Source organism: Phacochoerus africanus, chromosome 16 (genome assembly GCF_016906955.1).
Source record: "Phacochoerus africanus isolate WHEZ1 chromosome 16, ROS_Pafr_v1, whole genome shotgun sequence".
Taxonomy (NCBI): domain Eukaryota; kingdom Metazoa; phylum Chordata; class Mammalia; order Artiodactyla; family Suidae; genus Phacochoerus; species Phacochoerus africanus.
In genome coordinates, this window is record NC_062559.1 from 48,243,462 (window position 1) to 48,315,550 (window position 72,089).

The window sequence follows — 72,089 nt, forward strand, 5'->3', positions numbered from 1 at the left end:
AATCATATATAGAATTGCAGGAGATGATGCAAACCATGACTCAGGCAAGTACAACAATCATGACCAAAATTATGCTTGCATTTTTCATATAGTTTGTTGTAGCAAGCATAATTTGCAGTTGCCAGTTGGTTTGCATAAATGGAGCTGACATCAGATAAAAATAAATCATAACATTCAAGGAAAAGCAAATAAATGTTAAAATATTAATCTGCATAATATTTCGGGGCAATTACAAAAACATGATGGTAATAACAAGTCTACATTGGTAGAAGTTGTTCAAGAAACATTTTATGTTTCCAATTTCATTCTTTCAGTAGCAATTAATCTTTCTCTAAAGGGGGGTGCAGGGAGAAGACAAGAAGGGAAAGAGGACAAAGGACAGACAGGAAGAAGGAGAGGGTGTTAAGAAAGGTGGGTATTACAGATATTACTTACCACTTAAGGAAAGAAGGACAGGAAAGACCTTCAAAGTCCAAGCCCTTCAGGCTACATATAATATATATAACGGCTTATCCAGTAGAGGTGAACGCATACAGGTAAAAGCAGTATACAGTAATTAAAAAGTGTGTCAATAATTTATTCTTGAACCAAGTAATTCTGTGGTCTTGTTTCTACTCTAGTATTTTCCCTCTTTTTGTAAAGTAAGAGTCTGTCTAAAAACAGCAACTCTAATGCTTGTTCTTATCATCTCCCTTAATGAATTTTTTTACCATGCTACCTGAAATTCAAAAGGATGATACTAAATTCTTTGAGCAGGACATCTTTCTTTTTAAATGTATGCAATGTTTATTTGTTTTGTTTTGTTTTTTCCCACTGTACAGCAAGGGGATCAAGTTATCCTTACATGTATACATTACAATTACATTTTTCCCCCCACCCTTTATTCTGTTGCAACATGAGTATCTAGACAAAGTTCTCAATGCTACTCAGCAGGATCTCCTTGTAAGGACATCTTACTTACACTAAAATTCTCCAACTTTTTACTCTGAATAGTTTTGTTTTATGAAAAAAACTACTGTTTCATAAACCACTTGTCAAATAGCCTATGCTTTAAAAAAAAAAAAAAAAAGACTTTAAATTGAAGAAACCTTCCTCTGGTTATTCTAGCAGACAGTTTAATTTACTTGACCATGCAATTGGATTCTTGCCTTCATAACTTTTTTCCTCTGGTATGAAGAAACAAATTGATAGTTGATAAATCTAATGTAGAGAGAAACTGAGGATTCCTTGAAGGGGGAGAAGAAGAGAAAGTATTTTTGGTTAAAATGGATTTCAACAAATTAGGCCCTACCTTCCTTTAAAAATTACTAAATTCCTTTTAGCAACTAAGAGTAGAAAAATATTTTAATTTTAGGAGCTACTTTTAAACTGTGAAGTATTTTTAAAGTTGACCCTCTTATTATTAAAAGAAAATTAAAAATGGAATAAGCACACTTCTTAAAGAGTAGACTTTCCAGTTACTACAAATAACATTCAATAAAAGTTTCAAATCATTCTTTACATTTATCTTTCAACTAATATTTATTGAATGTCTGTCACTGTGCTAGGTATAGTCCCAAAACTTACAGTTTATTTTTAAAGAAATACAGATATTAATGAAATAATCACACTAAAGAAAAATTATAGTTGTGATGAGTTCTGCTTGTACAAAAAAAAGTCTGTAAATTTCCACTTCCATGACTAATTTAAACCTTCTTAAAATTATAATTTCAAACAGCTGATAAGAAACATACTTTTTTGCAAGACCCAAATCAGGAGGCTATGGAGTAAGAAAGTCAAAATCTAGGTTAAGAGAAATTATGGTAAAGACATTTTGAACAATAAAATAAATATGTAACCTAATCTTTATGGAGAAGAAATTTACTATACCCTCTTCCAAAAAACTGAAATAAGTCTGACTGCATTTAGAAGTTAGCTTTACTAAAATTTTTCTTGCAGATGTTTATCCCAGGATGTGATAGGTCCAGAGCTACACCTTGTGGCCATACACAAACTTACAAGAAACTGTTCTAAACCTTCCAAAGGAATTTGTTATTCCTCTGTTAATGAAAAATAAACATCTCTCAAAAAATAGCATATTATTACTAAACAGCTGGGGGAAATTTTAAGTTCAATAAAAAACATATATAAAAAGATTAGGGTAAGTAATTATATGGTAAAGTATAACAATATGTTAATTGTAGAATTTATATACAATGATATATTCACTGTAAAATTCTTTAAATTTTTCAATATATTGGGAAATGTCATAATAAAATGAGAAAATTAATTTAAAAACATGATTCATCACCCATATTTTTATCATAAGTGTTTATTGGTATTATTTTCCTTATGTATGAGCATGATGCGTCCTCATAACTTATGCTTATGTAGCAGTCTATTATGTTGGTGTTTATCCAATCATAGATGGATATTTGGGTTGTTTCCACTTTTTGGCTATTATGAATATGCTTCAATAACTGCTCGTGAACAAGGTTTTGGTGTAGACATGATTTCTTGACTAACAAGTAATTTGGCCAGGAGTTAAATTCCCAGTTTATACGGCAACTCTATGATTAACATTTTGAGGAACTGCCAGTTTTCCAAAGCAGCTGCATCTCTATACATTCCCACCAGCAGCTCTAATCTCTCATCTTTCTCAACATTTGTCATTATCTAACTTTTTAATTCTAGTCATCTTAGTGGATGTGAAGTGGTATTTTGTAGTTTTACATCTCCTTAATGACTGATGATATTGAACATTTTCTCATATATTAGCCATTTGTATAGCTTCTTTGAAGAAATGTCTATTCAAAAGCTTTGCCTACTTTTAAATTGTTTTGTCTTTTTATTACTTGAGTTGTAAGAGTTCTTTACACTAGCTATAAGTTCTTTAGCATTATTTGATTTGAAAATATTTTATATTGTAGGTTGTCTTTTTACTTTCTTGATAGTGTCCTTTGAAACACAACATTTTGTAACTTAATAAAGTCCAGTATATCTAATTTTTCTTCTTTCTTGTGCTTTTGGCATCATGCTAAGAAAACTTGGACTAACCCAAGATCACAGAGATTTATGTTTTTCCCTTCTAAGAGTTCTACAGTATGAGCTTTAAATTTATGTTCATGAACTATTTGGAGTTAATTTTTGCATATGGTGTGATATGGGGATACAACTTCATTCTTCTACATGTGACTATCCAATTGCTCCAGCATCATTTGTTGAAAAGACTTCTTTCCTTATCAAATTGTCCTGGCACCTTTGCCAAAAATCAACTGACAATATATGTAAATGTTTATTTACATACATGTAAACTAGTATAAAAGTAAACTAGAAACTCAATCTTATTCCATGTATTAATATGTCTATCCTTAGGCCAGTACCCATGGTCTTGATTATAGTAAGTCTTGAAATTAGGAGTGTAAGTCCTATTCTCATTTCACAATATTGTTTTGATTATTCTGGGTACAATCCATTTGCACATGAATTTTAGGATCAGCTTGTTAATTTCTGGAAAAACAGAAGCAGATATTTTGATAGAGTATGTTGAATTTCTGGATGATTAGGGAGTATTCCCCTCTTAACAATATTAGGTCTTTCAATTCACTAATATTTCTTTGAATTTCATTTTCCTTACTTTCTTTCACCAATGTTTTGCAGTTTTACTGTACTATTCTTACACTTCTTTTGTTAAATTTATTCTTATTTTATTCTTTTTTGATGCTACTGACAATGAAATTGTCATAAAAATTTATAGGCTATAGAAATGCAATTTATTTTTATGTAATGACCTGTACCTGAAACCTGATAAAGGATGAACTTACTACTTCTAAAAGTTTTAAAATGGATTTCTTTAGATTTTCTGTGAACAAGATAAAGTCATCTGAAAACAGAAAAAGTATTACACCTTCCTTTCCAGTCTAGACACCTTTTATTTCTTTTTCTTGTCTAACCACTCTGGTTAAAACCAATAGTACAATGTTAAAGAGAAGTGGCAAGAGTGGAATCTTTGACTTGCTCCTTATCTTAGGAGAAACAATTCAGTCTTTTACCTTAAGTATGATGTTAGCTTTGAGTTATTTGTAAATACTATTTATCAGGTTGAGGAAGTGGCCTTAGCTTAAGTGTTTTTTATCATAAAAGGATATTGGATGTTAAATGCTTTTTTTTTCATCTATTAAGAAAATCATGGAATTTTGCCTTCAATTAATATACTACATTGATTGATTTTCAAAATACTAAACTAGCCTTGCCTTCTTGAGATAAATCCCTGTGGTTCATAGTGTATAATCTATCTTTTAAATATTAGACTGGGTTTCCTAGTATTATGTTGAGGAATTTGGTGCCTATATTCATAAGAGATATTTACCTATAGTTTCTTATGTATGTGATGTCTCCGTCTGGTAGAATTCACCATGAAGTCATTTAGCTTGGGCTTTTCTTATTCTCTTTCTCCATGTTATAGGTCTATTCAGACTTTTTTTTTTTTTGTCTTTGTCTTTTCTAGAGCCACACCTGCAGCATATGGAGGTTCCCAGGCTAGGGGTCGAATTGGAGCTACAGCCACCGGCCTATGCCAGAGTCACAACAACGCGGCATCCGAGCCACATCTGCGATGTACACCACAGCCCATGGCCACACCAGATCCTTAACCCACTGAGCGAGGCCAGGGATCGAACCCGCCACCTCATGGTTCCAAGTTGGATTCCTAAACCACTGAGCCATGACAGGAACTCTCAGACTTTCCACTTCTTGTGTGAGTTTCAAGGGTTTGTGTCTTTCTAGTTTGTTTGTATACAGTTGTTCATAGTATTCTCTTATGATCTCTTTTAATTTTGTAAGGTCTATAGTGAAGTCCTTTCTTTCATTACTGATTTTAATAACTGGAGTCTTTTTTGTCTGTCTAGCTGAAGTTTTTCTCAATTTTACTGATATTTTCAAATAACTGACTTTTGGTCTCACTGATCTTCTCTGTTGTTTTTCTATTCCTTATTTCATTTATTTATGTTTTCATCTTCATATTTCCTTTGGTCTGCTTGTTTTGGGCTTAACTGGCTCATCTTTTTAGTTGCCCAACTAGATAAAAATTAAGGTTGGGTTATGTTAGCTTAATAATTGATATATTACTCCCTTTTCAATATAAGCATTTACAATTATAAATTTCCCTCTAAGCACTGCTTTAGCTGCATCCTGTAAGTTTTGGTATGCTGCATTTCCATTTTCGGTCACCTCAAAGTATTTTCTAATTTACACTCTTTTATTGGTGTATCAGCTATTTAGGAGTGTGTTTTTTAATTTTCATATATTTGTGAATTTTCTAAATTCTCCTGTTACTGATTTCTAATTTCATTCCACTGTGTTAGAAAACATACGACTTAAATATTTTAACATTTTCAGGTTTGTTCTATCACTTCACTTATGTGTATTCTGATCTTTTGGGGTACAGTGTCCCACAGATGGCCTAAATTTATAGCATTGTTCATGTCTTTGATTTGCTTATCTTCTGCCTAGTTGTTCTACACATTATTATACCTGAGGTAATAAAATCTCCAATTGCTATTAAATGTTTTGTCCTTGAATTCTATCAGGTTTTGCTCTACGTACTTGGGACTCTGTTGTTAGATGCATATATACATATATTTTCCTGATGGATTTACTTTTTTATTATAAAGATTATCTTCAGTGATAATTTTTGTCAAAGCCTATTCTGCCTAATATTAGCGTAGGCACCACAGTTCTTTTGAATACTACTTGCATGGATTTTCTTTTCCATCTCTCTCAAACTATTTGTACCTCTAAAACTAAATTGTCTTTTTAAAAAATTCTAATTATTTAATCAATGTACAAAAAATATAAGGGAAAAATGACATTAAGAATGCATATGTAAAGTTCTCATGTATAGGAAAAGGAAAACTGTAAAGTTTTTACAGGATTTCACCATCTCTTGGTTTAAAAAGTAAAGAATAAAGCCAGGTTTATTTCTCTCTTCCTCCTCTCTCTCTCTCTCTCTCTCTCTCTCTCTTTCTCTCTCTCTCTCTCTCTCTCACACACACACACACACACACACACACAATCCATGGTCTAGAATTTCAAAGGACTGCAAACCTGAGAAGGTTCACAGATAGTAGTGCTAAATTTCACTAACAGACAAGGAAATACATGCTCATTGTTAATACTGGGCTATCTGATATAGAGTGGAACTGAAGAGTCTTGCCTGATTTATTTTCTCTTCTAACCAAGAAAACTGCACCTCCTAAGTGCATAATGTCTTAAAAAGAAAGCATGACACTTTAATTTTCCTTTTTTTTTTCTAACCAATCATATTTTCATCAGGAACTCTGTACCACTTAATTGTAGTCCTTTCTAAGGCTGCCAAACCCTCCCTGGCCTCTGAGAACTCCCACGTCTCCTCTGACATACCAATATAGAGATGCCCTTTGGGTACACATGAGGTCTAACCTGTGGCTCAGGAGGGTTAAGACCTCCACAATTGCTGTGCTGTTGCTCAGTATGCAGATAACCTTCTGTACTTTTGTCCAAGTCCCCTCCTGGCATCACCAAGGGTGGCTGATTGTTGATGTCCACCTTGAAACCACTTGGAAACCAATCTAAAAACTGAACAGAAGGAGTTCCCATTGTGGCACAGCAGAAATGAATCCAACTGGTATCCATGAGGATGCAGGTTTGATCCCTGGCCTCCCTCAGTGGGTCGGGGATCTGCACTGCTGTGAGCTGTAGCGTAGGTTGCAGACTTGGCTCAGCTCCTGCGTTGCTCTGGCTGTGGTGTAGGCCAGCAGCTGCAGCTCCAAGTCGACCCAGAGCCTAGGAACTTCCATATGCCATGGGTGCGGCCCTAAAAAGCAAAAAATAAAAAACATAAATTAATTTTAAAAATAAACACTGAACAGAGAGTGCCATTTATACATTCACATCCTTGGGGACACTATCTCCTCTGCATAGCAGGTAGCAGACTATGTACTTCCCAAGTCAAGGATCACACTCAAAGCATGCGGTAGTGATGCCTAATAGAGAGAGCTGCTCGCGGTAGGTTTTGTCAGCAGAAACAACGAGGACAACAATTGTCATGGGCAAATATATTCTAAAATACAAAGTTGTTGTGGGATTCAATTATGTCCCCACTCAAGGCCCATTCAAACCAGAAGAAAGCAGTAATGGACGCACTGACAGGCAGCATAAGAAGGGCATCTACACCAAGCATATGATACTGCATGTCACAGGTTCACTGTTGGCAGGGCACCATGAGTGCTCTATGAAATGAATGGTAAAAACAGAGTTGTAAGGCTATGCTACAGTGGTGGAGATCCTAAGGGCTGAATATACAGAGAACTCTAATTTCGTCTTCCTGTCATATTCTATCAAGTGCCACTCCATTAAGAGAGATGCTTCCTCCAAAGCTTCAGAAAGCCAAAATCTGTTCTGCCAGCTTTGGATGCGCTCTGATCCAAGGTAATCTCTGACCCCACAGAGTAGTAACCTCAGACATAGTTCTCTGCAGTGTCCTCCTTTCAGATCCTAAGCACCTCCGGGTAAAAGAGTGACTGATACTTCCCTATATGAACCCATCTATCACAGTTGGTTCGAGGTTGGGTAGAGTGCTTCAAGCGTATGATTCCCAGCTCTTATGTAACAAAAGAAGGTATCAAGATGGATTCATATGCTCCATTTTAGCATTTTCCAACTGATCCCTTTTACTGCTAAGAAAATTCCATATTCCAGGTAACAGAATTCCCAGCAACTGTCCCCAATCTGGATGTCAGTTTGGTCAGTGTGAATGGAAAGGCGCTAACTACTTCATGCTGACCTGAAGTTGTCAACACTATTCTGTGATAATGACAGTAAATGACATCTCTTATAATCAGTATATAATTGATATTTTTAATGTATTTTTCCAGGAGTTCCCATTGTGGCTCAGCAGTAACGAACCCAACTAGCATTCATGAGGATGCAGGTTCAATACCTGGCCTCGCTCAAGGGTTAAGGATCCAACGTTACCATGAGCTGTGGTGTAGGCTGAAAATGCAGCTTGGATTCTGCATTGCTGTGGCTGTGGCAGAGGCCAGCCACTGCAGCTGCAATTCGACCCACAGCCTGGGAATTTCTGTATGTCACAGGTGCAGCCCTAAAAAAGGAAAATAAATAAATAAACGTATTTTTCCAATTTATATTTTTTGGCCAGAAAGTTAAAACATTTATATTTAATCTAACTACTACAGTATGATTTTCATCATGAATTTTGCTGTTTTTCTGTATGTCTTACATCTTCTTTCTGCATATCTCCATTACTGCCTTCTTTAGTGTTAGACTTTTCTAGTGTTGTCCCATCTAAGTATTTCTAATTTTTTAATGGTTGGGCTGGTATTTACAATTTTAAAATCTTAACTTAAAATAATCTAATTTGGCTTAACACAATTTCAATAACAAACAAAAATTTTGCCCCAATATGCCTCCATTTGCTCCCCTCTCCTTTGGCCTGTTGTCAGAAAAATGACATCTTTCCACATTATAAGCCCATTAATATAGTTTCGTAATTAGTGCTTTGTGTAGTTTTCTTTTAAATCAGAAGAGTTACACACAAAAACACATTGATACTTTTATATTTACCAATGTAGTTTTCTTTACCAGTACTCTCTATTTTTTGTGAGGATTGAAGTTACTGTCTAGTGTAATTTCATTTCAGTCTGAAAGGCCCCTTTTTTTTTTTTGTAGGGCAGATGTTCTAGTAACAAATTCTCTGTCTCTGTTTATCTACTAATGGCTTAACATCATAAGTCAAAGTCTTAATATCTCCTTCATTCTTGCTAGGTATACAATTCTTAGCTGACAAGGCTTTTTTTTTTTTTTCCATTCATTACTTTAAATGTGTCATCCAGCTGAATTCTAGCCCCCATTATTTCTGATAAAAATCAGATGTTGCTTTTACTGACGATGCCTTGTAATCAGTTAAGTCATTTCTCTCTTGCTATTTTCAAGATTCCGTCCTTGGCTTTAGCTTTCAATAGTTGGATTATGATGTGTCTAGTTGTGGGTCTCTTTGAGTTTATCCTACTTGGAATATGCTGAGCTTCTTGATTATGCAGATTCATGTTTCATCAACTTTGGAAAAATTTCAGCCATTACTTATACAATATTCTTACTGCCCATTTTTCTCCTCTCCTTCTACAATTCTCATTGTGCTGTTCATACATTTGAAGATGTCCCACAAGCTTCTTAGTCTCTTCAGTTTTCTTCATTCTTTCTTTCTGTTCCTCAGTCTGGATGACCTAAATTGACCTACCTTTAGGTTCACTGAGCTTTTCTTTTTCCAATCCACATATGCTGTTGAGTCCCTCTCATGAATTTTTTATTCCAGTTATTGTACTTTTCAGCTACTTAATTTTTATTTGCTTCTTTCTTATAATTTCTAAAAAAAAAAAATGTTCCCATCTGGCTCAGTGGTAATGAACCTGGCTAGTATCCATGAGGATGCACGTTTGATCCCTGGCCTCACTCAGTGGGTTAAGGATCTGGCATTGCCATGAGCTGTGGTGTAGGTCACAGATGCATCTGCATCCAGATGCATCTGTGGCGTAGGCCTGCAGCTGCAGTTCTGATTCAGCCCCTGAATAGAGCCTGGAAAACTCTATATGTCATGGGAGTGGCCCTAAAAAAGAAAAAATAATAATTTCTACATATTTATTGGCATTCTCTATTTGCTGAAACATTATTCTCATATTGTTCTATAATTCTTCATAAATGGTGTCCTTTAGTTCTTTGAACATTTTAATAGATGACAAAGTCTTTGCATACTAAAGCCCAACATCTAGGCTTCCCCTGGGGCAGTTTTTATTGACTGTTTTGGTTTTTTTTTTTTAGCAAATAAACCACACTTGTTAAGTGTCTCACTTTTTTGTTGTGGTTCAAAGCTGGACATTTTTAAACATCACAATTTTCAACTCTGAAAACCAGATTTCCCTCCCTCAACCCAGAATTTTGTTCCTGTAGTTGTTATTGATGGACTTTCCTGTTCCAATTCTGTGACGTTTATATTCTTTTCATGTGCAGCTTAGTTTAATGGTCAGCTAATAATTGGACAAATGTTTCCTTAAATGCCTGGAACCAACAAGTCTCCCAACCTCTGCTGCAAGGCTGCCACAACATTGGCAGTTTACAACCCTGCCTTACCCTTCACAAGGCAGAACCTGTTTCCAGAACCTCAAGATCAGCCAAAGATGAAAGATTAAGGCCTTGCATGTCTTTCCTGGGCATACCCACAGCCCTGAGTATGTGCATGACCTTACAGAAATTTGTTTGAGTTTACCAATGCACCCTATGAACAACACTCCCAGATTTTCCTATTAAACTGTATTCTCCAACAGGTATTGCCACCTCAGGCAGGTGTGTTGTTAAACAACTATCATGACTTTTTTCAACAAGTGCCCCACGGGGACAAAAAGCTTCCACTGAGCAAGCTCCGAGTTAGATTACTTAAAGACAATTCCAACGAGGCTTTTCCAGGGAGCTTCCAGACAGGCCAAATAGTGACAATTCTCTGGCAATAGGGCTTTCTGAGGTGCTTGAAACATTTTGCAAATTCCACTGGCTGTTAGACCACTGTTTTTCAAAATAATTGCGAGGGTGTTGGTTTGCAGAGCTTATAACAGGAAAGGACAATAGGCAAGGTAAAATACTACAAAGCTTACAATTCTTACCAGGATTCAGTTGTTTTTCTTGAACAATTGCTCTTCAAATTGTTGCAGGCCCTTGGTTAATGACCAGAGTTCTGAAAAAGCTGATTTTGAAAATTTATTGCTTTTTTCCTGTTGCTTTTATGGAGGCGATTTTCAGAGGTCCTTATGACTCCACTATTCCAGTACTGCTTCCACATGTAGTTTTAATGGCAGAAAATATGGTTATACTAACAACTAAAAAATGATTGATGAAGCATGTCATTTGCTAAGTTAAAATAGAAATGCTAAAAATGAATTTAACAAATATTGACATTTAAACATACACTGAAATGACTTTATCACTGATACTATAAAATGAACCAAAGGCTCCCCATAAATTTCTTTTGAGAAAGTTTATACCTTTAACTTTCTTCTCTTCAACATTTTGATCTAAAACACAATGTTTCCTTTGCATCCATTACTTTAGTAGAAATAAGCCATCCTTGACTTTTTCCTTACTTCCATTATTTCCCAAATCACCCTCTAAGGTTAGCGATTTTTATTCTTTTTTTGGGGGGGGGGGGGGCCTTTTTGCTATTTCTTGGGCCGCTCCCGCGGCATATGGAGGTTCCCAGGCTAGGGGTCGAATCGGAGCTGTAGCTGCCGGCCTACGCCAGAGCCACAGCAACGCAGGATCCGAGCCGCGTCTGCAACCTACACCACAGCTCACGGCAATGCCGGATCGTTAACCCACTGAGCAAGGGCAGGGATCGAACCCACAACCTCATGGTTCCTAGTCGGATTCGTTAACCGCTGCGCCACAACGGGAACTCCCGATTTTTATTCTAAAATGAACATGACTATGTGATTCAGCTGCTCATAAATTTATAATAGAGACCCATTTCTTTTAGAGCAATTCATGACCCTCTATGATCTGTCCCCAAAATACTTTGCTAAAGTTTTTCTCAGCTATGCCATGAATTGCCTATGCCCCAGCCAAATTTTTGCCCTTTGAGCTTTCTTAAATTTCCTTTGTTTGGAATACCTTTTTCCACTTCCAAATTAGCAGAATCCTACTGCACCTCCAAAATGAGTCAAACAACTATTCATCAATCTTATTATTGACCTTTTCCCTTCCTCTCCTTTGTCATGACACACATTTTGTTTCTGTACCAAGTGTAACAACTTAAAGTGTTTGCTAAAACACAGATTGCCAGGTTCCACCCCCCGAGATTCTCATGTAGTAAGTCTGGAGTGGAAGTAAGAATCTGCATTTCTAATAAACCTCTAGGTGGTGCTGAGCCTGCTTATATAGGGACTACATTTTGATGTAAGGGTTTATTCTCTCAAATAATTTGGTATCTTGAGACTAGGAAAAAGGCTCTGGAATTGTTAGGGTCAGCTTCTTCTAACTCACTGCTCCATTATCCTAGTTCATGAGTTTCAGCATCAAAGTCACCTCATGATCCAAGGAGACTGCTGAAATTCTAACCACTACGTTAGCTTCTAGGCAATAGGGAAGGAGTTAAGGGTGAAAAGCCATGTCTCCAAGCCAAATCAGCTCCTTTTAAAGAGCCTTATTCACAAAAATTCAGTCAAAAGGCTTCAACTAATAGAGAAAATAGTAAGTGTAGTCTTTTAGCCAAGTGTACTGCCACCTTAAATATAACGGTTATCTACTACTAAGGAAAACTAAAAAATTTTTTTTCTCTTTCGGGCTGCAGGTGCAGCATATGGAAGTTTCCAGGCTGGGCTCAAATCAGAGCTGCAGCCAACAGCCTATACCACAGCCGCAGCAAAGCTAGACCCAAGCCATGTGTGCAACCTACATCACGGCTCACAGCAACACCAGATCCTTAACCGACTGAGCAAGGCCAGGGATCAAACCCAAGTCCTCATGGATACTAGTCGGGTTCGTTACCGCTAAGCCATAATGGGAACTCCAGAGGACTAAATTTTGAATAGGCATCTGGAGATTCTAACATACCATTTTAGTCTACATATGCTTCAATCACCAGATCTAACACGTCTGCCTATTTCATTAATTCGACCCATATCTTTATCACTATTTCTCCTTCCCTAGCCCTTATTTTCATCATTGCTTACCTAATTTATTACAATATTCTTCTGACCAGTCTCCCTACCACTTATCCTGGTAATAGGTATAAGATGGATTTTGAGAGATCTAAAGCTGTTCAAAATACTTCAATGACTCCAGATCTCCTATAAAATTATAAGGTATGGGCACTTTATTACTTCATATAAAGCCCTCTTCTACCTATATGACTATTCCCTGCCTCGTATTTATACTATCAAACACAAGCAAATGCTTCTCCCTTTGGTGCTCTCGTCATGCTTTTTCGGCCAATTAAGAGAACTTGACCCTCCTTCGTCTGTACTATCTCACTCTTTAAGAGTTAACTAGGGTATTCACCTCCTCCAGAAAGCTCTTCCCGACACCCCCTTCATACGATGAGTACTCCTCCTGTGTCATCACATAAAAGCTCTGTCCAGAGCTATCATTATGTATTTAATATTATGAAGATCTGGTTAGATTTCCAACTTTCTCAACAGATTTATATGCTTTGTAAGAACCATGCTTAATTTATCTTTATAGTCCCAGAACTGGGTACAAAGCAGATGCCAACTATCACCTGTTAAACAAAGGTGTCACCCTTCATCATGAGCTGGCCTACACACTGCAAATCTGTATAGGATTTTTTTCAATCTAAGAATCTTTTCTCTTACAAGTATCATTATGCAATTTCAAGAAGTAACTATAGACAGAAAATCCTTCCTTAACAACTACAGTTAAATGAAATTTCAATGTATACAATTTTTTGCATAGCCAAATATCTTTTATTTTTCACAACTGGAATACCAAAGACATAACCCAACTAGCTCCAGAACACTTCCAGACTCTTTTCTGTTTATTTAACCAAACTAAACAAGTTTTTAAAAGGAATATCTGCAACAACAAAAGAATACTAATCTATCAATCAAGGTTGGTTTCACCATTTCTCATCTTTTACTTATTTTTATCCAAGTTCTCCACCTTTAATTCTTCCTCTTTCTTTTGGGTGTATTCAGTATCTTTTTCTGTGTTCAGAGCTGATTTCCCCTTTGGTAGCAAGAAACATTCAGCATTCAAAACCTGCTCAGCAGTAACTGAACTTCTACAATATATCAAGCTACAAAGGAGGGATTTGACATTATCATCCTGCAAGAAAAAAAAAGATTATGTTAAAAACAAAAATAAAATCAAAAGAAATAAATTACAATTGTAATAAGGAGTATCACGGTCAAAAACACATTTAATGACACAGAGCTAAAATCAATTTTTTCCTACTGGAGTTTAGAAATTTTCACCAAATTCAACTAGTTTTTATTGGAAATGGATTAACCTAGTATTAAAACTATGGAATCAAATTATAGTAAAAAAAAAAAAAAAAAAAAGGAGAGGAGTTCCCGCCATGGCTCAGTGGTTAACGAATCCAACTAGGAACCATGAGGTTTCGGGTTCAATCCCTGGCCTTGCTCAGTGGGTTAAGGATCTGGCGTTGCTGTGAGCTGTGGTGTAGGTCGCAGACATGGCTTGGATCCCGCATTGCTGTGGCTCTGGCCTAGGCTGGTGGCTACAGCTCCAATTAGACCCCTAACCTGGGAACCTCCATAGGCTGCAGGAGTGGCCCAAGAAAATGGCAAAAAGACAAAAAAAAAAGTAGAAGAAAAAAGGTATCGCAACTGAAATATACCACAAAACAAGTAAAATTTTTTAAAAAATTACTTTTTTAAAACTTCTTTTCATTCTTTTTTAGGGCACTAGTCAAAATTTGAGACTATGAAAATTTTACACTGAAGCTGCTCTGTCTGGAAGGGTAGCCTCCTTTATTTGGTCAACTGCTTGTGGTTTCACTTACGAAATGATCTCCTTTTGAAACACTTCTACCAACACTACCACTACCATTCATCATCATCACCTTTATGGGGGCCAGAACCTATTACGTACCACAATTTCAAAGAACGTTGTTTGTATTATCACGTGTCAGTAACACTGTACTGCTGCTTTTCCACAAGCTCACCTCCCTAAGTCCCTGGGTGTGTGCCTTCCACGAGCTCACCTTCCTAAGTCCCTGGGTGTGTGCCTTTTTTTGCTCCCTGTGATGACTCCAATCAGAGCACATTTCACAATGACTAAAAACCACCTATTCATTGCTAGTGATCTTACCAGATTCTGAGATGCGTAAGATCAGAAATCATAAATTTCTCACTTCATCTCAACAATGAGCACATTGTCAGGGATAAAAGAGACATTCAGTAAACATCTGCTAACTGAACGAATGCCAGTACCCATGCTGCACTCTACGGAATATGTTTTTAAACACATTTAAAGATAGTACCTTTAGTAAGTATAAACTTTACTAAAAATTAAAAAATCTAAATGCGAAAAAACTACCACATGATCTTGAAAGCTACAAAAAAGAGATTTAGGACAAGTAAAAAATCACATCATGTTCTTTGACAGAAAGAATCTCATCACCATTTTTACGTGTGTCAGCATTTAAGTTAATTTATAAACTTTCCATGACTCCAATAACATAAAATCAGCTTCCCCCCCACCTTGGAGCTAGATAAATTAACTGTAAAGATTTCTTATGAGAATAATAAGTGGTGGTGTTCCCATTGCAGCTCAGCAATAACAAACTCAAATAGTATTCATGAGGATTCAGGTTTGACCCCGGGTACCGCTCAGTGGGTTAAGGATCCAGCATTGCTGCGAGCTGTGGTATAGGTGGTAGAAAGCAGCTGGGATCCTAAGTTGCTGTGGCTATGGTGCAGGCCAGCAGCAACAGCTCAATTCGACCCCTAGCCTGGGAACCTCCATATGATGCACCTATAGCCCTAAAAGAAGGGGAAAAAAATCCCAGCAAGTTATTTTGTGGATATCAACAAACTGATACAAAAGTTTACATTGAGAGGCAAAAGATCTAAAACAGCCAATACAGTATTAAAGGAAAAGAACAAAGTTAAAGGACTGATACTATCCAACGTCAAAATTCACTATAAAGCTACAGCAATCAAGACTACGTGGTATTAGGAAAAGAGTAAACGAACAGATCAATGGAACAAAACAGACCCACATAAAAATAGACAACTAGTCATTGACAAAGGGTAATGAGCAATGCAATGGAGAAGACAGTCTTTTCAACAAATGGTGCTGGAACAAGTGGACATGAACATGCAAAAAAAAAAAAATGTGCATCTAGGCACAGATCTTATATCCGTCACAAAAATTAACTCAAAACATATCACAGACCTAAATATCAAATGTAAAACTGTAAGGCTAGAAAATCTAAGAGAAAATATAGATGAACCTGGGTTTGGCAATGACTTTCCAGATAAAACACCAAAAGCACAATCTATGAAAAGAAAGAACAAGCCAGACTTCATTAAAATTAAAATTTTCTGTTCTGCAAAAGACAAATTCAAGAAAATAAGACAAGCAAAGATTGTGAGAAATTATCTGCAAGACATATTGATAAAAGGCTGCTAAGCAAAGTATACAAAGAACTCTTGAAATTCAACAACAAGAAAACAACATGATTAAAAACTGGGCCAAAGACCCTCTTGCCAAATATTTCACCAAAGAGCATATAGAGATGGCAAATAAGCATATGAAAAGATCCTCCACATCCCCTGTCACCAGGGAAAAGTATATTCAAACAAGATACTACCACACATCTGTAAGAATGGCCAAAGCCAGGAGCTCCTGCTCTGGAGCAACGGGATCTGTGGCATCTTAGGAGCACTGGGACAAAGGTTCCATCCCCAGCCCAGCACGATGGGTTAGGGATCCAGCATTGCTACAGTTTCAGCTTAGGTTACGACTGTAGCTCGGATCTGATCCCTAGTCCAGGAGCTCCATACGGCTGCTAAACGGCAGCCAAAAATGAAAGGAAAAAAAAAAAAAAAAAAGAATGGCCAAAACCAAAATACTGACCAAATGCTAGTAAGGCTGTAGAGCAACGGGCACTCTCATTCACTGCTAGTGGCAATCAAAAATGGGAAGGCTACTTTAGAAGACAGTTTGGCAGTTTCTTAAAAAACTAAATATACTACCACCATACAATACAGCAACTGCACTCCTTGGTACTGACCCAAGGAAATAAAAATGTACGTCCATGTAAAAACCCGCACATGGATGTTTACTGAAGCTTTACTCATGACTGCCAAAACCTGGAAACAACCAAGCTGTCCTTCAGTAAGTGAAAGGATAAACTGTGGTACATCCAGACACTGGATTCAAGGGTTTAAAAAAAAAAAAAAAAAAAAGAGCTATTGGGAGTTCCCTGGTGGTCTAGTGCTTAGGATTTGGTGCTTTCACTGCTGCACCCTGCTTCAGTCCCTGGTCTGGGAACTGAGATCCCACATCAAGCCACTGCATGCCACAGCCAAAGAAAAGAAAAGAGAAGGGAGCAGAAAGGGAAGGGGAATGGGAAAAAAGAAAAGGAGCTATCATGTCATTAAAAGACATGGAGGAATCTTATGTGCATATTAAATAAAAAAAAGCCAATACGAAATGTTAAATACTGTGCGATTCCAACTGTGTGGCACTGCCAAAACTGTGGAGACAAGAAAAAGACTAGTCTCCAGTGGTTTGGAGAAAGTAGAGATGAATAGGTAGGGCATGGAGGGTTTTGGGACCATGAAAATACTCTGTATGATATCATAATAGTAGGTACATGTGTCCAAACCCCTAAGAATGTACAAGACCAAGAGTGAACCCTAACATAAACTATGGGCTTTAGGTAATTCTGATATTCACTCCAGGTTCATCAACTGCAACAAATATACCACTCTGACGGGGGTTGTGGATAATGAGTAAACAGCATATGTGGGGGAAGAAGGTACATGGAAACCTCTACCATCTTCTCAATTTTGCTGTGAGCCTAAAACTGCTCTTAAAAAAATAAAGCCAGAGTTCCCGTTGTGGCGCAGTGGTTAACGAGTCCGACTAGGAACCATGAGGTTGCAGGTTCCGTCCTTGCCCTTGCTCAGTGGGTTAACGATCCAGCGTTGCCATGAGCTGTGGTGTAGGTTGCAGATGAGGCTCGGATCCCGCGTTGCTGTGGCTCTGGCGTAGGCCGGTGGCTCCAGCTCCGATTCAACCCGTAGCCTGGGAACCTCCATATGCTGCGGGAGCGGCCCAAGAAATAGCAACAACAACAACAACAACAACAACAACAAGACAAAATACATAAATAAATAAATAAAGCCATAAAAGCAGGTGAAAAACACAAAATAAATATTTTCTTTTAAAAAAATGGCAAGAGAACTTTTAAAGCCTGATCATTATACTTTTATAAACTTGCTTACTGCCATATTTAACCCCTAATATCCAGACACAGTGGGGACTATTCCATTCAAAAGATTTTAATATTGTCATGTCAATTCAGGTCTTTACCTGAAATGCCCATCATCTCATTCTATCTCTAAAAAAATCCCAATTCAATCTTGAAGATTCACCTCAATTAACTACTTGGTGGTATTTTTAAACAACCCCTTCCTTCTCCCTTTTTCTGCCAAAATAAAAATTATTTAGCTCCCAGAGTTCCCGTCGTGGCTCAGCGATTAACGAATCCGACTAGGAACCATAAGGTTTCGGGTTCGATCCCTGGTCTCACTCAGTGGGTTAAGGATCTGGCGTTGCTGTGAGCTGTGGTGTAGGTCAAAGACACAGCTCGGATCCTGCGTTGCTGTGGCTCCGGCGTAGGCTGGCGGCTACAGCTCTGATTAGACCCCTAGCCTGGAAACCTCCATATGCCACAAGTGTGGCCCTAAAAAGACAAAAGACAAAAAAAAAATTATTTAGCTTCCTCCAAATTACTTTTTAATATTCTATATATGGATCTTGATTGCTTACTTGTTCACATTTCTAAATTATTAATTTCTTCAATGCTGCAATCCTAGAAAGCAACACCTAGTTCAATTCCTGATATAGAACAGATACTTAAGATATTGTGGCTATACACACACACATACACACATTAAAGCAATATGAATGGCACAGATGTATGACAAAGAAGATATAGCTAGCTACCTACAAAAAGTGAAACACTCATTTTAATACATGATCTCTGAAGATATAGTAAAGATTTTTCCTTAATAATCACAGAGGTTATATAATTTGGATGACAAAAATACAATTCAGCAGAACTCTCTAGCAGTAACTTTCTGGCAATGGGATAAGCAGGGCATTTAAATTTTTCAATACTTCTTTAGTGTGAATGCCACTTAGTATTTTTACAAAAATTAGAAGACATCTTCAGTCAAGTATTTAAGTTTCTATTACGGCTACACACCTATATCACAGGTTTCTAACCGGTATGACAAAAAGGTCACATACCAAATGAAACTGATCCACTTTTGGGATTCCATCCTCATTTGTCTCAAGTTCCTGATTTTGAACAGAAAGCTGTTAAAGAAAATAAGAATGAATAAATTCTCAAATGTATCAAAATACCAACCCTACAGCAAAGACTAATCTAGAACCCTTCAGGTTTTAGAGAGAAGAAAAGAGCTCAAAGAAAGCATATTAGTTCTTGCAGGATAAAAACACTTTTATAGGGAGTTTCCTGGTGGTCTAGTGGTTAGGATTTGGCACTTTCACAGCTGCAGCTCAGGTTCAAACCCTGGTCTAGGAACTGAGATTCCACATCAAGTCAGTGCATGCTGCAGCCAAAAAAAATAAAACACACTTTCATAATAACTACCAAGCAGTTTCAATATCAATCAGAGTTGATGCACACACTATAAGCACTTCTAATACCCTCTCACTTTACAAACAAATATGTTAAAATGTAATTGCTTATAATGTCCTGGTTTCACCAATAATCATACATTAAACACATAGAAAAAAATTTTTTTTTGTCCTTTTGCCTTTTCTGGAGTCGCTCCTGCGGCATATGGAGGTTCCCAGGCTAAGAGTCTAATCGGAGCTGTTGCTGCCAGCCTATGCCACAGCCACAGCAACGTGGTATCCAAGCCATGTCTGCAACCTACACCACAGCTCACAGCAACGCCGGATCCTTAACCCACTGAGCAAGGCCAGGGATTGAACCCGCAACCCCATGGTTTCTCGTTGGATCTGTTAACCACTGCGCCATGACGGGAACTCCATAAAGAAAATTTATCATACAAGTTTCCTTCCTCCCTAATACCTGTGTTCAAGAAATATTTTTTTGCTTTTTGTCTTTTTTTTTTTTTTTTAGGGCTGCACCTATGGCATCTGGAAGTTCCCAGGCTAGGGTTCAAATGGGAGCTGCAGCTGCCAACCTACACCACAGCCACTGCAATGCAGGATCTGAGCTACATCTGCAACCTATACCACAGCTCACGGCAACGCTGGATCCTTAACCCACTGAGCAAGGCCAGGGATCGAACCCGCATTCTTATGGATACTAGTCGGGTTCATTAATCACTAAGCCATGACGGAAACTCCAAGAAATACTTGTTAAACTTCCATAAACTATTAAATATGCAGGATTTCTTACATAAAAATACTCTGAATCCTACATATTCTCCCACTTCCAACGTATGTGAAAGCTTTAAATTTCTTTATCAAAACCTTTTATAATTGGAATACATAGTGTGGCCTCTGTTTCCTGACTAAACCCTAAGCAAGTCCTCAAAAGTATGTCCTTTACTACAGCAAAGCAAAGAAAATTGGCGATTATAAAATAAGTTAAAAGGTTTATCTTCTAAGAAGCTTTATCTTCTAACACATGGTTATCTTTTAATAAGCCTCTTACTGACAAGCCAGTAGGAGATGAGATACTGAACTAGCACAACATTTTAAGGCCTGTAAGAGAAAACTGAGAACTTCTTAAAACAGTAAAAATGGCAACACTGGTAATTAACTAGAAGGAGAGGATGAGGGAAAAGGAATGGTCGGGAGAAAAAAAAACAAACTACTACGAGGTTGCTGGCTCAGAGGGCTAGAAGAGACTACTGGGGGAAAGACTGGGAGACACAGCACATCGGTAAAGAGTGCACATCCCATAGGCCCACAGGCTGGGTTTGGGCTTCGGCTCCACTTCTCACAAGCCATGGGGATTCAGGACAAATCATCTCATTTCGCTGCACCTTAGGCTCCTCACTTACAAGGCTACTGTAAAAACTAAAGTGGCTAAATACTTGAGAAAAGTAAATGACTCATGCCAAGCATTCCATAAATGTCATCCACTTTTGTTTTTTAAATTTCAGGCAACTTAGGACATACAGTTAGCAATGTAAATGTTTTTATGAAGGTCGCTAGTCTTATTACCAAGAACAGCTATAATCAAATTTTTACAATTGTTGGATCTAGTTGAAGAGTATAAGTGGTTTCATTATTATTCTTTCGCTTTAAATATGTAAAACTTTCCACAACAGTAATAATTAAAGCAATAGCTGTGCTTGTCCTAACTAAGTGACTTGCTTTTACCTTAAGGATTATGAGTGATAAAACAGATTAGTTTTCCTGTCTCATAATGGCTGGAAGAAAGACAAGCACTCTGACAGTGACTCATTCATAGAAAATGTATTCATCAGGGATGGCTTGGGGTTTTTTTGTTTGTTTATTTGTTTTTTGTTTGTTTATAGCTACATCCATGGCATATGGAAGTTGTATATGGCATATGGGGCCAGGGACTGAATCTCCACTGCAGCTATGTTGGTTGGATCCTTTAACACAGGCCAGGCCAGAGACTGAACCCACACCTCTGCAGCAACCTGAGCTGCTGCAGTCAGAATCCTAACCCATTGCACCACAGCAGGAACTCCCAGGGATGACTTATTTTTAAATACCAACAGTGAGGACCCCACAAAATTAAGACCGGTGTGGTGGCAATACTCTGCAGAAGCATTCAGTTCCTAAGGTAAAAAAGCATTCAAAAGGTGCCATTTCACACCAGTTTTCCCACTTAAAATAAAATCTGAGAGATAAATTTCCACTCCAATCAATAGGAACGTGAAGAGGCAAAGCAGTGGAAATCAGCATACCACTTTTGCTGAAGTGGCATCAGGAGAGCTCAGTGGGGAGCTGAAGATCTAATCAAACCCCATCTGTACATTATACTTAAATACAGTAACTGCAAAGAAAAAAAAAAGAAAAAGAAAGAAAGAAATTTCAATATAATACAAAGCCTCAGAATATAATACCCTAAATATTCAGGGGACAATAGAAAATCACATATGAAACTAAGAACCACCGCCTGCAATACCACAGCCTCAGACACTTGGAAGGGGGCTAGGTGCCGAGACTCAGGCTCTGGAGGTCAGTTCTGGGGAGAGGACTAGGGTTGGCTGTGTGGAGACAGCCTGAGGGGCTAGGGAATGGAGCACCAAAGCTGAGGGAACCCAGGAGGAGATCTGGGCCCCCAAGGGAAGCAAGGCACCACCTCCTCTTTGGGGAGGACAAGAGGAGGAGGGGCAGACAGCCATAGGAATATCCTTCTCTGCACACATGCAGATTCTTGGAAGGAGAGGCTATGGGCAGCAAGACACCTCCTGCATGGGCTACAGCCCTGGGCCCCTCTTGTGCAGGCTACAGGTAGCGATGCCTCCTGTGCAAGTAAGTGTGATGGGGCACCTCTTGCATGGTCTACAGGTGGCAGGGGCAAACCACCACAGTCATCTCAGACTCCAGAGGTGGGAGAGGCTCACCACCACTAGGGGTCTTGAACAGGCACCACTTGTGCCCCACTCACCTCAGAGGTCAGCACAGAGGAGGGCACTGCAACTGAGCACCATCTGTTGCTGTTCTCACTCCCCTGGGAATGCACACACCCTACCGCTGCCACTGCCAAATGCTCTGTGTGCTGCCTATAGCTGCCTGAGGGTCACTGCCACTTCCCAAGGCCCTGCAATCAGGAGAAGCCTCCACCACCTTCCTGCACATCCTTGCCACTGTCAAGGGCCCAGCAACCAGGCACTGGCTACTAGCCCTGCCCACTGCCTCCACCTCCCTGGAAACACATGCAGTATCCTTCAAGGGCATAACAGCCTGCACACTGAGGAAAGAAATAGCAAGCATCCAAACCAAAATCAGCCCTCACACCACAAATAAATAGTAAGCCCTCACAAAATACCCAGGGGCACTCTCGCATATATAGCCCTCAAAGACTACAGCACTTGTTTTCTCTAAACTCACAGAATAATATAAGCAAAATGAAGAAACTCAGAAACCATTTCCAGTTAAAAGAACAGGAGAATTCCCCTGAAGGAGCAAACCCTGAAACAGACCTCTGCAGTCTAACAGACACTGAGTTCAAAAAGGAGATAGTCAAGATACCGAAGGAATTAAGAGCGAATATGAAGGAATTAAGGGCGGATATGAACAGTAATGCAGATTACTTTAGAAAGGAGCTAGAAAACATAAGAAGGAGCCAAGAAAAATTAGAAAATTCGTTTGCAGAGATGCAAGCTGAGTTAAAGGCACTGAAGAGCCAAATGGATAATGCAGAGGAACAAATTAATGATGTGGAAGATAGAATAATGGAAATCATCCAGTCAGGATAGCAGACAAAAAACCAAATGAAAAAACATGAAGGCAATAATAGAGATCTATGGGATAATATAAAGCAGGCCAATCTACACATAATAGGCATTTCAGAAGGAGAAGAAAAAGGGGACTGAAAATATATTTGAAGAAACTATGGCTGAAAACCTTCCAAATCTAAAGTAAACAGGTAAAAAGATACGGGAAGCACAGAGGGCCCCAAACAAGTTGAATGCAAACAGACCCAAACCAAGGCATATTACAATAAAAATGGCAAAAGTTAAAGACAGGATTCTAAAGGCAGCAAGAAAAAAACACAGAGTTAATTATAAGGGAACCCCATAAGGCTATCAGCTGATTTCTCTACAGAAACACTACAGGCCAGAAGAGAATGGCAAGATATTCAAAATTCTAAAAGGGAAAAATGTACAGCCTAGAATACTCTACCCAGCAAGAATATCATTTAAAATAGAAGTAGAAATAAATAATTTCTCGGGGAGTTCCCGTCGTGGCGCAGTGGTTAACAAATCCGACTGGGAACCATGAGGTTGCGGGTTCGGTCCCTGCCCTTGCTCAGTGGGTTAACGATCCGGCGTTGCTGTGAGCTGTGGTGTAGGTTGCAGACGCGGCTCGGATCCCGCGTTGCTGTGGCTCTGGCATAGGCCAGAGGCTCCAGCTCCGATTCAACCCCTAGCCTGGGAACCTCCATATGCCGCGGGAGCGGCCCAAGAAAGAAAGAAATAATTTCTCCAACGAACAAAAACCAAAAGAATACTGCAAAACTAAACCCATTCTAAAAGAAATACTGGCGTATACTGGCTCATGGCACAGTGGAAACAAATCCAACTAGGAACCACGAGGATACGGGTTTGATTCCTGGCCTCACTCAGTGGGTTAAGGATCCGGTGTTGCCACGAGCTGTGGTGTAGGTCACAGACATGGCTCAGATCCCACGTAGCTGTGGCTCCGATTGGACCCCTAGCTTGGGAACCTCCATATGCCACAGGTGCAGCCCTAAAAAGACAAAAAGACCAAAAAATAAATAAGTAAATAAATGAAATACTGAAAGGGCTCCTCTAAATAAAACAGAAGAAGAAATAGGATGGAGAAAATCACAAATTGGAAAGTAAAAAAAAAAAAAAAACTATTGTAAAAGCCACAATAAACACAACAATCAGCAAAAGGATAAATGTGAAGATGTTAAAAAAGGACATAAAAATCATAAAATATGGGGAAGGAAAGTAAGAAAATCTAGACTCTTTTTTTCTAGAATGTGTTTGAGCCTATATGACTATCAGGCTAAAACAAGCAGATACAGGAAGGGATTAACATACTTGAAAAGTAGGACAACCACAAATCAAAACCAAACAATACATTCACATAAACTAAAAAGAAGAGGATACACACATAAAATAAAACATCCAACCAAAAAAAGAAAGGAACAAGGAGAAACAGAATCAACTGAAAAACAAGGTTTAAAATGGCAATAAATACATATTTATCAATTACATATTTATCAGTAATTACCTCAAATGTCAATGGACTGAATACTCCAATCAAAAGTCACAGAATGGCAGACTGGATAAAAAACAAGAGCCTACAATATGCTGCCTATAAGAGACTCGCCTTAGGGCAAAAGACACAAACTGCAAGTGAGAGGATGGAAAAAGGTATTTCGTGCAAATGGAAAGACAAGAAAGCAGGAACTGCAATACTCATATCAGACAAAAGAGACTTTAAAATGAAGTCTACGGGAGTTCCCATCATGGTGCGGTGGAAATGAATCTAACTAGGAACGATGAGGTCAAGGGTTCAATCCTTGGCCTCACTCACTGGCTTAAGGGTCTGGCATTGCTGTGAGATGTGGTGTAGGTCGCAGATGTGGCTTGGATCCCGTCTTGCTATGGCTGTGGTGTAGGCTGGAAGCCGCAGCTCCAATTGGACCCCTAGCCTGGGAACCAACATATGCCACGGGTGCGGCACTAAAAAGCAAAATAAATAAAAATAAAATGAAGTCTATAAAGAAAAAGAGAGACACTATTTAATGATAAAAGGATCGATTCAAGAAGAGGACATTACACTCGTCAATATATATGCCCCTAATATAGGAGCACCGAAATACATACAACAAATACTAACAGACTTAAAAGGAGAAATTCATGGGAATACAAAAATAGTAGGAGACTTTAACACCCCACTCACATCAATGGACAGATCCTCTAGAAAGAAAATCAGCAAGGCAACAGAGATCCTAAATGACACAACAGAAAAGTTAGATTTAATTGACATTTTTGAGGACGTTACATTCAAAAAAATCAGGAAGTTCCCTTTGTGGCTCAGCAGTTAACAAACCCAATTAGGATCCATGAGGATGCGTGTTCGATCTGTGGTGTAGGTCGCAGGTGCAGCTTGGATCCTGCTTTGCTGTGGCTCTAGTGTAGGCCGGCAGCTACAGCTCCGATTAGACCCCTAGCCTGGGAACCTCCATATGCCAGGGAGCGGCCCTAGAAAAGACAAAAAGACAAAAAAAAAAAAACACTCAATAGTAAGAAACCCAATTTTTAACATGTGCAAAAGACTTGAACAGACATTTCACCCCAGAGAATATTTGCAAGGCAAATAATGATCAAATAAAAATATGCTGGACATCATCACGAAATTTAAATTAAGCAAAATTTAAATTGACAAGACACTATTACAGACCTAAGAGAATGGCTGAAACAAAAATAATGACAATATAAGGTATTAACAATGATGCAGGAGTTCCTGCCATGGCACAGTGGTTAAAGAATCCGACTGAGAACCATGAGGTTACAGGTTTGATCCCTGGCCTTGCTCAGTAGGTTAAGGATCTGGCACTGCTGTGAGCTGTGGTGTAGGTCACAGACATGGCTTGGATTCCTCATTGCTGTGGCATAGGCCGGCGGCTACAGCTCCGATTAGACCCCTATCCTGGGAACCTCCACATGCCATGAGAGAGGCCCTAGAAAAGGCAAAAAGACAAAAAAAATGATGCAGAGAATCTGAAACTCTCATACATTGCTGGTGAGAATGCAAAATAGTATAATCCCCTGAAAAACTGTTTGGCAGCTCCTTACAAAATTATACAAATAATTATAATCTATTCAACAATGCTCCCTCCTGGGTATTTATTCTAGAGAAGAAAAAACATGTGTTCACACAAAAATCTATACACAAATGTTTATAACAGCTTTATATGTAACAGCCGAAAAGTGGAAACAACCCAAATCTCCTTCAACAGGTGAAGAGATAAACCAAGTTGGTACATCCATATAATGGAGGATTACTTAGCCACAAAAAAAATGGAATGAATTATTAATATACTAAATAACTTAGATGAATCTCCAAGGAATCACGCTGAGTGAAGAAGCTAGTCTCAAAAGGTTACAAACTGTAAGACAACATATAATTATGTGACAATCTTAAAAAGACAAAACTACAGTGATAGAGAAAAAATCAGCGGTTGCCAAGGGTTAAGGGTAAGGGAGAGGGTATGACTACAAAGGGACAGTAGAGAGAATTTTTTTAGAGATACGGAGCTGTTCTGTAACCTAACTGTGGTGATGGCTATACTAACCTGTGCTAAAATTCACAGGACTGAACACCAAAAAACAATCAACCATACTACATGGTAATTTAAAAATCAAATTCCTTAAACCGCTTAATCAATATTAAAGAAGAGCAGGAATTCAGCACAACCATAGTACATTTTCTCACCGAGCTCTTTACTCCCATTTAATGACCAAAGGGAACAGGGAGCACACAGACTGCTAATACCATACTGAGGTGATATTTTATGATGGCTCTCAGGAACACAGAAACTTTTGAGAATTTACTTTCATCCTTCTGATGTAAAGAATAGAGAGATTACTGAAGCAATGACAAAAATGATGCCAGTAAAATAATTTCCACGGCTATAATGGTTTCAAGAAACCAGGCAACTTTAAATACACATGCCAGCATAAGGCCAAAACTTATGAATGCTTAATTGGGGAATGGGATTCCCACTGATACCCACTTGGGGAGGTATATACACTCTATTTACAACAGCTTTACTGAGGTATAATTGAACTGCTTGCATTTAAAGAACATAATCAGTGTTCACATATGTGCAGTCCTGCAGAATCATCACCACAATCAAGCTGGTGAACATGGTGATTATGCCACAACATTTCCTCATCCCCTCCGTGATCTATCTCCCCTTCCTCTCCATCCTCAAACCCTAGAAATGGTCTCCTTTCTATCTCACCTTAGAGAACTCTATACAAATAGAACCATAAAATATGTACTCTTTCTTTCCTTTGGTTTCTTTAGCTTGGCAGAATTATGTTGAGATTCCTCCATATTACTGAGTGTGCAGGCACACCTCAGAGAAATGAGGATTCAGTACCAGACCACTATATTAAAGTGGACATCACAAAAAAGAGAATAACAATTTTTTTTTGGTTTCCCATAACATAGAAGTTATGTTTATATTATACTGTAACTTATTAAGTGTGCAATAGCAGTATGTCTAAAAACAATGTAAACAGCTTAATTTAAAAATAGTTTATTGGAGTTCCCGTCGTGGCGCAGTGGTTAACGAATCAGACTAGGAACCATGAGGTTGTGGGTTCGATCCCTGCCCTTGCTCAGTGGGTTAATGATCCGGCGTTGCTGTGAGCTGTGGTGTAGGTTGCAGACGCGGCTCGGATCCCGCGTTGCGGTGGCTCTGGCATAGGCCGGTGGCTACAGCTCCGACTGGACCCCTAGCCTGGGAACCTCCATATGCCGCGGGAGCGGCCCAAAGAAATAGCAAAAAGACAAAATAAATAAATAAATAAATAAATAAATAAATAAATAAATAAATAAATAAATAAAATAAAAATAAAAATAGTTTATTGCTGGAGTTCCTGTTGTGGCTCAGCAGAAACAAACCCGAGTAGTATCCACGAGGTTGCAGGTTCAAACCCTGGCCTCACTCAGTGGGTTAAGGACCTGGTGTTGCCATGAACTATGGAGGTTGCAGAAGCGGCTTGGATCCCATGTTGCTGTGGCTGTGGCACAGGTCAGCAGCTGCAGGTGCAGTCTGACCCCTAGTCTGGGAACTTCCATATGCTGCAGGTGCATCCATTAAAAAAAAAAAAAAAAACTAACCATCATCTCACAATGCATGGTTACCACAAATGTTCAATATATTAAAAATGCGGTATCTGCAGTTTAATAAAGTGAAGCACAACAAAATAAGGTGTGCCTGTATTAATAGTTCACTCCTTTTATTGCTGAGTAGTATTCCAGTGGGTAGATATACAGTAGACTATTTATCCATTCACCTGTTTATGGACATTTGTGCTGTTCCAGTTTTTGCCTATTACAAATAAAATGTCTTTAAAAAAACAAATAAAATGTCTTTGAATATTTATGTACAAGTCTTTGTATAGACATATGCTTTCATTTCTCTTGGCTAAATACCTAGGAATAAAACGGCTAGGTCAAATGGTAGGTATCTGTTTTAATAACTGCCAAATTATTTTCCAAAGTTGATCCATATACATTCCCTTCAGCAATATATGAGAGTTCTAGTTGCTACACATCCTAGCAGACACTTGGTTTGGTGAGTATTTTTAATCTTAGACTTCACAGTGGGTATGTGGTAGTATCTCACTTTGGTTTTAATTTGCATTTCCCTAATAAGTCATGATGTTAAGAGCATCTTTTTGCATGCTTATTCACCATCTGGACCTTTCATTTGGTAAAATGCCTATTTAAATACTTCGCCCATTTTTAAATTGTCTTCTTATTGAGTTTTAAGAGTTCTCTGTAAGCTGTATACAAGTCTTTTGTCAGATACATGCTTTGCAAACATTTCCTTCAATCTGTGCATGACTTACCTTTCATTTTTATAACAGTGTCTCCTAAAGAGTAAAGTTTTGAATTTTGATGAAATCCGAAATTTTTTTCTTTTATACGTTGTGTCCTACTACAAGAAATCCTTGCCAAACTCAAAGTCAGTAAGATTTTCTCTGTGTTTTATTCCTCAGTCTTAGATACTTGAGTTTTACATGTAGTTCTAATGTACACTGAGAGTTTGTTTTTATACACTGTGCAAGGGATGAGTCAAAGTGTAATTTTTTATGTAGGGATATCCAATTGTTACAGGACCATTTGTTGAAGACTATCTTTTCCCTCATAGGATCGTCTTGGTACCTTTGTCAAAAATCAACTGACCATATGTGAGTGGGTCTATTTCTACCTAATACTGTTCCATCAATCTGTATGTCAGACTTTATGGCAATATCACACATCTTGATTTACTGTAAAATGATTGTCTTAAAATCAGTTAAAGCCCTCTAATTGTATTATTTTTCAAAATTGTTTTAGCTATCTGAGATCCCATATAAACTACAGAATCTGAGTCAATTACTGCCCCCCCCAAAAAAGTAAGCCTAGAAGTTTTGCTGAAATTGTATTGATGTCTTTTTTTTTTTGTCTTTTTGATATTTCTTGGGCCGCTCCCGCGGCATATGGAGGTTCCCAGGCTAGGGGTCCAATCGGAGCTGTAGCCACCGCCTACGCCAGAGCCACAGCAACGCAGGATCCGAGCCGCGTCTGCAACCTACACCACAGCTCACGGCAACGCCGGATCGTTAACCCACTGAGCAAGGGCAGGGACCGAACTCGCAACCTCATGGTTCCTAGTCGGATTCGTTAACCACTGCGCCACGACGGGAACTCCTGAAATTGTATTGAAACTATAGACCAATTTGAGAACTCACAACCACACATCATTAAGAACGTAGTGCATCTCTGCATTTATTTATACCTTCATTAATTTCTTTCAACAATACTTTGCAGTTTTCATTGTACCAATCTTGCACATCTTTTGTCAAATTTATCTCTAAAAATTCCATATTTTTGATACTTGTATAAACTTTTTTTTTTTTAGGGCCCCACCCACGGCATATAGAAGTTCCTATGCTAAGGGTGGAATTGGAGCTGTAGACTGCCAGCTTACACCACAGCCACAGCAACACCAGATCCAAGCCTTGAGTGACCTACACCACTGCTCACGGCAATGCTGGATCCTTAACCCACTGAGAGAGGTCACGGATCGAACCTGCGTCCTCATGGATGCCAGTCAGATTCGTTAACCACTGAGCCACGACGGGAACTCCAATACTTCTATAAACTTTTTTTTTGTCTTTTTTTTGTTGTTGTTTTTTGTTGTTGTTGTTGTTATTGCTGTTGTTGTTGCTATTTCTTGGGCTGCTCCTGCGGCATATGGAGGTTCCCAGGCTAGGGGTTGAATCGGAGCTGTAGCCACCGGCCTACGCCAGAGCCACAGCAACGCGGGATCCGAGCCGCATCTGCGACCTACACCACAGCTCACGGCAACGCCGGATCGTTAACCCACTGAGCAAGGGCAGGGACCGAACCCGCAACCTCATAGTTCCTAGTCGGATTCGTCAACCACTGCGCCACGACGGGAACTCCTATAAACTTTTTAATTTAAATTCCTAGTATACAGAAACAATCATTATACTGACTTTGTATCCTGTAACCCTGCTAAACTTACTTGTTTGTTTGTAGCTCTTATGTGCATAATGTTCCTAAAGATTTTCTACATAATTAATCATGTCATCTGCAAATACAGACACCTTTACTTCTTCATTTTCAAACTGTATGCCTTTTACTTCTTTTTGCTGCCTTACTTGACCGGCTAGAACCAGGATCAGCAAACGACAGCCTGTGTGCTAAAACCATCCCACTGAGTTCATACAGCATGCATGCAAGCCAAGAATGTTTTTCACGTTTTAAATGTTTCAAAGAAAATCAAAGAATGCTACTTCATGACACATGAAAAGTACATGAAATTCAAACCTTAATGTCCATAAATAAAGTTTTATTGGAACAGGGCCACTCATTCATGTCTTTCTATAGCTGCTTTCACACTACAGCAGAAGAACCCATATGTCTCACAAAGCCTAAAATATTTACCATATGGCCTTTTTATACAAAATTGTGCTGACCCACGGGCTAGACCCTCAAATACAATGTTAAGCAGAAGAAGTAAGAATAGACATCCTTTCCTTGTTGATACATAATCCCTCATAAGTCATAGGAAGAATGCATTTAAACCATGAATAAGAATAGCTATTCAGTTTACTGTGAAAGCAGAAACATTTACTCAAGGCTCATTCATTAATATCTATTTTCCATATATGCATGAATTGCTCCAGATTAATACAGGACAAAATCATCTTCACTGCTAATCTTGCCTTGATAAAACCAAGACAACAGCATCACGATACCTAAAATATACATCAAGCCAATCTTTAGAAAGTACACAATAGGTGATAGGAAGTACAGCTGACCCTGGAACCACATGGAGGTTAGGGGTGCTAATGCTTGGCCCAGTCCAAAATCCACATACAATTTACAGGCAGTTCTCTGTATCCACAGTTCCCCTGTGCCTGCATAACCACAGGTGGTATAGTACTATAGCATTCACTACTGAAAAAGAAACCATGTTTAAGTGGTCCTACACAGTTCAAATCCATGCTGTTCCAAGATCGACTGAATAGCAACAGTTTATGATAAACTTTAAAATGGGTGGGAAAGGAATTCCTGTCATGGCTTAGCAGAAAGAACCCGACAAGTATCCATGAGGACACAGATCGGATCCCTGGCCTCGCTCAGTGGGTTAAAGATCCAGCCTCACCGTGAGCTGTGGTGTAGGTCACAGACACAGCTTGGATCTGGCGTTGCTGTGGCTGTGGTGTAAGCCACCCCTAGCCTGGGAACTTCCTATGCTGCAGTTGCGACCCTAAAAATACAAAAAAAAAAAAAAAAGTGGGAAAAAATTTTTTTCTACTAAAAATCTACCACTGCTTTTTATCCAGAGTAATATACTGAAGAAAACCACTACAAATCATCATTTTCTATACCGAAGTATATATAAATAAATAACTGATCTGTTCCAATAAAAAAATAACTTACCCACAGTAAAAGGCAGCCATAAGCATACAAGTCAGAACTTGGAGAAGCAGGCTTTCCCATCTTCAGTTCAGGTGACAGCAAACTCAAATCACCAACCATCATGCTGACTGAGGCTCGCTGATTCTACAAAACAGCAGGTTAAATATTTTAGAGGCAACACAGTTGAGGGCAACTTTCTGTAAAGTAATCTGCATTTAATCAACACCAAAAAAATATTCACTTGAAATATTTTATTCTCTCTTGCTTTCAAATATTTTTACCTAATTTCCAGTATTACAAACTGCTTTTAAAATCAGTCTCATGAAATGAATAGTGAGACTACGGTTACATTTCACATTGTAGACGCCAACAGATTAAAAATTAAGAACCACTGATTACTTAAGAATTTGGTATTTCTTATTTAAGAAATACATTTTCATAAGGGCAAGAGCCAGTGCTGTTTTCTAATTCTGAAAATTCTAAATAACCTTTAAAAACCACAAGTTTACAGAGTACTTTTTCTTTTTTACTGACCCTTTTCAAAGTACACCACTTCCACTCCCTCAAAGGAACATCACTGCAATTCCCCCTCTGCCATTTATTTGCTCTACAACCTTGGGCTTTAATGTCTTTGAGCCGAATCAATTAATTTGTTACTACTTGACAGAGTTATCATAAAGGTAGAGGTAATTAGCACAATACTTAGCTCATATCGCCAAGTGTTAATTATCTTCTCTTCCCATCATTATCCTCGCTTCTCAAAGTGTGGTCCAAAGACCAGCAGCTATAGTATCACTTGGGAGCTTGTTAGAAATACAGTATCTCCAGGCCAGAAATGCTGAGTAACAATCTGCATTTTATGTACACCTGACAGATACAATGTCACATACTAATTTTACCTCAATTTCTAAAAAGTGCGTTTTAACAAGATTCTCAGGAGAGTCACATGCACTGTAAAGTCTGAAAACCAATGCCCTTAATTATACTACTTGCAAATTACTCTTCCTGGTTAATTCTTCAATCTGAGAATATGGTGAGATGCAGAGTGAAAGGCAGTTTAATCAGTAAATAATTTTAAATCAAGATTAAAAATTGGAGTTCCCACTGTGGCATAGTGGGTTAAGAATCCAACTGCAGCAGCAGCTTGGGTTGCTGCAGGTCAGAGCTATGGCTTGAATTCAATCCCTGGCCTGGGAAATTCCATAGCCCCAAAATAATAAATAAATAAATAAATAAAATGTTTAGAGAAAATAGCAACAGCTGAAAATCGAGGAGGAAGAATATCTTGGGGTCGTCATGGTACCCTTAGTTATACAAATGGGATGTTCAACAGGTGAACTAACCAGGATCCCTACCTAAGAATTGAGAATTTTTTAAAACTCACAATTCAGTTACTTTTCTTACGATGTTATCCTAATTTTCAAATAAATTAGCATGAAATACTTTGGCAAATACACTTCGCCTAAGTCCTCTATAATCCAGCATTTCATCAGAGTTTCCCATTTTCGTGTTCCCCTCCTTGTAAGCACCACATGAAAAGCACTGAAACCACGCACAGCCAGGTGGCATGACCAACACAGCCAGAGGGAGCTCCTCAGACATGAACGTACTGGCAGAGAAACCGGAATCCTCAGACTTCGCTGATGAAAATGCAAAGCAGCACAGCCACTCTGGGGATCAGTGCGTTTCCTCGATATGTGAAGCAGAGTTACCATATAACCCAAGTCCACACCCAAGAAATCTGTATCCTGATGTTCATAGCAATGGTATTCATAATAATCAAAAAGTGGACACTCAAATGCCCACAAACTGATGAATGTAAAAACAAAATATGCTATATCCATATACTGAAACATTACCTGGGCATTTTAAAAAAGGAATGAATTTCACACACATGCCACAACATGGATGAACCTCGAAAACACTGTGCAAAATGAAATAAGCCAGTCACAAAAGACGACACACTGTATGATTCCCTTTACAGGAAATGTCCAGAATAGGCAACTCCATAGAGACAGAAAGCAGATTAGTGGTTTCCAAGAGACTAAGCAGAGGAAGATGGGGGCGGGGGTGGGGTGACTGCAAATGAGTATGGGTTTCTTTCTGAGGGTGATAAAAATGTTCTGGAATTAGCAGTGGTTGATGTAGAACTCTTTGACTATGTGAAAAACTAGGCAGTCTCCATCATGGCTCAGTGGTAACGAACCCAACTAGTATACATGAAGACACAGGTTCGATCCTTGGTCTCACTCAGTGAGTTAAGGATCCAGCGTTGCTGTGAGTTGTGGTGTAAGTTGCAGACGAGGCTAGGATCCCTCATTGCCATGACTGTGGTGCAGGCCGGCAGCTGCAGCTTCAATTCAACCTCTAGCCTGGGAACTTCCATATGCCACACCTCCAGCCCTAAAAAGAAAAAAAAAAAATTTTAATTAAAAAATAAAAACTAGGAGTTCCTGTCGTGGCGCAGTGGTTAACGAATCCGACTAGGAACCATGAGGTCAAGGGTTCGATCCCTGCCCTTGCTCAGTGAGTTAATGATCCGGCGTTGCTGTGAGCTGTGGTGTAGGTTGCAGACGCGGCTCGGATCCCGCGTTGCTGTGGCTCTGGCGTAGGCCGGTGGCTACAGCTCCGATTGGACCCCTAGCCTGGAAACCTCCATATGCCGCGGGAGCGGCCCAAGAAATAGCAAAAAAGACAAAATAAATTAAAAAATAATAAAAATAAAAATAAAAACTAGTACTGAATTTTACATATTATGATATGTGAATTACACCTCAATAAAAGTATTCTTTTCTTTTTTGGCCATACCCATAGCATGCAGAAGCTCCTGGGCCAGAGATCAAACCCAAGCTACAGCAGCAACATCAAGTCCTTAACTGCTAGACCACCAAGGAACTCCAACCAAGCTATTATTTCAATAAAGAGAATTGCTCCCTCATGATTGCGCATATTTTGAAAATCCCCATTCTATCAAAAAGGAAAAAAACCACAACATGCTCTTTAACTGTCTGATGACTGTTATCCCTACAAACTGCCTCTTCTGAGATAATGTGGTATCAAATGAACAGCCAGTGATGTTGAACCAGCACTTGAACTAAATGGAAAAATCCAAGGTTCCCTAGTTCCTAAAAATGCCCATTAATCAAAAAAGAATAAAGCATGTATATCTGAATTTACTCTATTGAGGGGGAGGGCACCAACAGACAGGGAGACAGGAGATGGCCACCTAGTTTTCCCTGTGTAGTTCCCAGAAATTAAATGTTTCCTGATGATAAAATAATTAATTAATGCCAAGGTTGTCAATGCCATTGACTATAATTTCAGACTGCTCCTAAAACTTATGGTTGAAAAATATAATACACAATATTAGAAACTCTTGTTCTAGGGGTTCCCGTCGTGGCGCAGTGGTTAACAAATCCGACCAGGAACCATGAGGTTGCGGGTTCGGTCCCTGCCCTTGCTCAGTGGGTTAACGATCCGGCGTTGCCGTGAGCTGTGGTGTGGGTTGCAGACGCGGCTCGGATCCCGCGTTGCTGTGGCTCTGGCGTAGGCCGGTGGCTACAGCTCCGATTCGACCCCTAGCCTGGGAACCTCCATATGCCGCGGGAAAAGCCCAAGAAATGGCAAAAAGACAAAAAAAAAAGAAAGAAAGATATTCTTGTTCTAGTACCTAGCTGATAATACACAACATCTTATACTAAATGACATGCCGTAACTGAAGGCACAGATCTTATAATAAATTACCATATGAAGTAAAAGTGCTGAACTACTGCCTAATAACATTAAATTAAGCCTAGAACTTATTCATAAAACCACTGTATTTTACCACAGATTTGGTGAAGTCAAAATCTCCAACAATTCCTTGCTGACGGTTTAAAGCAAAAACGTTGTTCTGATGAAGTGCTCCGTGAATGATGTCAGCCTTGTGCAAGGTATGCAGACCCTGCGCGACACCTTTCATCACCTTTAAAGCCTCCTACAGACAAGCACACGCAAAAGAAGTCAGCAAGTCGAGATGTGTTATGACGGAAGCTTTTCTGGAATTAAGACTCCTCCAGAAGCGACAAAAGCTTCCTCCAAGTGAGCCTTTTAAGGCCAGAAGCCCTGATTATTTAACTAGTGACATCATACACATATATGAGTTAGCGAATACAGTCTCTAAGAAGACTTGATTACAAGTAATGACCATAACGCATTGAGAAAAGAAGAAGAGACTCAAACAGTGCTACTGGGTAGAAAGAATCAGTGCATCCTTTATTATTACTAATTCATATTTACAATAGAAATTAAAGCCATCACTTAAGTACTTATAATTCTACGTCCTATACTATACAGTTTACATATAGCATGCTTAGTAGTCATAAGCATAGGATTTGGTGCCAAAAGGACCTAATTTCTCCTCTGGAAGAACCCTATGCAAGTCGCTTTAATCTCTATGAGCCTCATTTTTCTAACCTTTATATAAGGGGATAACTCACATCATATCACAGGGCTGATCTGACAATTAACTAGAATAACTTGAATCGAAATTGTTATTTTCTAATTTAATACACCCATGCAAAGTAAGTTTTTTACTTACTTCTGAAGTTAAAGGCATGCTGGATTGAATAGCCCTCAGATTTGCTCTAGGGTAGTATGGGACCATCAGATAAGCCATAGGATCAGACTGAGAAGCGAAACAGAGAATGAGACTCAAGGTGAAAAATTCAATTTATTTTTAGGATACAATGATTGTACAAAATAACATTTCTGGAATGAATTACTTCTCTTCTGTGCAAAAGCTTTTAAATTTAGTTAGGTCCCATTTGTTTATTTTTGCTTTTATTTCTTTTGCCTTGGGAGACTGATACAAGGAAATGTTGCTAAAATTTATGTCAAAGAGTGTTTCATCTATCTTCTCTCCCAGTTTTACGGTTTCATGTTTTACATTTAGATCTTTAAACTCTTTTGCATTTATTTTTGTACGTGGTGTGAGGCAATGTTCTACATGTTGCAGTCCAGCTTTCCCAGCACCACTTATTGAAAAGACTGTCTAATTAAAAGCTTTTGCACAACAAAGGAAACCACCCGCAAAATGAAAATACATCCTACAGAATGGGAGAAGGTATTAGTAAATATTAGTAAATAAAGTGACTAACACGGAGCTGATATCGAAAATATACAAATAGCTCATACAACTCAGTATAAAAAAAAAATCAAAAAATGGGCCAAAGACATGAATAGATGTATTTCTCAAGGAGACAAATAGTCAAAAACACATAGAAAGATGTTCAACATCACTAATTATCATAAAAATGCAAATCAAAACCACAATGAGATATCACCTAACACCTGTTAGAACAGCTATCATCAAGAAATCCACAAATAACAAATTTTGGAGAAGACACAGAGGAAAAGGAACCCCCCTTCAGTGTTGGCAGAAATGTAAATTGGTGCAACCACTATGAAGAATACTTTGGAGGGTCCATAAAAACTAATCATAGAACTACCACATGATCCAGAAATTCCACTCCTGGATATACAACCAGAAAAAACAAAAACAAACAAAAAAAAAAACCTTACTCTAAAAGACATATGCACCCTAATGTTTCTAACAGCACCATTTATAATAGCCAAGACTTGGACGCGACCTATGCCTATCAACAGATGACTAGATAAAGAAAATGTTGGGTGTGGGGGGGTGTGTGTGTGTACACATGTATACATAAACACACAATGGGATAACAGTCATTTAAAAAAAGTGAAATAGGAGTTCCTCTCATGGCTCAGTGGAAACCAATCTAACTAGTATCCATAAAGACGCAGGTACAATCCCTGGCCTTGCTCAGTGGGTTAAGGATCCAGCGTTGCCATGAGCTGTGGTGTAGGTCAAAGACATGGCTCAGATCCCGCGTTGCTATGGCCGTGGTGTAGGGTGGCTGCTACAGCTCCAATTAGACCCCTAGCCTGGGAACCTCCATACGCTGTGGGAGCGGCCCTAGAAAAAGCAAAAAGACAAAAAAAAAAAAAAAAAACAAGAAATACTGTCATTTGCAACAACACGGATGGACCTAAAGAACATAATACTTAGTGAGATAAGTAAGAAAAAGGAAAATATTATATGATATCACTTACACATGAAGTCTAAAAAAGTAATACAAATGAACTTACATTCAAAACAGAAACAGACTCACAGACATAGAAAACAAATATGTGGTTACCAAAGGGGAGAGGAAAAGTGGAAGGGACAAATCAGGGGCATGAATTGACAGATACAAATTGTTATATATAAATAGATAAGCAATAAGGATTTACTGTATAGACAGGTAATTATACCCATTATTTTATAATGGAATATAACCTACAAAAATACTCAATCACTAGGCTGTACACCTGAAACTAACACAATATTGTAAATCAATTATACACTTCAATAAACAAATAAATAAATGATTTACTTCTCTAAAGCTTGGTGCTAGAATATATTTTAAATAAAATGTTTTCTGCAAGTAGATTAGCTTAAAAACTTTACCTTACATAAAAATAGGAATATCAATGGTAGCAACCCAGACTGTTCTTTAGCTTCTTTCCAAGCTCTGTGATAGGCTGCTGCTCTCTGAATCACCCTGGCTTCTGTATCAACATCCACAGAATAGCCCTTATAACCAAAAAAAAAAAAAAAAGAATTGGCAAATCCAAAATTAAAAATCTCACTTAAATTATACTTACATTTATCTTCAATTATATAAATACTTTTTCTATCTGCTTTAAATGATGTAATTTACAAAGGGAAGAACTATTCTACCTGAAACTTAATATACACTCTACAGTACGTACCCACTAAGGCCGAATTAATTATCCTGTTATGACTAACAGTTCCCCTGGTCAACGAAGAGAAGAAATCAAAGCAGGGAAGACTGTGTTGGGAAAACAGTTGAGATTTCAAAGAGAAATACAAGAAAAACAAACTTTAAAAGGCTCTTGGCTGGAACGTAGTAAGTTCACTCAAAAAAAGGGAAAGCAAGTATATCCTACTAAAAACATACATTATTTAGGGAAATGAGGGAAACTTTCAATTCAAAATTAGTTCTGGCAACAAAACTAGAAGCACAGTCACCATACCCGTCAATTCATTTAATTTATAAAATAAGCAGTGGGTCTTTACTTTCCTGAAAAATAACACTACCACTCCACTTTATACTTCTGCCACTAGTCCAAAGAACTTAAACTTACCTTTAAAAGAATTATCTGCCCGTCAACCTCAGAACATACCAAAGGACGCTTGCTGCTAAGTTCCTTCATGGGCTCAGTATCAAGAAGATCCCTTTCCAAGCTCATCGTAAGAAGACCACCAGAGTTCTAGACACAAGTTTTTGTTACAAGTTGAAGAATTCCAACAATCCCAGCACTTTTAAACAAGCGACACAATTAATTACATACTACTAGACAGACTGGACAGCATCAATCCTGCTCTCTGTAGAACAGTAATTCCAAGGGGAAACAAAGCTTACCATGTACTTGAGTAATCCTATTTCAGGATGAAGCAGAGGAAGCTCAGGGAACCATTTCTTTACCAAGCTAGTCAGCTTCTCCTAAATTTAAAAAATCATTTATTATAGATCATTGTGTATTCAATTATGATACGTTGGTATCTCCCTTATTATATATCTAATAAGATACATAATCTAATAAGATCTATAACCTCATAAAATATATATTTACTGATTTTGCCTTCTATTACAAGAAACATCAAATGAAAACCAAGAGTCATCTTGGATCTAAATTATCATCTTACTAACAGAAGAGAAACTTAATTACCAATTTTAAGCTTATTATACATATACAGGCATAAAATCTTGCCTAAGGTCAAAGTCCATAATCACTTCCCAAGTTCCCGTCGTGGCTCAGTGGAAACAACTACAACTAGGAACCATGAGGTTGCGGTTCAATCCCTCGCCTTGCTCAGTGGGTTAAGGATTCAGCATTGCTGTGAGCTGTGGTGTAGGTCGCAAACTCGGCTTTGATCCTACGTCTGTGGCGTAGGTTGGCAGCTGTAGCTCCAATTCAACCCATAGTATGGGAACATCCATATGCTGTGGGTGTGGCCCTCAAAAGACAAAGAAAAAAAAAGACAAAAACACATATTCACTTCCAAGTTAAAATGAAAAAGTTTGATGAAAAACAGATTTGAGTAATAGAACTGTCACTATTTCTCAAAATATCAAGAACACAGTAGCATTTTAAAATATTGGCTATTTCATTTCAGAAGGAAAAAAACCATAAAAGCCTTGAAAGAAAAAATGAACATGTAGCTCTACGAAAGCTACTTTGAAACAATGTAAAAATTGAGAATAGTTAGAAAAATCATTTATCACGTTTATTCAATAAAACTTCTAGATACTGTTCAAGGTCCTGAAGATAGCTATTTTATTCAAGGTTCAGAAAGTGAATAATGAAGCACACAGAGAAGTTTGCTAAATAATGCATATCACTCACAGTGCCTACTATTATCATGGTATTTTTTTTCAGAGCACTGTTTCTCACCTCACTTCTTTCCCATAACATCCCTGAAACATAAAATACAATATTCTTTCCATTTTAAATATAAAATATGTAACTGACTCTCCCAAAGTCACAAAAATTAGGGGTAGAACTTCCCCCTAAAACCAAGTAATTTTGTTATATTCTTCAACTAAATTATGGTACCCTATTAACATTTTCATTGAAGTTTTATGCTTAAAATGATGTTCATAGAGATTTTAATTTAAAAAATATTTAGGCTTTATGTTAAATATAAAACAAGCAGTATGCAAAAGTGTTTGTACTATAACATCAATTCCTGAAAAAACAAGCAGAAAGAAAACTAAAAGGAAGTTAATCAAAAGTTAAACATGATTATACTACTTACTACTGAGTGGCAAAGTTACAGATGATGTTTTTTCTTCCTTGTAACTTTCTGTAATTTTCACACTTGGTATAATTTTTATGAATTATTTTATCATCAGAAATTAATTTCTAAATTCATGTAAACATTACTATGCCAACATAACTATACCAACATAATCTTCAGCTTTGTGATTACAGTCCAATTCATAAAAATGAATATTTGTATTCAACTTCTAAAGTAAAAACTAATTCAAAATTTCAGAGAATCAAATACTTACATATTCCTCCTGCTCATGATAAATTTCCTGAAAGACACTATTCCGCAATTGAGTTATTTCTTGCTTTATTATCTCAATCTCAGATCCATCATGGTCATCAGACTTAAATGAGAAAGAAAAAAAGTGACCTTATAGGCTTATTAGATTGAAAACAAGTCTTTCTAGTAAGAATTAACGTGACCCCAGCAGCAAATCACTCTAATTTCCATGTATCCTTCTATACCTAAATATAACAGACCCTCATAACACCTATCAAAAATTAATATTTATTAGATAATTCTAGCACTGAATTTTCCAAAACCTACAAAAAGGAATTATAAAAAGATCATTATAAAATCAATTACACAGGAGTTCCCGTCGTGGCGCAACAGTTAACGAATCCCACTAGGAACCATGAGGTTGCCCTTGCTCAGTGGGTCAAGGATCTGGCATTGCCCGTGAGCTGTGGTGTAGGTTGCAGATGCAGCTCCGATCCAGCATTGCTGTGGCTCTGGTGTAGGCCGGTAGCTACAGCTCCGGTTAGACCCCTAGCCTGGGAACCTCCATATGCCATGGGAGCGGCCCTAGAAAAGGCAAAAAGACACACACACACAAAAAAAAAATCAATTACACATATTTTTCTTATCTCTTAATTTGCTGCAGATTTTCTCTAAGATGACCAACTGCCACCATAGAGTAAATGTCAAGAATAGAAACCAGAATACAATTAAAGTCCCTGGAATTTTTTTCTACATAAGATTTGATTTTTAAAAAAATCAGTATAGACATGTGGCATATCCACTAGAGGAAAAACAATGTAGGACTCACAAAGACTCCATAAAACTCTAATGATGATAAATACATCACCTTAAAAGGTACACGTATTCAAAGCTGGATAAATTTCTACCAAAGTTTAAAAAAAAAACTAAAAAGACCCTATTCCCCAGAGCCCAGAGTAGGATAAAACTAGAAAAATCTTAAACTACTAAATTAGTTCCAATCCATAATTAAATGCTCCAAAGAGGAAGAAAGTGAATTCAAATTGGATTAAGATATAATGTAAATCCCTTTGAAATTTAAATCAAATCCTCAAGGGACCAAAGAGTGCCAGTTTATTCACAAAGCTTCAAGCCTAAAGGAGGTTAGCCCAGTTTAAAATGTCCTAATTCTGAGAAATGCAAGTTAAAACTCCTATGAGGTACCACCTTACACCAGCCACAATATCCATCATCAAAAAGTCTATAAAAAATAAATGCTGGAGAGGGTTTGAAGAAAAGACAACCCTCTTACCCTGTTGGTAGGAATGCAAATGGGTGCAATCACTATGTAAAACAGTACAGAGCTTCCTCAAAAACTAGAAACAGAATTACCATATGATCCAGCAATCCCACTCCTGGGCATCTATCAGGAGAAAACCATGATTCGAAAAGATACATGTACCCCAATGCATATTGGGCAGTATTATTTACAATAGCCAAGACATAGAGGCAACCTAAATGTCCATCAACAAAAGAATGGATAAAGAAGTTGTGGTACAAACATACAATGGAATATTACTCAGCCATAAAAAAGAATGAAATAATGCCATTTGCAGTAACATGAATGGACCTAGAAATTATCATACTAAGTGAGGTTAGTCACACAGTGAGAGGCAAACATTTTATGATATCACTTATATACAGAATCTTAAAAAAAGTACAAATGAAATTGCTAGCTGAACAGAAACAAACTCATAGACTTTGAAAAACTTATGGTTACCAAAGGGGACAGGTGGGATGGAGAGGGTGTGAACTAGGGGTTTAGAATTGGCATACGCACACTGAGGTATATGGAATGACTGGCCAACAAGAAGGACCTGCTGTATAACACAAGGAACTCTACCCAATATTCTGTGAAAATCTATGTGGGAAAAGAATCTGAAAGAGAATGGTTGTGTGTACATATATAACTGAATCGCTTTGCTATATAGCAGAAACTATCACAACCTTGTGAATCAACTATACTTCAATAAAACTTTTAGAAAAAAAGTGTCCTGGGAGTTCCCGTCGTGGCGCAGTGGTTAACGAATCCGACTAGGAATCATGAGGTTGCAGTTTCGGTCCCTGCCCTTGTTCAGTGGGTTAAGGATCCGGCGTTGCCGTGAGCTGTTGTGTAGGTCAGACTCGGATCCTGCGTTGCTGTGGCTCTGGCGTAGGCCGGTGGCTACAGCTCCAATTCGACCCCTAGCCTGGGAACCTCCATATGCCGATGGAGCGGCCCAAGAAATGGCAAAAAGACAATCAATCAATCAATCAATCAATAAATAAATAAAGTGTCCCGATCCTTCCAGTTCAGTTATAACATGAAAACAACTTGAAATATTTGCAAGAAATACTAAGTCCAGCCACTAAGAGAGTTAACAAAAGACATCATGATCTGTGAAGTAACTTTATGACAAAACTCTACCTTTGGGGGAGTAAGTCACCATTCTGCAGCATGGAGTAGGCGTGTATTATTATAGACATTTACAAAAGAGTTCTGTAAATTATTCTAAAATGTTTACATGACTTTTAAACAAGGCAACCATGTACAATGTTTTTAAAACATTTAATGACATGGGAAAATGTTTACACTACCAATGTAATAATTTTATTTACACAGAGGGAAAAAGATAAAATATATAAAACAAAATGTGAATAATTTTAAAAAGCATATTTACGCATTACTTTTATGAAGCAGAGCCCACACAAAATGAGGTAACTTAGAGGTCAGTTAAGAACCAACTGTTTTCCTTACTTCTTCCAAATTATTCTTTTCAACTAATTTCCATCTCAGTCGAGCCTTCAAGTTTTTCAGTGTCTTTTTAATGGACAGCAAGTGATCCACGTTGGGGCTCTCATTTAAACATTCAATAACCTGCTTCTTAAACTAAGTGAGAGAAAGAACTGTTATATTTTCAAACACAGACAACAACATGTATTGAGATCAGTCACTTTCTGACCTCTTATTATTTCTCTATTAAGATTCAACTCATTTTTACTAAGTTCAGACTGAAATAAGAAATTTCACCATTTTCAACAAAACAATTCTATCCACTGATTTCTTAATTATCCACGTACCTTTTTAGAAGAGTATTGCTCCATGGAGTTCCCATCATGGCTCAGCGGTTAAAGAATCCTACTAATATCCATGAGGACATGGGTTCGATCCCTGGTCTCGCTCAGTGGGTTAAGGATCCCGTATCACTATGGCTGTGGTGGAGGCCAGCAGCTACAGCTCCAAATGGACCCCTAGCCTGGCAACCTCCATATGCCACAGGTGGGGCCCTCAAAAAGGCAGAAAAAATTAAGATACGGCTCCAGCAATCAAAGGAGAAAAACAAAACTTATTTCAAGCTGAGACATACAGCAAGACACTTTGCCAACTGGAGAGAATGCAAATTGGAACAGCGAGGATGTAAACTGAAATTACCTTCCCCAAAACCAGTCTGACTATATGCATCAAATTTTAAGAATGTCCATTTTTTTATTTAGTGATTAACAATTTTAAAGACTCTATTTGAGGAACTACACCCAAAATTATGTATCAAAATTACATACAGTGTTATGTATGGTGAAAAAAAATTAGAAATAACCTTACCATCTAACACAGATAAAAGGTAGGTTTAAATAATGTTGTACATCTATGCAAGAGTTGATGTGTTGCTCACTCAAAATGACAGAACACAGGAATTATTCATCATATGAGAAAACGTTTACAGAACACCATTAAATGAAGAAAACATTTTCAGAATGGCTTACGAAATCATGCATTGCACATAAGACTCACACACACACCTAAGCTGCCATTCAAAAAGGACGTACTCTGAAACCAGCAGTGATTAAATCTTAAATTAAGGGGATTACAGTCATCGGTTTATTACTTTTTCTTATTTTTCTGCATATAGTAAGTTCTCTACTATAAACTTGCATAGGCAAAAAGAAAATAAAATTTATGTTTTAAAGGACATAAGAAAATCAAAGATTTAAGACAATTAAAAAGTCTCAATATATCAATGAAACTGCCATTTCCACTACAAGGTGAATTATATACCAGCTAACAATGATTGCAGCGGTTTCTTTCTAGTAATAGTAAATAATTTACCTATACACTGGGAATTAAACTATTTGAGAAAAGTTTAAGTATTAAAATTTTCAAAGCATCAATCTATAAAACCAACAAAATAAAGCATAATCCAACCTCAACACTGTCCTTGTACTTGGATTGTACTGTGGCAATAAGCCTTTCCTCTGAATGGATCCTTTGTAGTACCTGGCTATACGTATTGAAAATGATCTCCTTGTCTGCATCACCTTGCTCCTAAATGAAACCAGACACAAAGAATTATATACAAAGGAGTACAAAATAGGTAAAATCTGCAGTAGCAACAGATAAACGTCTAAATGATGCCTTTAATCAATTTCTATACCTATTTCAGAATATTTCTTAAACATAAATCCTTTTCTAAGAGAAGAGAAACTGATGTCAAAGAAATGCATGGGACATTTTATTCCCACAACACTAGTATTCTTAAAGCTGTCTGAAGGAGACAGCTAAAGGAAATCAGGGAGACTACTACGCTAAACATAAGAACTAAACAATACAGAGAATTTCAAGACTTTATTTTTAGAAATTATTAACGATCATTTCTAAAATCAACCCTGACAAAACCCTCTAAGAAGGGATTACCTGACAATGGGAAATGAAGTAATACATATGTATTTTTTAATGCCAATCTTTATAAAACCATAAAAGGTAAAGAAAATCAAGCAAAATAAAGAACATAACTATTGAGACTTTAGTAAGCAGCCTAAAAAACTGGTTAAGAGTCTGAGAGAGCAATATTAACATCACAAAACACTCTTTCAAGGAGCTACACTAATTTTTAACTTTACACAGCAATAGAGAACAAATACTAATCAATCTTCTGCATCCACTTCCAAGAGCTCGCTCTCAGACTAAGTCTAAGCTTTCACAAACGCTACTAAAGTATATTATGTTATAATCACTGAGTATGATGAACTCAAAAATCAAATGCTATAGAAAGCTGATACACTCAGATTAACAGTTTTCCTAAAATTAAACATTAGATTTTATTTTTTTAATGTGAAATACCACATTAAAATGAAAATACGGAGTTCCCGTCATGGCACAGAGGAAACGAATCCAAAAAGGAACCATGAGGTTGTGGGTTCGATCCCTGGCCTCGCTCAGTGGGTTAAGGATCTGGCACTGCCGTGAGCTGTGGTGTAGGTCACAGACTCGGCTCAGATCCCGAGTTGCTGTGGCTCTGGCGTAGGCCAGCAGCTATAGCTCCGATTGGACCCCTAGCCTGGGAACCTCCATATGCCACGGATGCGGCCCTAAAAAGACAAAAGAAAAAAAAATACCAGCATATGGAAGAATAAGTCTTCACATTATGTTTGGATTAGAACTTAACAGTGTTACTATTTCAAACAGATCTTTACAAGGAAAGCTAAGACCAGTCAACACTCTCCAACTAGCAAGACAAACCATTTCTCTTCAAAGGAGGCAATAAAGGAGAGCAATACTCACAATGAGAGATATCTCTAGCTCTTTGCAGACACTTGACTCAGTGTTCTCCAGGAGTTCATCAATATTACCAATTGTGTCTTCAGAAGTCAGTGATTCTTCCACAGAGAGATCAAAGGCCTTGTTTGCAAAAATAAAAACATGAAGTATCTCATTTAACGATTTTGATTAGTATTGTGTCCTGGAGCAAAGCATTAGCCTATGCACTGGACAATGTAGGCAAAATAAACACAAGAAAGATAAAGTACGACCCCAATAAAACCCATGCACCAGAAAAGAAAAGGTATACACACATCACACAGATTTTTGTTAGGGTAATTAGGTTACTAAGAGATGAGAGGACAACACAGAGGAAAAGTAAGACAAAAAACATGAACAAGAGCAAGATGGTTTGGGGAAATAGTACAAGAGGCAGTCTGACTAAAAACTGGTAAAGAACCTTGACTGCATAGGTGGCAAGTTTAAATCTGACAAGCAGTGGGCAGACAATGTCAGCCTTCATACTAGGGGTATGATTATACCTGATACTTAACGATGTCCCACCAGAATTTAACAATCTCAAGATTTAAAGATTAAGCCCCGACAGTTTCCATCTCATTAGGAAAACTAAGATACTTAGTTTAAGGGGTTAAACAGAATGAAATCAGGGGCCCAATCATAATACAGAATGTAAAGGTCATAAGCAGTCACCCTGATTTCAGAGGTTCAGGTCTGTGATTATGGAGATCTAGATTTGGGAAACAGCTATGGAGGTGAAAGAAAAGGATAACGGGTACTTAACCTAAATAGACAATTACAATCAATAACAAATGAAGACAAAGAAATAATTTAGTTATGTTAATGTATCTATAAGAAAGTACCAGAAACAAAGAATTCTAGAAGTAACTAGACATTAAGTTTTTTTCCAAAACAAGCGAGAAATGAGTATTTGGAAATTATTCACAGAGAGATAAATGACACGTAAGTGTCCTTGCCCTTGCTCAGGAAGGTGTAAAGCAGAGAGAAGAACAGAGAATCAAAAACAAACAAACAAACAAAAATAGTCCAAAATTTAATTAGGGTTCTGGTACATTATACAAAACCACATGTCTTCAGGCCTTTTGGAAAATTACATGGTGTTTTCACAATAATAAACAAGAACTAAAAAATACATACAGAAAACATCTTTTCTAATTACTATCTAATATCAGCTGAAACTAATGTGCCCCATTTATTTTATGTATCTTTAAGATATTTGAGAAAACGGTAACTTAAAAGATTTAAATACTGCCAAGCATCACTGTAAACACGATTATTAGCCAACTAATGTGAAAACACGTATGTCTTGCTAAAAAAGGAACCAAAGAAAGGGGGGAGGAAAGCACTACTACCCTCTAAGGCATATGCCCATCTCTACACTACAGCTATAAATAAAATACACCCTGCACTTACAGTGAACTTCACCGACACTATCTTACACCTGTAGCTTGATTACAGTGTTTTCACATATGTCCTAAACAGAGAATATAAGCATGTACACTCCTCACTCTTCCATCCCAGCATTCTCATTCACATGCTCACTCATATTTCATTCCCTCTTCATCTCTCTCTCTCCTTCTCTCTTTCCGAAAAAAAAGTAAGTCACACATGGAAAATTAAAATAGATACACACAAAGTCCTTGGTTTATGCTATGTCACCACCGGGCAACAACTCTTACTACCTTTAAGGTGCTCTGGAACCATGATACGAGACGCTGCAGAGAAACCTCTGTTTCACTTCTAACACTGGTGATTTCTTCTCTTTTATCACACTTCCAGTCATAAAATTTCTTAAGTATTTCTTCAGAGTCTGTCCCCTCTTTGGCTTGTCCATACACTGCTTCTAGAGAGGCTGACAAATCCTACAGAGAGATATTTATTAACTTTATACTAAGGATTCAAGCACCACAGTAGAATCTGAGAGAGAAAGATGTATTGAATCCTTATCTTTGAGCATTTTATAAATCTAACTTAAAACAGTTAGACATAAAAGCATAAAACTACCTTGAAGGTGATTTATTTGGACTGTAATAATAAGAGTTCATTAAGTGAATTAAATAAGGTTATATAAATAGAAGGTTTTATATTCTTAAGTTTTTTAATTAAGTAGAAATTATCCTCATTCTCTGACTTTTAAGTATGAATTACTACTATTTTGTCCTGACATGAAGTTTCTAAGAGCTATTGCTAAATAAAAATAAACGCAGTAAAATATACAAATAATTCCAATTAAAGGAAGATATTAAGCATATATGTGCACTTTTTTAAGTGCATTTTTAGAAAGGACTGGAAGGAGTTTCCGCTGTGAAGCAATGGAACTGGCAGTGTCTCTGGAGCACTGAGACACAGGTTTGATCCCCGGCCAAGCACAGTGGGTTAACATTGTCACAGCTATGACTCGGATCCCTGGCCCTGGAACTCCAAATGCCGTTGAACAGTCAAAAAAGAAAAAAAGGGGGGGAAAAAGTACTTGAAGAGGCACGAGCGCTTGATGGCTGTCTCTAGGAATCAAACTCTAGAAATGTTACAGAAACAAAAGGAAAACTTAATAGATCCCGTAAATACTTTTTTTTGGCCATGCCTGTGGCATGAGAAAGTTCCCAGATCTAGGATCAAACCCACATCACAACAGTGACCTAAGTCACAGCAGTGACAACACCAGATCCTTAACCCACTGAGCCACCAGGAAACTCCCCCAGAAATTTTTATCACAAAGCTCTGAGAAACCCTTGGAGAGAAAGTGGATGGTTGGTGCTTAGCACTGAATGAATACAGTCACTACAAGTGGGAGAAGGCCTATGCCACAGGCCTTCAATCTGTGGGAAACATCTGTGAGAAATGAGCACCTTTTTCCCATGCCCCTCTCTGTCCCTCGCATTGGGCAGAAAAGCACCAGCACAAGCAAGAGGAAACGAGTTTATGTAAGTACAGTACAGAAGCCTAGATGCAGCTATCAATACTATCTCAAGTCTAAAAGTAAATGCTGGAGTTCCCATGGTGGCACAGTGGTTAACGAATCCGACTAGGAACCATGAGGTTGCGGGTTTGATCCCTGGCCTCGCTCACTGAGTTACAGATCCAGCGTTGCCGTGAGCTGTGGTGTAGGTCACAAATGCAGCTTGGATCCCTCATTGCTGTGGCTGTGGTGTTGGTGCATGCCAGCAGCCACAGCTCCAATTAGACCCCTAGCCTGGGAACCTCCATATGCTGCAGGAGCGGCCCTAGAAAAGGCAAAAAAGACAAAACAAAAAACAAACAAAAAAAAGAATAAAAGTAAATGCTAATTTCACCTCTCAATTAATAAACACTTCAATGTATATTTAGTATCTTTTAAAATTCCAACCTGCAGTGTTTTCAAGCGTTTATTAAGAGGTAACTCATCAACTTCCAGGATAAAAATTTCTACTGCCATGTACAGCTTCTGTTGTACTTCATTTCTTTCGGCTACCAAAATACTCCCTTCATTCTGGAGGAAGGAAAAAAGGAATAACCACCATTAATATATCAGGTGCTTTTACTACAATGACTTATATGAAAAAAATATAAAATCAGTAAAATTTAACATTACATTCTCCAAACACAGCAACATTTAGAACAAACAGCTCTCTCCTTAGATCACCAAACTGACAAAAGAGCTTTCTCTCCCTTTATCAGAAATAAGATCTAAGTTGAACAGTCCTCCTCTGCCAATCTTTATTTTTCCCATTATTTCTGCAACAATAAAATTTTTGTGGAGCTCCCACTGTGGTGCAGTGGAAACGAATCTGACTAGTATCCATGAGGACGCGGGTTCGATGGGTTAAGGATCTGGCATTGCTGTGAGCTGTGGTGTAGGTCACAAATGTGGCCTGGATCTGGTGTTGCTGTGGCTATGGTGTAGGCTGGCAACTGTAGCTCCGATTTGATCCCTAGCCTGGGAACTTCCATATGCCACAAGTGCGGCCCTAAAAACCAAAAAAAAAAAAAAAAAAACATTTGTTTTTCTTAAGAAAATGATACAAGTGTCCATTACTAATTACACACTGCCTCCTTCCTGCTCCCATCCCACTGTTAATTCCTTCATCTATTTACCTTCAAGATTCAGTTAATCTCCACCAGGATAAAACCTCCAATTCCCCTAAGAGGCTATTTTTGGAAATAGGTATGAAATATATCCAAGAACCATATGCATTATTTCTATTACAGTACTTCCCAAACTATATTAAATCTATTTATATATCTACTCCATGCCCAAAGAAGACAAAAAGATAGGACCACAATTTAAATAAATTCGTGTCTCCACTACTTGTAATAGTGTCTGGCACATACACTTAAAAGCCTGAATTTTTTAATTTTTTTTTTTGGCTGCACCGATGGCTTGCATATATTCCAAGGCCAGGGATCAAACCCAAGCCACAGCAGTGACAATGCTAAGTCCTTAACTGCTAGGCCACCAAGGAACTCCAGAACATTCTCTTTTCTGTAAGCTCAATTAGACCATTATATAACTAATGATGAAGGCGAAAGAAAAGAATCTTTTATCAAAAGTATACATGCCAACCAAGCTAAGGAACTGTACAAAATATATAAATGAAAATAACAATAGCAGGGAGTTCCCTGGTGGCTCAATGGGTTTAAGACTAGGCATTGTCATTGTGGTTTGGGTCATTGCTATGGTGTGGGTTCAGTCCCTGGCCTCAGAAATTTTGCATGCCACAAGTGCAGCCAAAAAAAAAAAAAAATTAAGTACAACAAGGGAAATAAAACAACAACTTTATCTGAGGGACAATTATGACTCTATATTTATCCAGTAATCTACTCCAGTTTGTCAGTACACAAAAATCATAACAGAGAAAAATTCTTGACTCACCACATCCTGACAACTTCGAATCTTCTCCTGAGCCAGACTGTATTCTGCCCAAATTATCTCCAGTTCATTCAAAGAAGCTGGTATAGTAAAACAGTCTTCATCCAACACTTGTATAGCATCTGAAAGGTCATTTCCAAAACGAATATTGATATTGACACGTCTATTTTTTAAAAATAGCAAAAAGGAAAAGATTAAGAAATTTTAAAGGTAATGTGAGAAAAAAATTATACTTAAATAGTAATGGTCTAAAGTTACTATTTACAACACTTGCTATGAAAAGGTTCTTTTCAAAACTATATAAAATCATACATAACTTTCATAAAACTTTTAATTAAGGAGTTTCCACTGTGGCTCAGCAGGTTAAGGACCTGATGTTTTCTCTGAGAGGATGTGGTTCGATCCCTGGCCTTGCTCAGTGTGTTAACATTGCCACAAACTGCAGCATAGTTCACAGATGTGGCTCAGATCCAGTGTTACCGTGGCTGTGGCACAGGAATGTAGCTCCAATTCAACCCCAGAAACTTCCACATGCCACAGATGCAGCCATAAAAAGAAAAAAAAAAAAAAACGTTTAAGGATACCTTGAAAAGTCTGAAAAATTTAAATGATATCAAGCTAGATTTATAAATACTTCCTTAAAAATTTTATACTTAAGCCAATCTTGCTTACCAAGATGACAGGCAGATAATCCTTCTATTTTAATAAGCAGACAAGCATTTGCAGTTTTAAAAAAAATCCAAAAAACAAAGCAATTGGAGAGACCAACTGACAAAGCCAATAAGGCTCATCCTTTTCTTTTTCCTAGTTTTCAACTAGACTGCCACCAATCTAACAGCACTTTATCTCCTCAGATAGGGATTAAAATATATTGGAGAGTGTTAATCCAAAGTCTGTCTCATATCTTTGCTAGTGTAGTCACTTGAATTTCTGGCTGTGCATTAGTAGTTGTTGAAGCTCTAGAGAGAGCAAATTACTCAAACTATTTATAAAGACTTATAAATTAGATGCCAACTGATGGATTTACACTGGAGACTATCATTTCGCACTGGACAAAAGACCAACATCTTCTTAGAGTTTCAAAGTACATGATAAAATGAATTACTGTTTTACCTGCGTGTATAGCACAAAAATAGAAGTAGGTTGTTTTGAGAACTATTTTTCTCCGTATTTCAGAAACGGGTGAAAAATTATCCCTAACCAACAATAAAACATTTCTCTATAAAGCAGAATCCCTATAAAATTAATATATAGTCTAAGATATGCTGAATAAACTCTGCACTAGAACTAACCACTTTTTTCTTTTCTTCTGACTCCATGAAGATCACTTTTCTTCTAACTCTATGAAGACTACTTTTTCTTTCTTTAGACAGAATCCAATTAAATAATTCAGAGCACTGCAATCTATATTTTCAGTATAGGCCTAAAAATAACCCTAAGCAAAAAAATGGAACACAGTAATTTCCCATATCAAACTACAACTTAGGAGTTGTGCTGATTTTTTAATTTCATTTTCACAGATGACTTTTGGACACTACCACTCCACACAGTGAAGACAGAACACTGACAAAACACTATAAAATTTTTCTCAAGAATAACTATTTTTAGTTTCCCTCTTTAAAGTAATAAAAATACAAAGATCAAGTTTCAAAGCAAAAATGGCAGGTGTATAATGTAAACAATGCACCAACTAATCAGCATTTGTTTTAAACTACCCTTCTTAAAAATATGCTTTTGTATCTTTTTTAGATTCCACATGTAAGTGATATCATATGATGTCTGTCTCTAACTTCACTTAGTATGATAATTTCTAGGTCCATCCATGTTGCTGCAAATAGCATTATTTCATTCTTTTTTGGCTGAGTAATATTCCACTGTATATATGTACCACATCTTCTGGGGAAAGGGTGGACTGTGGACTTGGGGTGGAAATATTCTAACATTAGGTTGTGGTGATGGTTGTACAACTATATATATGATAAAATTCACTGACTTCTTTTTTACCTACCGAATTTCTTTCAACATTTCAACCTTAGCTGCCAGATTTTTCATTCTGGTACCTACACGAGTCTTTAGAGTGCTTTCTAAGTGTTTAGTCAAATCCACAGTAGTTGCTTTCTCTTGCTGAAGCAAAGAACAAACACATCTTAGTCACACCCAAATAGGAAACTGTATTTCCACTGTTATTTCAATAATTTTTAGGCATAATCAAAGTTTTAAAGGTTAAAAAATGTTAGCCCAGAGGAGTTCCCGCTCTGGCACAGTGGCTTCAAAATCCAATTGCAGTGGCTTGGGTCAATGTGGAGGTGTGGGCTCAATGTGCAGCCCAGTGCAGTGGGTTAAAGGATCCTGCGTTGCCACAACTGCAGCATAGGCTGCACCTGGGGCTCAGATTCAATCCCTGGCCCAGAACTTCCACATGCTGTGGGTGCTGCCATTTAAAAAATAAAAATAAAAAAGGCCACACAGTGATTTCCCTACTAGCTGGGATCTGAAAAAGATAATCTATTTCTATCTTCACACACCTTAGACACTGTCACATTTCCTCCAAATAAGAAACCAAATAAAACAAATTTTCACATTCTATATGTCTTAATATTTAGATTTTAAAAAGATAAATAAAGACTGCCCTAGGAGTTGCCGTCGTGGCGCAGTGGTTAACAAATCTGGACTAGGAACCATGAGGTTTGGGGTTCGATCCCTGGCCTTGTTCAGTGGGTTAAGGCTCTGGCGTTGCTGTGAGCTGTGATGTAGGTTGCAGACGCAGCTCGGATCCCACGTTGCTGTGGTTCTGGCGTAGGCCAGCGGCTACAACTCCGATTAGACCCCTAGTCTGGGAGCCTCCATATGCCGCGGGAAGCGGCCCTAGAAAAGGCAAAAAGACAAAAAAAAAAAAAAAGACTGCCCTAGAACCCAAATGATTATCAATGATAATTTGTTTTCTAATGAAGTCTGATATCGTTCTGCATTATAAAAGAATCAAAAACATCATTTCCTGGACCCAAGCTAGATTAAACTCCCTGATTCTGTGTGGCATCTCAAAGATATGTTTAATTATACAAAATAATGTATAGAGCAATAATATGGATAAAGAACTAGATGTTTTATTCCAATACAAACCAGGTACCACATAGTTAAACACAGAACTTTTACTCAATATTTAAACAACACGTTGTCTGGTGTTCACATTCTCTCCAATTCTTCAGGTAAATAAAAAGAGAGAGCCAGGGTACACTGAACACTGACTAATAGTAAGTCGCACTCAGGGCTGCTCATGTCCTTCTTCCATTGCTGAGGAGGATGACTGTGAAGAAGCAGCTATGTTTGTTATTAAATTTGTTTATATCCACTGTAAATGCTATGATAATTACTTCAAAAATTAAATAAATCTGAGAAACAGAAGTGGGAAAATAAAAAGTTGGTGAATCTCTGAAAATGTTTCTAATGCTTTGCAGAGACTCCATAAAAGCAAACTTTTAATACAAACTGCTAACGAAATACATGTGGATATGAATTATAAAATACTAAAGAATCATTTAAATCTAAAAGGATTGTCAACTTATTGTTTTTCAAATGTCTTGAACTTATTATTAACTCACTTATTAAGAAAAAACAACTAGAAATCAGATGACAAACAATTCGTATGTTTTTAAGACAAAGAACAAATAAGACAAACAGAAAAGATGGCATAGGGTTCCCTCTGTGGCTTAGCAGGTTAAGAACCCAACTGGTATCCACAAGAATGTGGGTTCAATCCCTAGCCTCACTCAGTGGATTAAGGATCCAGCGTTGCTGTGGCTGTAGCAGAGGCTGGCAACTGCAGCTCCACTTCAACCCCTAGCCTGGGAACTTTCATATGCCACAGGTGCAGCCCTAAAAAGAAAAAAAAAAGGACAAACTTAAACCCATCCATATCAAAAATTACATAAATGATACACTCCATTAAAAACACTCCAATTAAAAGGTGTGAGATTATCTGGATGAAAACAACTTAGATTCAACTACACGCTGCTTCTAAGAAATGCTTATTAGATATGAAGATAAAAATTAAAGGATGGAAAATATACACCAGGTAAATATTGCTATATTAGCATCAGGCAGCATGGACTTTAGTGCAGGGAGCATTCCCAGCAATAAACGGGGATATTTTGTAAAGACAAATGAGCCAATTCATCAAGAAGACATAACAATTCTAAATGTGAATGCTTCAAAACCGCAAAGTAAAACATGACAGAACAAAATGAACAAATAGAATCACATTAATATTTGGAGATTTTACCACTCCTCTCTCAGTAACTGATAGAACCAGTAAACAGAAAATTAGTCACAATACAAAAACCTGAAACAACACTGTCAATCGATTTGACATTTATAAAACACTCCACCCACGTAGAAAACATGTGACTTTTTAAAGCACATGGAACATTTCCAAAGACAAACAATATGCTGGGTAATAAAACAAAATCAGTAAATGTAAAAGCACTTAAAACCATACTGAGGATGCTCTCTGATAACAAGAAAATTAAATTAAATATCAATAACAAAAATGCGTTAGGGGAAAAATCTCCAAATATGTGGAAATTTGGCAACACGTTTCTAAACAGCTGATTTAAAAAAAAAGTTTTTAAATATTTGATCAAATAAAACAACATATCAAAATTTGTGAACTATAAATAAAACCATGCTTAAGGGAAATATCTTTAAACATTATAAAAAATCAAAGGATTAAAGACAATGATATGAATAAAAAATAAACAAAACAATGATATGAATTTCTACCTACAAAAGGTAAACATAGGAGAAGGAAACCATAGCAATAAGAAATCTGTAAAATAGAAGAGACAAATAATAATAAAAAAAAAACAACAACAACAGAACCAAAAATTAGTTCTTTAAAACATTAAGGACTTTCGGCTTCCAGTCCAGCATGTAAGAAGTCGCTAGTTCATCCTAACAAGCAAAAAGCTGAACAAACTAAAAGACAACTCTTCTCAGACATGACTGAGCGCTAAGGTCACAAAGCAAAGCTGGAGAGAGAAGACAAGCTAATCATAACTCACTGGAGGAGCAACCCCCACAGGGAACCAGTCTGGAGTGGGGAACCCTCAAGTACCAAAGGTGAACTGCTAGAGGCTCAGTACAAACAACTCTGAAAAGTCGAAACATCGGGGGGACCCCATCCCCAGCACGCCCTCACATTGTTATAATTTTTACCTCCTGGGTCTCTACCAGGTCCTCACAGTAATTATCAGAGAAAAATCCCCTCAACCTTCCAGCAGGGGAAGGGAAAAGGAACCATTTTGAAATATGCTAGAACACTCTATACTTAACAAGATCTGCTCTCAGAGGAAACTATTTTAAACAGAGCCTAACCTGCTAGGGTTTTATCCAAGGCTGACTAACCTAGGAGAAAGGAAATACCCAAATCCAGCCCACTCAGGTCATCCTGTCCTTTCTAAAGGGAGTGGAGGAAACTAGATGCAGGTGTGAAATGCACAGTCCAGAGGCACAGGCACGCTCAAGGACTGAGTCCTCCTTAGTCTCTTACGACCATAAAACACTTCTCCTCCCCCGTACTGATCACCCCATTGCTCAAGTCCTATTAATAGCAGTTCCTTTTACCCTCGCTCTCAAGAAAAATTACAAGACGTGTTAAAAGACAAAAAAACCCAGTTGGAAGATACAAAGCAAGCATCAGTATCAGATTCAGATATGATGGGAATGGCAGGATTATCAGACCACATGTCTAAAACATGGTATGATGAATGTGCTAAAGGGCTCCACCAGATAAAGCAGACAACATGCGAGAAGGTACAGGCAAGGTAAGCAGAGAGATGGAAATTCTAAGAAACAAAAAGAAATGCCAGAGCTCAAAAACACTGTAGACAGAAATGAAAAATGCATTTGATGGGCTTATCAGTAGAACAGATATGGCTGAGGAAAGAATACAATCTGAGATAAGTGAATCCACATGTCCACAAAAAGACTTGTACAACAGTATTTGTAATTTATTCATAGTGGTCAAAAACTAGAAACAACCTAAATGCCCATGAACCAGAGAATGAGGATTTAAACTGCGGTATATTGACAAAATGAAATACTACTTTGCAATAAAAATGAACAAACTGCTGATGAATACAACTGAGATAAATCTCACGCCATTCTGCTTTAAGTGAAGGAAGCCAGACGTAATAGACTATGTATCAGATGATTATCCCATTTATATAAAGTACAGGACCGGGAAAATGAAACTATGGTTAAACAGACCAGAGCAGTGGTTGCCCTGAGTGGGAGGAAGAGAGGACAGGCCACAAAGAGGCGCCAAGGAACTTTCTGCGGTTGAAGGAAAGGCATTATATCTTCAACAGGTAAAGGAGATGCTCTGTTACCCACTTACTCTCTTCAGGAAGGAGACTAGGACACCCAGAGAAAATAAAAGTGACTGGTCTCCTTGTAAACGAAACCTCTTTAAAACAAAAGAAAAAACTTGACTGTTTCCTAACTAAGAGATAAGAAACCTTATCTCCAAAATGCCTTTTAGCAGGATGTCCCTGACTCAAGGATTAGTTGTAACGGATAAAACCCAGTATTTATGGATTTAGTCTTCAGAATTCCCTGAAGAATGTCACATATGAATTTAAGGGCTGGTGAATGAATTCAATTACCAATGATCAATGACTTAACCAGGCCTATGTAATGAAACTTTGATTTAAAAAAAATCAGAGTAATGAGGTTTGGGGGAGCTTCCAGAATGGTGAACAAACTCGTGCGTGCCAGGAAAGCAGCAGGGCCAGAGACGCTCCCCTACTCCTTACCCCATCTCCACCCCCACTGTATCAGTTCTGCACATCTATTCCTTTTATTTGGCGTTTCCTGCGTTATATCCTTTATAATAAAACTGTAACCATAAGTAGAGCAGTTTCCTGGGTCCTATGAGTTAGTTTTAGTGAATTACTGAACTAAGGGCAGGGGGTGGGGGTGATTCATAGGAAAGCTCAAATTTATATGGTCAGCCAGGAAGAAATGTGGGTAGCCTGGGACCTGATTTGTGGCTGGTGTCTGAAATGGGCAAAGTCTTGAGGGACTAAGTCCTTAACTTGTGGAGTCTGTGTCAAAAATAAACTGTAGGACATCCATTTGGTGTTAGAAAATTGGAAAATGGTGTTGGGATAATATATTTGGTGTCAGAAAAAAAACTACAGATATGAAAACCACAAAGTATTCTTGGAAGGAAAATAAACTTCCCTGAATCTGAGCAAACCTTAGGCCTCCTACCATAAAAGGAAATACACAAAGATATAAGAGCCAGCTAAACAACAAGGAGACAGGTTTAACAATTTAAGAGATTTATCAATCAAAACACAATGTATGGACCTAACTGGGATTCTGATTGGAAGAAACCAAGTATAAAAGGATATTCATGGAACAGTAAGGGAAACCTCAATACTGACTGGATGTTAAATGATATTAAGGAATTAACATTAATTTTTAAGTACAATAGTATTACAGTTGTCTTTTTTGAAGTCCTTTCTGTTAGAGATATACACTAAAATGCTATGAATGGGATTTGTTCTAAAATAACTCAGGAGGTACAGATTGAAAAAAAAAGACTGCCCATGTATTTAATAACTGTAAAAATCAGGTAATGTATATATAAGGACTAATTGTTCCATTTTCCTTTTAAAATGCTAGAAAATTTCCACAGTTAAAAGTTTTTGTAAAGAACGTAAAAGAAGGAGTTCCCAGTGGCAACAAATCCGACCGGCGCCCTTGAGAATGCGCGCTTGATCCCTGGTCCCACTCAGGGGGTTAAGGATCTGGTGTGACTGCGGTGTAGATCACAAACACAGCTCAGATCTGCTGTTGCTGTGACTGTGGGGTAGGCTGGCAGCTGCAGCTCCAATTTGACCCCTAGTCCGAGAACTTCCATATGCCATGGGTATAGCCCTAAAAAGACCAAAAAAAAATGCAAAAGGAAATCTAAATGAGAATTTATTAATCTTTCAAACATCCAATGAAAATCCAAAGATAAACAGTTTGCAGCATAAGACAAAATTTCATCTATAAACAAATATAAAAGAAAGAGTAAAAAGAGTGGGGAGAGGAAGGGAAGGAAGGGAAAGAAAAAAAGGAAACAGAGGATGAAATAAGAGCAAATGAGAATATACCGATTTCCCAACTGGTCATGATTTACCTTAAGCCACTGAACATATCGTACCTGCAGCTCCAGGGTGGTCTGTTCTACTTTCAATTCTAACGCCTTATACCTTTCCAGAAGAACCTCCTTCTCTGTTTTAAGCTTTTCATTTTCTTCTATCAGTTTCTGGTCCTGCTTTATTTTTGCCAAGCTGACATTAGACCCTAAATTAAAGTCACCAACAGCCAAATTTTCCCTATTAAAAACAAATTCACTCATTTTAAAAACCAAATTGTGTAAGAGTATCAGAGATCAAAATCTAAAATTATCTTGGGCTTTTTATACCATAAAATGTTAAAGTTAATTTTGGAAACCAAAACCTGTACCTAGCTCAACACTTAAAAATATTTTAACGCAATCTGGATTTTATAACTGAAAAAAATCATACTTCAAAGACAATGCCTCCAAATCTCAAAGAAAACATGTTTCAACTTCCTCATTGCAGTATCTACTCCAGCAAATACAGTAAAAAACATTTCTACATCAGCTTCTTCCAATCCCTCCTCCTCATCACCCCCGATCCCTCTGACAGCTTGGTTCCTAAAGCACTGATAAAATCCCAACAAACAGCTATATCACCCAAGACATGGCACTGCGGCCTGGATCACAACACAGAAGTATACGAATGGTTTGGTACTTTTAAACATCAAATCTGTCTTTCTGCTTCAAGTTCATGATTCAAAATTATCTAAAAGATGAGCACCTTTTGTAATAATCGATTTCCCTCACAGTAAATTTTCACAGGAAGAACAAAGGGCCTCTCTTCTGTTAAAAAGAAAAGGCAATTCCCTAAAACTCATCAAAATATTCTTAAAGCCATAGGAAACACTTCAAAGTTTATTTGAAATCCTAGCTCTTGCCTGAATAATTTAGATTCAGGTGTAGATTTTTATTTTTCTTAAGTGTTTTCAAAAAAGTTGGCTTGAAGAGTTGGTATGCTCAAACAATTTTAGGAATAACTGTTCTTTCAAAATGGCTTTGAATTAAAATATTCTTGCTGAAGCATGTTTGGGAAAAACAGGAACAGTCAGTATCATCCCTCAAAATCACTGAAGTAGCAGAGGACTCCAAAAATACAAGCCTTGACTTCTACCATGGAAAGGGCTCCTGCTATACATCAAAAATCACCCTAAATCCCACCACAGCTTACTTTGGAAATGTCACATGATTTCCTGAATCATTCTCACTCTTCAGTTCAAGAGGCAACCTCCCGCTTAAGCGCCCCTTTGGCCTGCTGAAGGTTGACTGGTTTGATCTATGCCCCCACAAGGGAATGGGGTTTTTGAGGTTCCTGAGGACAAGCTGACCAGGATCTGATTTTTTTTCCTCAGAGATGTTGGTGCTGGAAGTAAGTTTGCATTTTTCTGCAAATCCTTTCTTAGCCACCTCTTCCCCTATATCCACACTGCCATACTCAGCCTGAGCAATAACCGTTCCATCTTGATAGGTTGCTTTAATTCTCATTTTTATTTCCTTTTCAAAAATCAAGCTCCCCAAAAACGTTCTGCCCTAAGAAAGACAGGAAAAAAGAAGACATAAAGCAGCATATTTTTCTTCAATCATGTTTCTTCATGCTGAAACCTGTAAAAGTAGTCTTACCTTATTGTTGGCTAAATGCAAATACACTTCTGCATGTGTATGACTATATTCCAATCATATACTTGCTAAAATCCTTTCCAGAAGTAGAGCTAAGACCTCTAGAGGCAGCCATATTTATAAGTTTCAAAATGTGTACCAATTAAATACCCTAGAATAATTTTTTTTTTTTTTTTTTTTTGCTTTATAGGGCCACACCCGCAGCATACTGAAGTTCCCAAGATGGAGTTTAATCCAAGCTATACCCGCCGGCCTACGCCACAGCCACAGCCACAGCCAAGCCAGATCCGAGCTGCATCTGCAACCTACACCACAGCTCACAGCAACACCAGATCCTTAAACCACGGAGGCCAGGGATCGAACACACATCCTCATGGATCCTAGTCAGGTTTGTTACCACTGAACCAGGACGGGAACTCCTAGGATAATTTTTTTAAGCCAAGCAAACTGTGTTGACCATTTTGGCACCAACTAAATATAATGGTATCCTGAGAAGCTACAGCACATTAAAGACGGATTCTGGTATCTAGAAAAGGTGCTCAAATTCAACAAATCTTTAAAAATCCATTTTAAAGGCAGAAAAAGGTAATATTGTTTTAAAGTAAGACACAAACAGAAGCAAAAAAAAAACAGAAACTCAAAGCATAAAACACCAAAAATTTTTTTCTTCTTTTACGGCTGCACTTGGCTATAGAAGTTCCTGGGCTAGGGGATGAATCAAAGCTGGAGCTGCCAGCCTACACCACAGCCACAGCAATGCCAGATCCAATCTGCCTCTGTGACCTACATCACAGCTCATGGCAACACCAGATCCTCAAACCACTAAGCGAGGCCAGGGATGGAACTTATATTCTCAAAGAGACTACTTCGGGTTCTTAACCCACAGAGCCACAATGGAAACTCCAAAAACATTTTTCAAAAATCAACAAACTGGGAGTTCTTGTCATAGCTCAGCAGGTTAATAACCCAACTAGTATCCTTGAGGACATGAGTTCGATCCCTGGCCTTGCTCAGTGGGTTAAGGATCCAGCATTGCTGTGAACTGTGGTGTAGGCAGCAGAAACGACTTGGATTCTACATTGCTATGGCTGTGGCAGAGCCTGGCAGCTGCAGCTCTGATTCAACTCCTAGCATGGAAACTTCCATATGCCACAGACACAGCCCTAAGAAGTAAAAAAAAAAAAATCAATGAACTGAAATTATGAAACATGAGGGAGTTCCCATCATGGCTCAGCAGTAACGAACCTGACTAGTATCCATGAGGACATGGGTTCGATCCCTGGCTTCACTCAGTGGATCAGGGATCCAGAGTTGCTGTGGCATAGATCGCAGATGCAGTTCGGATCCCACATTGCTGTGGCTGTGGCGTAGGTCAGCAGCTGTAGCTCCAATTCGACCTCTAGCCTGAGAACTTCCACATGCTGTGGGTGAGGCCCTGAAAAGACCAAAAAAAAAAAAATGAAATATAAGGTGTTAGAAATTCCTAAATTAAAACACTCTTAATCAGAATATTGTTTAAGGGAGCAATATCTGGACAATTGGCATATGAGAAGCCATATGAGTAACTAGGTACTTGTTAACTTTTAATTACTGACTCTCCATCCACAGCACTGAGCAAAAATAGACCTAAAACACATGTGGAATTGGAAGATATCTTGAGATTTAATTTTAATAAGAACTTTCTTAGATCTCTAGAAATTTGAATTTCTAAAATTAATTTGCTATGATCTGGTTTGATTATTGTCATTCTTTCTCAAATTTCACTAATTTCCTTACCTAATTTTCACCATGTAGTACTGAGGAAACGAATCATTTCTCAGAATACGTTAAGGCATGAATTTGAAATAAATATGAGTACTACTCAAATTTATTTGTTCAATTTTATACACCAATGACTAGATTTATTTAAAAGGTTAAATCTACTGGTTCATATCTTCCTTGGAATGGGGACCTGATGCAGTTTATCTCATGCGCCGTACCTCCCTTACAGGAAGAAGTTTATTTTTATATAGATTTCCACTAGGTAAATATGAAAAACAATAGAGTTTATGCAGATAAAGAAAACCAAACAGGTAATCATACCAGTAATCATCCAGGTAACAAGAGCAGAAAGAACCAATCAGACACCAGAAAATACAAGCTGGCCACATTAAAAAAGAGAGAGAGAGAAAAAAAATTGTTCGGGGGTTCCCATCATGGCTCAGTGGTTACCGAATCCGACTAGGAGCCATGAGGTTGCGGGTTCGATCCCTGGCCTTGCTCAGTGGGTTAAGGATCTGGCGTGGCTGTGAGCTGTGGTGTAAGTCGCAGACATGGCTCGGATCCCGCGTTGCTGCGGCTCTGGTGTAGGCCGGCAGCTGCAGCTCCAATTTGACCCCTGGCCTGGGAACCTCCATATGCTGCAGGTGCGGCCCTAAAAGGACAAAAAGACAATAACAATAAAAAAGAGAAAATTTTCAAGGTTCAAGAAAGTAAGTAATACTGATAGGGTGGAACTACCTCTTTTTTAACTATCTAGTAGTATAGCGGGTAGAAGTGACACCTAGGTAGGAGTTCTTAACTTTTTCCATGGGCTTCTTTATCAGTCTGGTGAGCCCTTCGGAATCCTTCTCAAAAAAATGTTTCTAAATGTACAGAACTAGAGAAAATTACTTTACTGTGATACATTTTAACCCCAGGTTAAGAACCGCTATGCCCAGAAGGATGCATCTAAAAAAAGGGCAGGGGAGGAGTTCCCATCGTGGCTCAGTGGTTAATAAATCCAACTAGGAACGATGAGGTAGTGGGTTCGGTCCCTGGCCTTGCTCAGTGGGTTAAGGATCCGGCATTGCCATGAGCTGTGGTGTAGGTCGCAGGTGCAGCTAGGATCCCGCATTGCTGTGGCTCTGACGTAGGCCAGCAGCTATAGCTCTGATTCGACCCCTAGCCTGGGAACCTCCATATGCTGCAGGATAGGCACTAGAAAAGACAAAAAGGGGGGGGGGGGGGCAGAGGAGATGCAAACTACATAGGCTCAAGGATCATCAACCATCACTACCCAAAAGAAAAGAGAAAAAAGTATTTTTTAATCCACAAGCCAAATGACAAAGAATTTTAAGTTGCCAAAAACACAAATTTAAATTTTTCTCAAATCACAAAATTTAAAAATACATACATATTGAGACTTAAATTCACCAAGAATTTAATATAGAAAGCAAAAATGATCCAGAAGGAATCATCAACAAATGAGATCAAACAGGCAAAGCTAACAAACTCAAAATATAATCCACTGAAATATATCAGATTAAGATCTCCAATCAATTAGGAGTTCCTGTTGTGGAGTAGTGGAAATGAATCTGACTAGTATCCATGAGGATTCGGGTTCAATCCCTGGCCTTGCTCAGTGGGTTAAGGATCTGGCACTGCCATGAGCTGTGGTGTAGGTCACAGTTGTGGCTCGGATCCCGAGTTGCTGTGGCTGTGGCATCGGCTGACAGCTGCAGCTCCACTTCGACCCCTACCTTGGGAATTTCCCTATGCTGAGGGTGCAACCCTAAAAAAGAAAAAAAAAAAAAGAAAAAGGTAGGCTTCCTATAACACTACCCCTGAAATTATCAGATGTTTCCCAGAATTAGGTTGCTAAGCCCAAATTTAATGGAAATGAATTTAAACTGGACTCTAGATTAGCAGCACATCACTGGGCAACTACTGCATCAAACAGTGTTAGTCTCTGCCAAAATCATAAAATCTGATTAATTTTCAACCCCACTAATTTCAAGTCTGTGATATTTATGGCCAGGGCTAGGTTAAAGATCACTTTTGCTTAATACCTAATACCTTCTCAAAAGTAAAAGACAACAAAATAGTTACAGTCATAATTTTCTTCATCATAAAAGAGACTATCCTTTCAAGCTTTCACATCAGAAGAAACTATTTACATTTATTATATAAGCATATATATATGTCTTTTCTGATCTAGAATGTTTACCCAGGAGTTCCCGACGTGGCGCAGTGGTTAACGAATCCGACTAGGAACCATGAGGTTGCGGGTTCGGTCCCTGCCCTTGCTCAGTGGGTTGACGATCCGGCGTTGCCGTGAGCTGGGGTGTAGGTTGCAGACGCGGCTCGGATCCCGCGTTGCTGTGGCTCTGGCATAGGCCGGTGGCTACAGCTCCAATTCGACCCCTAGCCTGGGAACCTCCATATGCCGAGGGAGCGGCCCAAGAAATAGCAAAAAGACAAAAAAAAAAAAAAAAAAGAATGTTTACCCAAGCAAAGATGAGCACAAATATATTACTATATAATTGATTTCCAATTATTCTATAATTTCATAATTTTCACTATTTATACAAGCTTTAATATTAAAGATAATTAATGGATTTTCTTTTTGTCTTTTCTAGGGCTACACCCATGGCACATGGAGGTTCCCATTCTAGGGGTCCAATATGAGCTGTAACCACCAGCCTACACCACAGCCACAGCAACACCAGATCCAAGCTGTGTCTGTGACCCACACCACAGCTCATGGCAACACTGGATCCTTAACCCACTGAGCAAGGCCAGGGATTGAACCCGCAACCTCATGGTTCCTAGTCAGATCCACCGACCACAGAGCCATGACGGGAACCCCAATTAATGGATTTTTTTTTTTTTGGTCTTTTTGCCTTTTCTAGGGCTGCCCCCAAAGCATATGGAGATTCCCAGGCTAGGGGTCTAATTGGAGCTGTAGCCGCCGGCCTACACCAGAACCACAGCAACGCCGGATCCTTAACCCACTGAGCAAGGCCAGGGATCGAACCCACAACCTCATGGTTCCCAGTCAAATTCCTTAACCATTGAGCCACAATGGGAACTCCCAATTAACAGATTTTTAACCACACTAATATTTTAAGTATATAGTTTTACTTCCATTAACAAAAATATTTAAAATCTGTGACTTGCCTGATCAAACTGGGTAACCTCTTGGCCAGAAGGAATCTGTAATCCCCAAAGTCTATATTTTTTGGCAACACTAGAAAACTGCAGATCCAAAGGAATCTCAACTATATCAGATCGATTTAAAATTTCAGTATTTCCATAGTCAATGTATCTCACCAGACACTGGGGGGGAAAAAAATGAGAGAAATGCTAATACAGAACTTGGATTGAATATCTCCAAAGAAACCACCCAATTGCTACTCTGTTAATTACCTGTAAAATCATGATAGCATTGTACCTGAAATTGACAAACTGCATTCAAAAACAAGAGCTGCAGTAAAATCCTCAAAATAATAGAAAATCCATAGCCCATCAGATCCTGGGATTTCTATATTTGGCACTGGTTTAAATAGTATCAAACAATACTATTTCCCATGTACCGTTTCTCATTTTGACTTTAACAGTTGTATTTAAATAAACATAAATCTATGAAGTTTATGATCCTCTCCTATCTCGAATGTTAAAATCAATCAACATTCTTAAATTCAACTTGGAAACAATAAAATCTGAAAGGAAAGCCAAAGCTACAAAATGTCCTTTGATAAAATTAAACCCACTCCTGATATTAGACCTTGAAAAGAATTGAATTCACCCTTACCTCCAGCTCTACAGCTACATAAAAGGTGAAAAAGAAAAACGGTTCATCACAAGGTCAAAAGCCATTTTTCCCGTTAATTTAAAAAGTAAAAGCAGGAGTTCCTGTCATAGCGCAGAGGAAACTAATCTGACTAGGATCCATGAGGACGCAGGTTCAATCCCTGGCCTCGCTCAGTGGGTTAAGGATCCAGCATTGCCTTGAGCTGTGATGTAGGTCGCAGATGTGGCTCAGATCCCGTGTTGCTGTGGCTGTGGTATAGGCTGGCGGAAACAGCTCCAATTCAACCCCTAGCCTGGGAACCTTCATATGCCAGGGGTGCAGCCCGAAAAAGAAAAAAAAAATACAATAAAAGCAAAACCAAAAGCAAACACCCCAGTTATCAAACTGTGGGGAAAAGGCCTATTTCACTATGATAAACCATTATGTATGACAGTGATAAATCATGAGATTTTTTAAAAAGATATCTGGAGCATAATTCAAAGTGTTTCATCTTACCTCCTTATTATACCAAGAAAAATACTCATAAAATATATATATTATAAAACATTTTAAGTCCAGGAAAGCAGACACAGACAAAAACAGTAAAGGAAATCTTAAGAGAAATGCTTTTACACAGACTGCAATGTGCAACTGCCACCAAACAGCTCCACCGAATCCTGTCTGCACATTTTCTTAAAAATCTCCCACAATTTCACAATGTTAATAACAAAGTAGCTAAATGCAAAGAAAATTCATCACATTTAACCAAGGCATGAGAGAGCGGCAAGCCAATCTCCATTATTAAGAATGCACATATCAATTAAGGATAAATATAACCAGAATCAATCAGATGTTCATAGAAGAAACTCTTAAGTTAGGAAGAACCAAACATAACTATTAAGAACTGAGATGCAGGGAGTTCCCGTAATGGCGCAGTGGTTAACGAATCCGATTAAGAATCATGAGGTCGCGGGTTCCATCCCTGGCCTTGCTCAGTGGGTTAAGGATCCAGCGTTGCCGTGAGCTGTGGTGTAGGTTGCAGATGTGGCTCAGATCCCGCATTGCTGTGGCTCTGGTGTGACCCCTAGCCTGGGAACCTCCATACGCTGCGGGAGCAGCCCAAGAAAATGGCAAAAAGACAAAAAAAAAAAAAACAACAAAAAAACAAAAACCTGAGGTGCAAAAAACCAACTGGTCACTAAAAATAATCCACAAATTATGTAATATATTCTTGGATAATCTGGGGTGATTATATGACAACTTAAAAATCAGAAGAATATTCCCAAATCTGACCTGATTTTTTCAAGCAATTATTTCTTGTTTTCTCTAGGGGGAAATAATTTATGCTTTAATAAATTTATAAGTTCATTCAATAATATTTTATTACTACTATGAATGGCAATGAAGGGTAAATAAGCATCAAATTTTGGAACCAGAATATTTCTCAGAGCAAAAAAAATTGAACACTTGTTCCTGCCTTTTCATCATTGATGACTTTCAGTACTTTGCATCTGTACCAACATTTATCTTCAGAAAATAATCCACCATAAATCTACAAAGAAAAAAAAGAAAGTAAAATTATTTGGCATTTTAATGAATCCAAGTATGCTAAGTAGATCAGAATAATGGTTAGCATTTAGTAAGCACTTCCCAATGAGCATTTTATATGAAATAACTTATTTTCTTTTCACAAAAACCCTATGAAGCAGGCACTTTGTTTTCACCATTATATAGCCAAAGTCATAAGCTAGAAAGCAGCAGAACTAGGAGTGAAACTTAAGCAACTGACCTCAGAGTCTAGTATATTATTCTGTCTCTCCAAGGGGAAGAAAAGTGAGAGAGAGAGAGAGGAGGAAAGACATAAAACTAGGGGAAAAAAAGTCACAAACATCAAAAACTTAAAACCATGCTGTTTTAATGTCTTAAGACATAATGGTACAATTAAATGTTCTTAAAACATAAACACGATGGGAGTTCCCATCGTGGCACAGTGGTTAACAAATCCGACTAGGAACCATGAGGTTGCAGGCTCAGTCCCTGCCCTTGCTCAGTGGGTTAAGGATCCAGCATTGCCATGAGCTGTGGTGTAGGTTGCAGACGCGGCTCGAATCCCACATTGCTGTGGCTCTGGCGTAGGCCGGTGGCTGCAGCTCCGATTCGACCCCTAGCCTGGGAACCTCCATATGCCACGGGAGCAGCCCTAGAAAAGGCAAAAAGACAAAAAAAAAAAACATAAACACGGCAAGGACATGCCACTTAAGTCTACTTCTCAACCATGGTAGGATCTCTATGTCTTACCAGTAGAGAAAGACTCAAACTTTTTACTTTATATAAAAGCACTTCAGTGTTACTATAAATATAATCAATAAATTACAGAATGTCTTTACTACCAAACCTCTATTTATTTTAAATTTATATTTTAATCTAATTATTTTTAATGAAAGAACAAAGAAAAAAATTTATGTACTTTAAGTCAGTGTCTCAACCACAACACTACCGACATTTAAATCTCTGGTGGGGGCATGGGGCTGTCCTCCGTCCTATGCATTGTAGGATATTTGGCAGCAACCCTCACTGACCCCCACCCCCACGCCCTGGTCTCTACCTGCAAGATGCCAATAGCACTCCGTCCAGCTGGGACAACCAAAAATGTCTCCAAACATAATGTGATACTGACTGAGTAGCCAATGTCCCAGCTGAAATTAGAGAGGTGCATAGCTAACCAAGGAAATGAAATGAACCTGTGCAAATAAAACACCAAGCACTGTGGACAAAAACTTACAAACAGGTGCAAATAAAAACCCTCTTTTGCAAACCAGAACTCGCTGTTCAGTATCAGTTTTGATGCAGATAAGAAGGAACATGATAGGGAGTTCCCATCGTGGCACAGTGGTTAACGGATCCGACTAGGAACCATGAGGTTGCGGGTTCGATCCCTGCCCTTGCTCAGTGGGTTAACAATCCAGCATTGCCGTGAGCTGTGGTGTAGGTTGCAGGTGCAGCTCAGTGGGTTAACAATCCAGCATTGCCGTGACCTGTGGTGTAGGTTGCAGGTGCAGCTAGGATCCCACGTTGCTGTGGCTGTGGCGTAGACTGGAGGCTACAGAGCTCCGATTCGACCCCTGGCCTGGGAACCTCCATATGCCGAGGGAGCGGCACAAGAAATGGCAAAAAGACAAAAAAAAAAAAAAGGAACACGATAGCTTAAAGATTTAAGTGATGGGGGGAGGGTGTTGATAAACATAAAGGCTGCTTCCAGGACTACAGGATTAAAAATATTAAAGCTTAAGACAGAAGGGAAATTATCAGCCTTGTTGAATTAGTACTCTTAATTTTAATACTGTTCATCATGACATGAAACAAATACGGCTTCTTTTTTTAGGCTTTTACCTTGAGAACACAAGTGTCTGGACTATGGGTATGTCTTGTGCTTCAGGTATCAGCATATCACCAAGCATCTATACTCCTCGGGTGTGACAGCTTAGGAGCGAATATAATTTGAATTTAATGCATGTTTAAAGGATGTCTAAAATTCAGAACCATGGAGTTGCTGGCGTGGCACAGTGGAAAAGAATCCGACAAGAAACCATGATGAGGTTGGGGGTTCAATCCCTGGTCTCACTCAGTGGGTTAAAGATCCAGCATTGCCATGAGCTGTGGTGTAGGTCACAGACGTGGCTCAGATCTGGTGTTGCTATGTCTCTGGAGTAGGCCGGCAGCAACAGCTCCGAAGAGACCCCAGCCTGGGAACATCCATATGCCGAGGGTGTGGCCCTAAAAAGGACAAATAAGACAAAAGACAAAAAAAAAAAAATTCAGAACCAGGCAGATCCATCTCTTCTGACCCTAAACATGGTCCTTCCTAAAGTGAACTGCTTGAGTAAACTGGATCCCAGAGATTATAGGTGGGGAATTTTGAAGTGTGTCCTTATTTCATTTGAGATCAGAGAAATATAACTAAAACAACTGTGGCAAGCCTACCTTGAAGATAATGACTCAAACACTGGAAGGACTCAAACAGTGGAGAAGGCAGTGAAACGAGAATCCTTAAAAGTTTATTGACTTAAATAATTTTGTCGGAGTTCCCGTCATGGCGCAGTGGTTAACGAATCCGACTAGGAACCATGAGGTTGCAGGTTCGGTCCCTGCCCTTGCTCAGTGGGTAACGATCCGGCGTTGCCATGAGCTGTGGTGTAGGTTGCAGACGCGGCTCGGATCCCATGTTGCTGTGGCTCTGGCGTAGGCCGGTGGCTACAGCTCCGATTAGACCCCTGGCCTGGGAACCTCCTTGTGCCGCGGGAGCGGCCCAAGAAATAGCAACCACAACAACAACAACAATAACAACAACAACAACAACAAAAGACCAAAAAAAATAAATAAATAATTTTGTCTATGTTACACATAATTAAAAAGAACCCTTTAAAATTTTTTTTTAAAAAAAGGTCAATTTAAACTAAGACTTTTAAAACAAGTATTTATCTCATGCTTAGAAAAAATTTAAAAATGGACACTACAATCATGCCCCCCCCCTTTTTTTTTTTTGCTTTTTTAGGGCCCTACCAGCAGCACATGGAGGTTCCCAAGATAGGGGTCAAATTGGAGCTACAGCTGCAAGCCTATGCCACAGCCAAAGAAACTCAGATCCTGACCCTCTGAGCAAGGCCAGGGATTAAACACGCATCCTCATAGATACTAGTCTGATTCATTTCCACAGACACAATGGGAACTCCAATTCTGCCCACATTTTGATGAATTCTAGGAAAATATTAATAGAGAAGAAAAAAAACTGAAAAAAAATCTTGCAACTCATTTCTGCATAAATTTTACTAAAATTTGGGGGGGGGCAAAAGGCAAAAATAAACGTCAATTTTCATTTTTCAAAAATAAATGCCAGTGTCTGCATATCAACTTTCAAATTATGCTATATTTGTAGGCAATGTAAGCCTTTCCCAAAGCAATGCATTTGTTGTTGAATTAAATGATGCTTGGGTAAATTTTTTATAAACTGAAAATGTATATTTAATAAAAATCAGATATGAG

General features: G+C 38.2%; 1 protein-coding gene, 1 non-coding gene and 1 pseudogene across 2 annotated transcripts; 1 reads left to right on the forward strand and 2 right to left on the reverse strand.

Annotated features, from left to right (window-relative positions):
* Positions 1–7,185: 7,185 nt before the first annotated feature.
* Positions 7,186–13,140, reverse strand: LOC125117330 (tubulin alpha chain-like 3; annotated as a pseudogene).
* A 342-nt stretch (positions 13,141–13,482) lies between these two features.
* STK31 (serine/threonine kinase 31) lies at positions 13,483–51,880 on the reverse strand. The gene is made up of 15 exons (XM_047763342.1): positions 51,727–51,880; positions 50,221–50,343; positions 48,560–48,739; positions 46,863–46,979; positions 45,507–45,626; positions 44,064–44,195; positions 41,310–41,411; positions 39,657–39,737; positions 39,379–39,504; positions 38,678–38,803; positions 36,746–36,832; positions 35,993–36,142; positions 32,188–32,310; positions 19,054–19,122; positions 13,483–13,866 (listed from the first exon to the last, which is right to left on the reverse strand). The coding sequence occupies exons 2-15, from the start codon at positions 50,287–50,289 to the stop codon at positions 13,675–13,677; spliced, it is 1,674 nt and encodes a 557-aa protein (XP_047619298.1). The 5' UTR covers positions 50,290–50,343; positions 51,727–51,880; the 3' UTR covers positions 13,483–13,674.
* A 17,905-nt stretch (positions 51,881–69,785) lies between these two features.
* Positions 69,786–69,914, forward strand: LOC125117853 (small nucleolar RNA SNORA40). The gene has a single exon (XR_007132756.1). It is a non-coding gene; the product is annotated as a small nucleolar RNA SNORA40 (small nucleolar RNA).
* The last annotated feature ends 2,175 nt before the right edge of the window (positions 69,915–72,089 follow it).

Excerpts from the sequence above, each read along its gene's own strand:
- STK31 (XM_047763342.1), bottom strand. The coding sequence starts at position 50,289 with ATGGCAGTAGAAATTTTTATCCTGGAAGTTGATGAGTTACCTCTTAAT. Across the intron at positions 45,627-46,862 it reads AGCTAGAGATATCTCTCATT|GAGCAAGGTGATGCAGACAA; the intron begins GTGAGTATTGCT and ends GGTTTCATTTAG. Across the intron at positions 36,143-36,745 it reads GCATGCCTTTAACTTCAGAA|GAGGCTTTAAAGGTGATGAA; the intron begins GTAAGTAAAAAA and ends GCTTGTCTGTAG.